This window comes from Zea mays, chromosome 6 (genome assembly GCF_902167145.1).
Source record: "Zea mays cultivar B73 chromosome 6, Zm-B73-REFERENCE-NAM-5.0, whole genome shotgun sequence".
NCBI classification, from domain to species: domain Eukaryota; kingdom Viridiplantae; phylum Streptophyta; class Magnoliopsida; order Poales; family Poaceae; genus Zea; species Zea mays.
The window spans coordinates 165,484,201-165,551,542 of NC_050101.1; the positions used below are offsets into that span (position 1 = coordinate 165,484,201).

The 67,342-nt window shown below is 49.2% G+C and overlaps 7 protein-coding genes across 16 annotated transcripts; 4 read left to right on the plus strand and 3 right to left on the minus strand.

Annotated features, from left to right (window-relative positions):
• Positions 1-6,323: 6,323 nt before the first annotated feature.
• LOC100275543 (uncharacterized) lies at positions 6,324-29,749 on the plus strand. 4 transcript variants are annotated; one of them, XM_008649407.2, is made up of 13 exons: positions 6,324-6,497; positions 6,586-7,150; positions 25,738-26,231; positions 26,864-27,002; positions 27,095-27,166; positions 27,291-27,362; positions 27,477-27,557; positions 27,692-27,858; positions 27,962-28,233; positions 28,351-28,477; positions 28,573-28,626; positions 28,724-28,914; positions 29,004-29,749. In XM_008649407.2, the coding sequence occupies exons 1-13, from the start codon at positions 6,326-6,328 to the stop codon at positions 29,469-29,471; spliced, it is 2,874 nt and encodes a 957-aa protein (XP_008647629.2). In that variant the 5' UTR covers positions 6,324-6,325; the 3' UTR covers positions 29,472-29,749. The 4 variants fall into 4 exon arrangements, with proteins under 4 accessions (XP_008647629.2, XP_008647630.2, XP_008647631.2 ...); XM_008649408.2 differs by having other exon boundaries at positions 6,325-6,497; positions 25,741-26,231; XM_008649409.3 differs by having other exon boundaries at positions 6,326-6,497; positions 28,724-28,910.
• A 241-nt stretch (positions 29,750-29,990) lies between these two features.
• Positions 29,991-32,843, plus strand: LOC100501584 (uncharacterized). 2 transcript variants are annotated; one of them, NM_001323013.1, is made up of 4 exons: positions 29,991-30,869; positions 31,531-31,704; positions 31,779-32,183; positions 32,265-32,843. In NM_001323013.1, exons 1-4 carry the CDS (start codon positions 30,081-30,083, stop codon positions 32,610-32,612), a joined length of 1,716 nt encoding a protein of 571 aa, NP_001309942.1. In that variant the 5' UTR covers positions 29,991-30,080; the 3' UTR covers positions 32,613-32,843. The 2 variants fall into 2 exon arrangements, with proteins under 2 accessions (NP_001309942.1, NP_001183202.1); NM_001196273.1 differs by having other exon boundaries at positions 30,014-30,869; positions 31,779-32,528.
• On the minus strand, positions 32,678-37,931 carry LOC103630494 (thioredoxin H5). Its single transcript, XM_008651546.3, has 5 exons — positions 37,665-37,931; positions 33,819-33,878; positions 33,551-33,664; positions 33,314-33,436; positions 32,678-33,187 (listed from the first exon to the last, which is right to left on the minus strand). Exons 2-5 carry the CDS (start codon positions 33,834-33,836, stop codon positions 33,056-33,058), a joined length of 387 nt encoding a protein of 128 aa, XP_008649768.1. The 5' UTR covers positions 33,837-33,878; positions 37,665-37,931; the 3' UTR covers positions 32,678-33,055.
• A 245-nt stretch (positions 37,932-38,176) lies between these two features.
• On the minus strand, positions 38,177-44,146 carry LOC103630495 (probable inactive receptor kinase At5g58300). Of its 3 annotated transcripts, none has more exons than XM_020539593.3 (3): positions 43,458-44,146; positions 40,133-41,506; positions 38,177-39,121 (listed from the first exon to the last, which is right to left on the minus strand). In XM_020539593.3, exons 2-3 carry the CDS (start codon positions 41,412-41,414, stop codon positions 38,499-38,501), a joined length of 1,905 nt encoding a protein of 634 aa, XP_020395182.1. In that variant the 5' UTR covers positions 41,415-41,506; positions 43,458-44,146; the 3' UTR covers positions 38,177-38,498. The 3 variants fall into 3 exon arrangements, with proteins under 3 accessions (XP_020395182.1, XP_008649770.1, NP_001338880.1); XM_008651548.4 differs by having other exon boundaries at positions 40,133-41,491; positions 42,236-44,146; NM_001351951.1 differs by having other exon boundaries at positions 38,365-39,121; positions 40,133-41,491; positions 43,458-44,083.
• A 5,459-nt stretch (positions 44,147-49,605) lies between these two features.
• LOC100281603 (uncharacterized) lies at positions 49,606-54,456 on the minus strand. 3 transcript variants are annotated; one of them, XM_023300278.2, is made up of 5 exons: positions 53,996-54,456; positions 53,826-53,907; positions 52,823-52,946; positions 51,096-52,241; positions 49,606-50,327 (listed from the first exon to the last, which is right to left on the minus strand). In XM_023300278.2, the coding sequence occupies exons 2-5, from the start codon at positions 53,870-53,872 to the stop codon at positions 49,908-49,910; spliced, it is 1,737 nt and encodes a 578-aa protein (XP_023156046.1). In that variant the 5' UTR covers positions 53,873-53,907; positions 53,996-54,456; the 3' UTR covers positions 49,606-49,907. The 3 variants fall into 3 exon arrangements, with proteins under 3 accessions (XP_023156046.1, XP_023156047.1, NP_001147994.2); NM_001154522.3 differs by having other exon boundaries at positions 49,711-50,327; positions 53,826-53,923; positions 53,996-54,267; XM_023300279.2 differs by lacking the exons at positions 53,826-53,907; positions 53,996-54,456 and adding an exon at positions 53,039-53,114.
• A 4,222-nt stretch (positions 54,457-58,678) lies between these two features.
• Positions 58,679-60,312, plus strand: LOC100501172 (uncharacterized). 2 transcript variants are annotated; one of them, XM_023300322.2, is made up of 6 exons: positions 58,679-58,788; positions 58,861-58,974; positions 59,048-59,148; positions 59,247-59,600; positions 59,708-59,807; positions 59,901-60,312. In XM_023300322.2, the coding sequence occupies exons 2-6, from the start codon at positions 58,873-58,875 to the stop codon at positions 59,937-59,939; spliced, it is 696 nt and encodes a 231-aa protein (XP_023156090.1). In that variant the 5' UTR covers positions 58,679-58,788; positions 58,861-58,872; the 3' UTR covers positions 59,940-60,312. The 2 variants fall into 2 exon arrangements, with proteins under 2 accessions (XP_023156090.1, NP_001338881.1); NM_001351952.1 differs by having other exon boundaries at positions 58,722-58,788; positions 58,868-58,974; positions 59,901-60,281.
• Positions 60,313-62,374: 2,062 nt separating this feature from the next.
• On the plus strand, positions 62,375-65,584 carry LOC100194006 (Acetyltransferase NSI). Its single transcript, NM_001351953.1, has 8 exons — positions 62,375-62,619; positions 62,710-62,795; positions 63,302-63,365; positions 63,910-64,096; positions 64,235-64,334; positions 64,482-64,582; positions 64,687-64,780; positions 65,177-65,584. Exons 1-8 carry the CDS (start codon positions 62,582-62,584, stop codon positions 65,254-65,256), a joined length of 750 nt encoding a protein of 249 aa, NP_001338882.1. The 5' UTR covers positions 62,375-62,581; the 3' UTR covers positions 65,257-65,584.
• The last annotated feature ends 1,758 nt before the right edge of the window (positions 65,585-67,342 follow it).

Below are 67,342 nucleotides of genomic sequence, written 5' to 3' on the forward strand. Positions count from 1 at the left end.
GATGGCGCCTCCTGTTGACGTGGTCGGTCCGTGCCCTAGGTTGGGCGATGTGGAGGCTCCTCCGAGGTCGAGGTCGAGTCTGTCTTCCGAGGCCGAGGTCGAGTCCGAGCCCCTAGGTCAAGCGAGGCGGAGACCGTCGGCTGAGGCCAGGGCTGAGTCCGAGCCCTGGGGTCGGGCGAAATGGAGTTCGTCGTCTTCCGGGGCTGAGCCCGAGTCCGAGCCCTGGGGTCGGGCGGAGCGGAGTTCGTCGTCTTCCGGGGCTGAGCCCGAGTCCGAGCCCTGGGGTCGGGCAGAGCGGAGTTCGTCGTCTTCCGGGGCTGAGCCCAAGTCCGAGCCCTGGGTCGGGCGGAGCGGAGTTCGTCGTCTTCCGGGACTGAGCCCGAGTCCGAGCCCTGGGTCGGGCGGAGCGGAGTTCGTCGTCTTCCGGGGCTGAGCCCGAGTCCGAGCCCTAGGGTCGGGAGAAGCGGAGTTCCCTATGGCGCCTGAGGCCGGGCCTGGCTGCTTGTTAGCCTCACTCTGTCGAGTGGCACAGCAGTCAGAGCGGCGCAGACGGCGCTGTCCTCTTGTCAGACCGGTCAGTGGAGCGGCGAAGTGACTGCGGTCACTTCGGCTCTGTCGACCGGAGGGCGCGCGTCAGGATAAAGGTGTCAGGCCACATTTGCATTAAATGGTCCTGCGATTTGGTCGGTTGGCGTGGCGATTTGGCCTAGGTTGCTTCTTGGCGAAGACTGGGCCTCGGGCGAGCCGAAGGTGTGTCCGTTGCTTGGAGGGGGCCTCGGGCGAGACGTAGATCCTCCGGGGTCGGCTGCCCTTGCCCGAGGCTGGGCTCGGGCGAGGCGTGATCGAGTCCCTCGAATGGACCGATCCTTGACTTAGTCGCACCCATCAAGCCTTTGCAGCTTTGTGCTGATGGGGGTTACCAGCTGAGAATTAGGAGTCTTGAGGGTACCCCTAATTATGGTCCCCGACAGATACAAATGCATAATTCTTATTATTTGTGTACCAAGGCTATGACTAATGTGTTTTAAGTGTATTTCTACTAAGTCATAGATTGAAAGGGAAATGGGGTCTTCGGCGAAGACAAGGCTTCCACTCCACTCTATTAGTATCATTTACCCTTCGCCATCACTCCACATCACTCTCAAATTGGTATAATCTTCCACTCATATTTACTTGTACCAATGGGGGATAAAGTAAAAAGGGCTCAAAAAGTCTCTGTTTTTGGCGATTCATGCCAAAAGGGGGAGAGAGTATTAAGTCCAAAGAAAAAGGACCGCACGCACCACCACCTAAAATTTCAAAATTTTCAAAATAACGTCTTCAAATGGTATCTTGTTATTGATATATTTCAAATTGGTATGATATTTTCAATTGGTATAAGTTTTTCAAAAACTAGCATCTCAATATATTTCCAATTGGTATCTATTTGTCGGCGTTTTGACCCCGGGGGGTCCCTGGACCGACGAGTAAATTGTCGTTGTGTGTCCCAGCCCAGATGGATCGGCGCGAGACGGAACACAAGGGGGGAAACAATAAGGGGAATCGCGGCCTCGTGTTGTCCTGCGCCCAGGGCAGATGCGCTTGCAGTAGGGGGTTTCAAGCGTTCGCGAGGGAGAGAGAGAGCCTGTGCGTTAGCCCGTCCTCCCGCGCGGCCACCTCCTCGTACGAGGGCCCTAGACCTTCCTTTTATAGATGTAAGGAGAGGGTCCAGTTGTACAACGGGGAGCGTAGCAATGTGCTAACGTGTCTGGCAGAGAGGAGCCAGAGTCCTATGTACATGCCGACGTGGCTGTTGGAGAGGTGTTGCTGCCCTGTTCATGTGATGTCGTGGCCGTCGGAGGAGCACTTGAGCCCTGTGGAAGCACAGATGTCGGGTGCTGTCGGATCCTTGCTGACGTCTCCTTGCTTCCGTAAGGGGCTGAGAACTGTCGTCGTCATGGAGCACGCGGGGTGCCATCATTACTTGTTTACCGGGGCGAGCCAGATGGGACGCCGGTCTTGTTCCCTGTAGCCTGAGTTAACTACTGTTAAAAAAATGATAAACTTTTTTTTATCTTTAGGCTATTCACTTTTCACGTGCTCAGAATGTTCTGCAGAATTAGGGACTTTTTTCTTCTATTGGCTGATCTTATGATGAGAACTTTCTCCATTTATGTTTTATTTCCCCTAATTCTAATTGGGTGTGCCCGTTGCTTGAGGGGACCCTCGGGCGAGACGTGAATCCTCCTGGGTCGGCTGTCTTTGCCCGATGCTGGGCTCTGGCGAGGCGAGATCGTGCCCCTTGAGTGGACGGAGCCTTGACCTGAATTGTGCCCATCAGGCCTTTGCAGCTTTGTGCTGATGGGGGTTACCAACTGAAATTAGGAGTCTTGGGGGTACCCCTAATTATGGTCCCCGACACTATTAAAACCCTCTTGAAAACTAAGAGGAGAATTTCATTCAGGGAGAGTTTTGTTTAGTCAAATGAAAAGCATTTGAAACAGGGGGAGAAAATTTCAAATCTTGAAAATGCTTCTCGCAATCTTACTCATATACCATTGACTATTTGCAAAAAGACTTTGAGAAAATTTTCCAAAATAAATTGCAAAAACAAAACAAGTGGTGCAAGCGTGGTCCAAAATGTTAAATAAAAGAAAGCAACCATGCATATCTAGTAAAAATATAAATTGGCTTAATTTGAAGCAAACTTACTTATGCAAACTAGTTCAATTCTGCACTTATATATTTGCTTTGGTTTGTGTTGGCATCAATCACAAAAAAGAGGGAGATTGAAAGGGAAATAATATTTAACCTTTTTCTATAAATAATTTTGGTGGTTGAATGCACAACACAAATAATTAGACTAACTAGTTTGCTCTAGATTATATATTCTACAGGTGCTAAAGGTTCAACACAAACCAATAAAAAGATCAAGTTAGGGTTCAAAAAGAAAGGAGCAAAGAAACCCAAGTGTGCCCTGGTCTGGCGCACCGAACAGTCTTGTGTGCCACCGGACAGTGTTCGGTGCACCAGGCCGTACAACTCCGAACTCTTCACCTTCTGGTTTCTCCAAACGCCACTCCGCTATAATTCACCGGACTGTCCGGTGCACCAGCGGAGCAACGGCTCTTCGGCACAACGGTCGACTGAACAGTACCCTGACAGCGCTACAGTTCACGGCAGAAGTCAGAGGCCCACCGGACAGTGAACAGTACCTGTCGGGTGCTGCACTGGACTGTCCGGTGCCACCAGAAGTCAGCGCTCCAATGGTCGAAACCGTTAGAACTCTAACGATTGGGTGACGTGGCTGGCGCACCGGACACTGTCCGGTGACGCACCGGACTGTCCGGTGCGCCCATCGACAGCAGTCACCCCAACGGTTGAATTGGTGGTTGAGGGCTATAAATACCCCCAACCACCTCCACTCCAACCATCCAAGCATTCACTACTTCACATTCAATACAAGAGCAATAGACACCACTCCAAAGACACAAATCAAGTGATCGATCCGCTCAAAATCTCCAATTCCACTCTAGCGTGTTTAGACTTGTGAAAGGATCATTTGTGTTTCTTTGTTTCTCTTGTTTGCTTGGTTGGCTTTCTTCTTCCTCATTCTTGTTCTCAAGACACTTGTAATCAAAGCAAGAGACACCAAGTGTGTGGTGGTCTTTGTGAGGGTCTAAGTGACTCAATTGATTAAGGAGAAAGCTCACTCGGTCTAAGTGACCGTTTGAGATAGGGAAAGGGTTGAAAGAGACCCGGTCTTTGTGACCACCTCAACGGGGACTAGGTTCTTTGGAACCGAATCTCGGTAAAATAAATCACCGTGTCATCCGCTTTATTTTCTTGGTTGATTTGTTTTTCTCTCTCCCGGACTTGATATTCATTCTAATGCTAACCCCGGCTTGTAGCTTGTGTTTAAAGTTGTAAATTTTAGTTTTCGCCTATCCACCCCCCTCTAGGCGACTTTCAGAAACATTGGACTTTTTACCGGTAAAGAGTGCGTATGATGTCTTCTTGAGAATTCTGTGAAAATATAACCGGTTGATGGAGGATAGTCAATAGCAGAAGGAATCACACTATTTTATTTTGTATTATATTTAGAGTGTTACAACATTGTTTTTTGAGATCTCAGCTTTAAATGTGGCAACATCCAAATTATTAGATATTTTAATTAAAATGCCATTCATATTTTTTGTGGAATGTAAATCTTGTTGATTTTGTGTAGTATATTTAGAGTGTTGCGTGATTGTTTTTTGGAGATCTAATTTTAAATGCAAGGATATTCATATTTTTTATAGATATTTTATTTTAAATGTTAGTTCATTTTTTCCCTTGCAGAATGTAACCCCTAAGAAGGCTGAAGAGACTTATGATGTTGTTGTAGATTTACCACACAAAGGTAACCATATAAAATGGTTTCATCTTGTTTGAATATTCAAGATTTGTTGGGTGTGTATTTTATACTCGCTGTTGTTGACCCCTTCATACAGTGGTCCAGCTAGCTTCCGCACCATGCTGAAGATTGTTTTTTTACAATAGTTGTTCCTTATTACATGCTGAAGATTGTTTTTTTTACAATAGGCTGAAGATTGTTCGCTAAGTATAGAGCCTCTCCATCAAGAGATCTAGTTCAACAAGAACACAGAAACTCGAGAAAAGCCGTTGCTGTAGTCAATTAAGAGTGTGTTTGGTTTGAGGAATGAAGTGATCCATATTCTTTTCACTCCTCACTTTTTTATTTGGTTTGTGGAATAGAATGAGTTGATTCATCAACACCACATTCCTCATAAGCTAATAATTAGTATATATATGAGGCCGAAGTGGGTTGATTCCACCAAAATTGATGGAATATACTTATGATACATCACCTCATAAAGTATAGAGTGACTATACAAACCAAACATACCATAAGTTCACAAGGTAAGCGCTCGTTGGTGGCTAACGACGGAGAGAACATGCGGCCGGCGAGTCCAAAGAGGAACACCGCTTTCGTACCTTTTATCAATCGTTGCTTCAATTATTGTTATCTCTTCAATTATTGTTATCAATCCTATTCACTCTTGACTCTTGGAATGAGTCCGGTGAAAAGTAAAGTAGGAAGGAGGGGCGAAATTCAGTTGTGTTGGACTAGATTCGAGAAATGCATAATCAAAGCATTTTCCGTTCCTACCATACATGCTCACACGGCTTAGCGATTGCGGTCGATGATCACCATTAAGCACTCTTTTGAAAACTTAATTTCTAAACAGACATGATCGTATTAATATATATATATATATATATACATAATCGTATAAATATATATATATATATATAAATACAACGTACTTTGTCGTGTGATATACGTCCACTGGACATGACACATGAGTGCTAGCGCACTAGTAGAAAAAGGCTCAACGCCTGCGGGGCGATATATTTTTACAGACGGATACGGTTATCCATCGACTGTGCTATTATTACTGGCGGTTTCTTAAGAAAACCGCCACTAGAAATCGTATTTCTACATACGGTTCCTTATTGGCGGTTTTCTTAAAGAACCGCTTGTAGAAATCGATTTCTAATAGTGGTTTTCTTAAGGTACCGCCACTAGAAATCATTTTTATCCTTAATTTTTCGAGTTTTTCAAACGACCTCGTATGACAAAACTACCAAAATAAAAGTTGTAGATCTCTAAAAGTTATGAAACTTTGTAGTTGACAACTTTTTTATTTAAACTCATTTCGGTTCTCAAAAATTGAATCTAAGTATGTCAAATTTAAAATTCAAATTTTGCAAACTACCTCGGATGAAAAAAGTGTCAAAATAAAAGTTGTAGAACTTCAAAAGTTATTTAACTTTGTAGTTGACAACTTTTTTATTTGAATTCGTTTAGGGTCTCAAATAAGTAATTTACACTCAAATGGTTGTAATATGTGGAGAAAACAACTACAAACTAGACATAAAGCATGTCATAGACGGAGTGGTAGTGGAGGGTACGCGTGAGGGTGAGGTCGACGGTTCGATTACTAACAACCGCGTAGCGCGTGAAAAATGCCGCGACTTACACTCGCGGACTATTTTTAAAATCTGTTTTATGTTTCCTGGAAACGATTTGCACTGACGGTTTTATTACGTCGACCGCCAGTGAAAATCGATTTCACTGGCGGTCTTCAATTACCCGCCTGTAAAAAATGATGATTTTTACTGGCCCCTAGCACTGACGGTTACGATAAACGACACTAAAAATAGGTTTACGACCGCCACTATAGAACTTCTATGTACTAGTGAGTGTGGCCGTGGGCCTGTGACCATATTCCCTTGTTGGCCTGATCACAATTATATTATTTTGCTAGCTAGCTACTCCATGCATGCAAGCAGTTATATAAGCATATGTCTGCCTCTACGATCCCATCCGATGGCAATGAGGCAATCAAAGCTGAGAGCAGTGTCGGCAAGGCCGTGGTTGTTACTCCTTTGCCTCGCGCTAGCAGCCACCGCCGGCGTAATGCAAGCTCGCGCCCAGCCTAACAGCATCGGTAATCTCATGGGGCGCGCGGGCGATCGAGCACGTATTATATTATCTATCTATGATCCAGTATGCTTACGAATAGACAACTGTTGCAGGTTTCATCAGCATCGACTGTGGTTTCCCGGGGACGACGAGCTACGTGGACGACGCCACGACGCTGCCGTACGCCCCGGACGCTGCGTTCACCGACGCCGGCGAGAACCACAACGTCTCGTCTGAGCACGTCACGCCGGAGCTCCCGAGGATCTACCGCGACGTGCGCAGCTTCGTGGACGGCGCGCGTAACTGCTACACGCTCCCGTCGACCCTCGCGGTGGGGCTCAACAAGTACCTCTTCCGCGCCGCCTTCATGTACGGCAACTACGACGGCCTCAACCGGCCGCCCGTCTTCGATCTCTACATAGGCGTCAACCTCTGGAAGACGGTGAACCTGTCGTCGTCGGACCCGGCCGCCCCAGTCATCGCGGAGGCCATCGTTGTCGTACCGGACGACTTCGTCCAGGTTTGCCTGGTGAACACCGGCACCGGGACGCCGTTCATCTCCGGGCTGGAGCTGAGGCCTCTCAAGAACTCCATCTACCCGCAAGTGAATGCGACACAGGGGCTGGTCCTGCAAAGCAGGCGCAACTTCGGCCCGACTGATATGACAGACATTATCAGGTGAGCACCTGATCTCTTCTCCCGAAGATTTATATCTACGCTAGAGGAGTTATTAAGCAGTTTAATTCTTGCCAGTATGCTGTTGAGGGCTAGTCGGCTAGAGATGCAGATGAGTCAGCCTACGAGCCATGTGTATAGGTTCAGAGGATCTATCTGGCCAATGTTTATTTGGCATTATAAATCTATCTAGATTATATAATATAATTTAGTTCAGAACTAAGTGCTAATTCAAATAAAGTTAGATTATATAATGAGTAAAACTATTAGCTAGAGCGCCGACAAATATATTCCTCATTCAATTATTTATTAGTTAATTATTTACCGTGTAATTATTAGCTACGGCTAAACAGTTAGCCAGGAAGATACGGGCTGCTGCAAATTTTATTGGGTGCTTGGTTTAGTTTTTACTGTAGCTTTTACAATAAAAGCCAAAAGTCAAACCAAAAGATACAACGAACAGTCAGCAATTTTTTTAAAAAAGAACCAACTTACTCGTATTTTTTAGCATCATCTGTAGTGAAACGAGTTGTACTCCCCTCCCCCTCAAAATTTATAATTCATTTACTTTTTTATCCTAAGTTTAATTATCTCGTTTTATTAAAAAATAATAGGAAACATAAAAAAATTAATTATGGTTTTGTTTATTATCAAATATACTTTACATACGACTTAAACTTTTTTCATGAATTTTTTGAATAAGACGAGTGGTCAAAGTTAAGCTAAAAAGGTAAACAAATTATATTTTGGAGTACCAAATAAATCCTACATAGTGCAGTCTGTATACACAGTTTCTACAATATTAGTTAGAATGTCAAAGTAGTCAAATGCTAATGACATTCATTGAAATCGAGAGTAGTCCTAATCATGGCCAGCTCTAGGTTTTGGAGGACCCTAAGGCAATCTCAATGTTTGGGGCTTTGGGCCCTTATCTTTTTTTCATTTGTATCATAAAAAATTATAGTAAAATAAAAAAACAGTAAAAACAATGTTAATATGTACGATTACCTCAAGTGAGAATAAAATTTAGAGTATTAAAAATTTTAGATTACATATAGTTCTAATGTCTCAAAATAAATAACTTTGTCGAGTATTTCTTGAAGCAAAATTTATGGGAACAATGTTTAAATCAATGTTTTTTAATATATCCTTCTCGTTAGAACATGTAGCTAAGCTATTTAATATTTCTTGCAACATAGTTGACCTCAAATAATTTTAATAACTTCAAATTTGATAAAGTTCTTTTAGCTAAGGCTACGATTTCTCTTTCTTTTTTTCATCTTTTGAGTACCAAATAAGTGCTTTACTTCATAGGCAACTTTGTAGAACTAAATTCATAAGGAAAACTAAATACCATCAAATACTACTATACTAATATATATAGATTATGCAATTAGGAATGCATATACGAATATACCTTCAGGGGAAGATCGGGCAGGTTGGTTTGGTATTATGCTTTTTCAAGTGAAGATTTTATTTGAGTTCCACCTTCATTAAATAGCTTACCATATAATCAAATTTGATGACATAACAAGAATTTAATAAGAAGAAAGATAGAGAGAGTTTTATGTAGATAAAACTTAGGATACACAATTTTATAGACAAAACTGATATAGTATTTTTAGAAACCGTGGAATAAACTAGTACAATACTCGTGTGATGTGACGGTACACCAACCATATTTGATGGTATAGTGTAACAATTGTACGACACCCGAGGGTCCAATGATAAGCCAGTGTGATGAACCTTCCCCATAAAAAATAAATTTAAAATTAAAGTGGACACTTCTCACAAAAAATTAAAATCACATATGACCCACATACCAGATATTAAAGTGTAGATACTGTAGTTTGTCTTAGCCAAATGGTCGAGAAAAGTATGAGTTGAAAAGAAGACTTGTCCTTTTTATAGCTCGTTTGTCCTCCTTCAGCTAGCGAGGTGCTAGCAGTGACCGATACGCCACATGTGGCTTCGTGTCATGCTGGATTTTAGTGTTTTCTCATAGCCCATCTCGTAACAGACCTGGTTATTTGGTGAGATATGGGGTTTAGGGTTTAGGGTTGGTTGTTTTTTCATACAAGGTCATTTGAAGGTCTACATGAAAAAACCATCTACGTTACGCACTTCACGTATGGCGCACGACACACAAAACTCATGCTTTAAAGGTATCTCCGAGCGCTGGGTTTGGCTTCATGTCATGTTGCTCGTCCTCTTTCAGTTAGCTTCTATGTACGAGTGTTGCGCTACGTTTGGTTTCCTATCGTATTGGGTTTGTTTGGTTTTTCATGCCCCATCTATGATGTAACAACCCATTTGTTAGGCAAAAAGTGGGAATTAGGAACAAACCTATGTCACATGACATACGAAACTGATGCTTTAATATTGTAGAGATATACTAAAATAACACTAGTACACAGAAACTTTATAATGGCGATTGTAAAGCTATTTATACCGGTGTTTTTCATAACCGCCAGTACTAGGGGCCAGTAGAAATAATCTTTTTTACAGGCGGTAACTGAGAAACGCCAATGGAAATCTGTCGGTGGGGAAATCCACCGGCCGGGTGGCGGAATGCACCCGCCCTAATCCTAAGATGAGGAGGGGGCCTAGCGGTTTCCTATTTGGTGAATTCGGGATGAACACAAGAGGACACGAGGGATTATAGTGGTTCAGGTCACCAGAGCGTAATACTCTACCTCCACTGTGTGTAAGTAGTATTGAGTATGTGATTGAGCGTGTAAATTGAGTCTATCCCTTGTAACGTTGTGTGCCTTCCCTTTTATAGTTTAAGGGAGGCACATACAAGGATGATGAGCCCCGACATGCGGGCCCAGGAGCATAATGGGAAAATACATTATGTGGATAACTAATGCTGATAGAGTAACGCATGAGTAATCAGCGGGAGTCATGATGTTCGTAGTCCATGCTGCATTGATGGACAGTTACCGTACGAGTAATGGTGAGTCATTGCCCTCGATATGTGTCGGAGTTTCGAGACAGGGGGGTCCCTAAGCCGACGAGTGAGTGTGCTGCGTGCCCCAGCCCAGATGGGTCGAGCGCGTGGGCGAGCGCGGAGGGGGGAGAGGCGAGGCGGCCGGAGCCGAGCGTGAGAGAGGTGGAAGTCCCGCGGCCTTCGTGTTCGTCCCGCGCCCAGGTCGGGTGCGCTTGCAGTAGGGGGGTTACAAGCGTCCACGCGGGTGAGGGAAGCGAGTGGCCCCAAGAGAGCGCCTGTCCCGTCCTCGGTCCCGCGCGGCCAACCTTCTCTGAGAAGGCCCTGGTCCTTCCTTTTATAGTCGTAAGGAGAGGATCCAGGTGTACAATGGGGATGTAGCAGAGTGCTACGTGTCTAGCGGAGGGAGAGCTAGCGCCCTAGGTACATGCCAATGTGGCAGCCGGAGAGATCTGGGCACCCTGCTGGCGTGATGTCGTGGCTATCGGAGGTGCGGCGGAGCCTGATGGAGGGACAGCTGTTGGAGCGGTCGAGTCCCTGCTGACGTTGTCCTGCTTCCGTAAGAGAGCTGGGGGCCGCCGTCGTCATAGAGCTCGTGGAGCGCCATCATTGCCCCTCTGGTGGAGCTGGCCGGACGAGACGCCGGTCTTGTTCTCCGTGACCCAAGTCGATTCGGGGTAGGATGATGATGACGCTTCCTGTTGACGTGGCGGTCTGTGCTCTAGGCAGGGCGACGTGGGGTTTCCTCCGAAGCCGAGGTTGAGTCTTGCCTTCAGTTGCCGTGGCCGAGCCCGAGCCAAGGGGTCGGGCGAGGCGGAGGTCGTTCGGCCGAGGCCAGGGCGGAGTCCGAGCCCTGGGTCGGGCCGAGCGGAGTTCGTCGTCTTCCGGGTCTTAGCCCGAGTCCGAGCCCTGGGGTCGGGCGGAGCGGAGTTCGCCGTCTTCCGGGTCTTAGCCCGAGTCCGAGCCCTGGGGTCGGGCGGAGCGGAGTTCGCCGTCTTCCGGGTCTTAGCCCGAGTCCGAGCCCTGGGGTCGGGCGGAGCGGAGTTTGCCGTCTTCCGGGTCTTAGCCCGAGTCCGAGCCCTGGGGTCGGGCGGAGCGGAGTTCGCCGTCTTCCGGGTCTTAGCCCGAGTCCGAGCCCTGGGGTCGGGCGGAGCGGAGTTCGCCGTCTTCCGGGTCTTAGCCCGAGTCCGAGCCCTGGGGCCGGGTGGAGCGGAGTTCGTCGTGGCGCCCTTGGCAAGGCCTGATTGCCTGTCAGACTCACTCTGTCGAGTGGCACTGCAGTCGGAGTGGCGCAGGCGGCGCTGTCCTTCTGTCAGACTGGCCAGTGGAGCGGTGGAGTGACGGCGGTCACCTCGGCTCTGCCGGGGGCGCGTGTCAGGATAGAGGTGTCAGGCCACCTTTGCGTTAAATGCCCCTGCAGTTTGGTCAGTCGGTGTGGTGATTTAGTCAAGGTTGCTTCTGAGCGAAGCCAAGGCCTTGGGCAAGCCGGTGATGTGTCCGCCATAAAAAGGGGGCCTCGGGCGAGACGGAAGTCTCTCGAGGTCGGCTGCCTTCGGCCGAGGCTAGGCTCGGGTGAAGCGTGATCGAGTCACTCGTGTGGACTGATCCCTGACTTAATCGTGCCCATCAGGCCTTTGCAGCTTTATGCTGATGGGGGTTACCAGCTGAGAATTAGGCGTCTTGAGGGTACCCCTAATTATGGTCCCCGACAGTAGCCCCCGAGCCTCGAAGGGAGTGTTAGCACTCGCTTGGAGGCTTTTGTCGCACTTTTTTGCAAGGGGACCAGCCTTTCTCGGTTGCATTTCGTTCCGGTGGGTGCGCGCGAGCGCACCCGCCGGGTGTAGCCCCCGAGGCCTCGGAGGAGTGGTTACACTCCTTCGAGGTCTTAATGCTTCGCTTTACGCTTCGGCTGGTCTGGTCGTTCCCTCATGCGAACTGGTCGTAGCCCGGGTGCACGGTCGGGGCCCAAGCTCTCGGGCTGGTATGTTGACGCTGTCAACGATTTGGCCGGAGCCGGTTTTTGCGAGAGCAGCCCCCGAGCCTCTGCACAGGGCGTGAGGACGATCAGGGACAGACTCGGTTTTTTACATACGCCCCTACGTCGCCTTTCCGCAAGGAGGAGGGGGGGGAGCGCGCCATGTTACCCTCGATGGGCACCGAACATGGTGTCTCCGGTGAGCTGCAAGCGGGTAATCCGAGTGGACGTCCGTGCCCCGTTCGTTGGGGGTCGGCTAGGGGCCCAGAGGCACGCCCAAAAGTACCTGCGGGTGATTTGTCGGACCCGGTCCCCTGGCGACGGGGTCCAAGGGCTCGATGCCTCCCTCCGATGGGATTCCGTTACAAGATCGTTCCCGCTGGTCTCGGAAATGTCCTAGGGTACCTCGGGAGCGCAGCCCGAGCCTTGGTTATGTATCGAACGTACCCCTGGTCATCCCTCGCTCGGTGTCTGAGGCGACTGTGAACCCTTCGGGGGCCAGCCTTCGAACCCCTGATCAGTAATGGGCGCGGAGCCCGAGTAGCCTGAGGCGGCCATGGAGCCCTTCGGGGGGCTGGCCTTCGAACCCCTGACCAGTAGTGGGTGTCGGGCCCACGCGATCTGAGGCGGCTGTTGAACCCTCGGGGGGCCAGCCTTCGAACCCCTGATCAGTAATGGGGGGCTTGGAGCCCGGTTCCTTCGTGGAGAAGGATCCCTTTCGGGGTATCCCCCTTCCCCGGTCCCTGTTGCAAGAGATAGAGAAAGAGGAAAACGGAAAAGGATACGAAATCGGACGACGTGGCGTACCTTTTCTGAAGCGGTTATTACGGCGAAGGCGAAGCGTCGCGCGCTCCTCCTACCAGAGGCGTCGTGTGTCCCGCCGCGGAGTTAATGCGACGGGGCGAGTGGTTGGCGGGGCGGCCGTTGCGCGCGGGTGATCCGTTCGAGGAACGGGTCACGGGTGCACCGTCTTCACGCCGTGAGAGGAGGCTCTCTTGCTGTCTCAGGATGGGACATGAGCCTGGCTGACGACGTGACCGTTGCGCCCGCCCGCCTGTCACCGCCATTACTGCCGGCCCACTTTCGGTCGCTTTGACCGACGCGCCAGTCTGGCGCTGTTGGGTCGCCTCGAGTCCTGGCGTAGGCTTCGCAACCGAAGAGGCGCGATGGTGGCGCAAGTGGCGGTGCGGTTGCTTGCATGCAGCAACTGGCGTGCCGGTTGCTCGACGCGTGGGCCTGGGTTCCAAGCTGGCGTGTCAGAAGTCGGAGAAGCGCGTCCATCTGGCGCGGTTGCATGCCGCCTGCATGGCTGCCCGCCCCTTCTGCCCGTTGGTCTGGGCGAAAATGGGGGGTCGCCTGTAACCGCTGGACGGTCGTGCGCACCATGCGCGGCGGTTTGGCTTCTTCTGCCCTGAGCCGGCTTGCATGACATGCGGGACCCAGCCCCCGAGTCGCAGGGGAGGGCCTTGGAGCGTGTTGGAGAAGACTCAGCCCGCGGCGCCTGGGGGCGCACGTAGGGGGAGTTGCCTTTAAAAGGAGGGAGGCTCCTTTCGTAAGGCAACCATGTCTTCTTCCTCCCTTAAGCGCCGGGTCTTCCCGTCTTCCAAGCCCCCGGATGGGGGATATCCGCCGCCTTTCCGCCTCCTCGTTGGAGGAACGCAACTCCATGGGAGTCGGTACCTCTCAGCCATCGTTCGGCTTCAAGGATTTTCATCACGCAGCCCGGTCGCACCCCTTCACCAGCGGTCACCCGAGATGGCGACCTCCAGCTTGATGGTGGGGGAAAGCGAGCCGGGCTGCGGCCTCTGCCCCTTCCTCAGCCTCAAGGATTTTCATCACCAAGGCTGGGGAGGGGAGAGTGCCGAGTTGGGGTCGGCCCCTGCGTGGGCGGTGGCCCGCTCCTTCACTCAGTGATGGGGGGAGAAGCGGGCATTGCCCGTGGCGTCCGGCAGCTGCAGCGTGCCTGGTCTTCAGCCGCGAGTGGCTTCGGGGCCCCTTGCGGCGTCGGCGTCTGCCACGGCAGCCGGAAGAGGTTCTTCCGCCGGCGCGGCGGCCGGGACCGGCCACGGGCTGACCTCCAACTTCTACGGCCTTCTGCCCGCCCTTGCCTCACGAGTTTTGGCACGGGCGGGGGCCTCCTGACAGCGGCATCCACCCTGAGGTCAGCGTTGCCGCTGTTCGGCCCCCCGGAGCAGGAGTCGCCGTCGTCGCCACTGCTGGAGCAGGTGACGGCGCGCCGTTCGTCGGTCTTCCGTTGCTCCGCAGGCCTTCCCCCTCGGAGTGGGGTTGTTTGTACCTGCGGAGGGGGAACCGGAGTTCCGTTTGTAATGGCACTTCGAATGCCAGTGAATTCATTCATTGTGGCTGTCGAGGCCTGAACGTGTATGTAATTTTGGCACGGAGCCGTGTTTTTTCCTCATTTCCGAGCACTAAATCTCGCCTGTTTGATTATCTGAACCGCTTTACCAAGCATGAGTTGCCCCTGTGTCAAGGTGACGGGTGAGGTATCCGTATCCCGGAGGCGTAGGAATCCCTCGGCCCGTTCGGCCTTGTTATGTGAGGCTCCTCTAGCTTAGTTGAAGAGACCCCTCGGCCGCCCTTTGGCGGATCGAGGCCGGGGGTAGCGATATCAGTATGAACAGAGGCGGAGTTGACTCGAGAATGGGGACCCTGGTTGGCCGGAGCCTAGCCGTGTTGCCCGTCAGCGGAGCCGACGCCCAAGTCGGTCAGTCGAGGCCTCGGATCGGGCTAGCGCCCTTGGAAGCCGGTTGCCCGAGGCCTCAGGGGTAACCGGTTGAGCCGCCTGCTCGGGCCGGATTCCTGGAGGAGCCCCTGGACCTCGGCGCCGCCCGAGGCTGGGTCGGGCTTTGCTGAAGACGTCGTCGATGCCGAGGGTGCTATGGCTCCCTTCGGCGTGAAGACCCGAGCCTGCAGGATCAGATCATCTTGTAGCGTGTGCTTTCTGCGGCCGCCGAGGCCAGAAGAACACACCCTCGCCCCGCTTGCGAAGCTGCGTCTTTTTTCCTCCTGTTTCGAGCATCTGGACTTCGTCGGTAACAGGGATGTTTGTGTGAGCGAGAGTTGCTTTTCGCGGAAGGGACGAGTGAGGTATCCGTATCCCAGAGGCGCGGGAATCCCTCGGCTCGGTCGGCCTTGCCGCTTACGCATACTTTCACCCGTCCATGAGGCCCTGTCCCCGACTTAGTCGAGAAAGCTTGAAGGACTGCTTCGGCAGGAGAGCTTCCGAACGTGATGACTCGTTTGGTCCACGGAGTCGCTTTATCCGAGCGCAAGTTACTTATCGCAGAAGGGGACGAGTGAGGTATCCGTATCCCGGAGGCGTAGGAGTCCCTCGGCTCGGTCAGCCTTGGCTGCTTACGTGTACCTCGTCGTTTCCAGGATCCGCTTTCCGAAGTAGTCAAGAAGCACGAAAGAAATCCTGCTAAAAAGAGATCCTTTTTCGAGGAAAAATTCGACGCAGAGGGGGTCCCCCCTTTTAGCCCCCGAGGGAGGGTCGGGCCTTGCCGGGGCTAGGCCGACCCTTCCTTGACAACTAAACTTTGCGTAGGTGCGAGGTATATGGACAACTTGAAAACATCTTAAGGGTAGAAGCGACGTAGCTGTTTGATGTTCCAAGCGTTGTCGTAGATCTCGCCTCGATTGTTGGCCAGCTTGTATGTTCCGGGCTTCAGAACTTTGGCAACGACGAATGGCCCTTCCCAGGGGGGCGTGAGCTTGTGCCTCCCTCGGGCGTCTTGTCGCAGCCCTGCACCAGGTCGCCCACCTGGAGTTCTCGGGACCGGACCCCTCGGGCGTGGTAGCGTCGCAGGGACTGTTGGTACCGCGCCGAGTGTAGCAAGGCCCTGTCCCGAGCTTCCTCCAGCTGGTCCAGCGATTCCTCTCGGCTAGCTTGGTTGCTTTGTTCGGTGTAGGCCCTCGCCCTCGGGGAGCCGTATTCCAGGTCAGTGGGCAAGACAGCTTCAGCCCCGTAGACCAGGAAAAACGGCGTGAAGCCCGTGGCACGACTCGGCGTCGTCCTTAGGCTCCAGACCACCGAGGGGAGTTCCTTCATCCATCGCCTGCCGAACTTGTTGAGGTCGTTGTAGATCCGAGGCTTGAGCCCTTGTAGAATCATGCCGTTGGCACGCTCTACCTGCCCATTCGACATGGGATGAGCCACGGCGGCCCAGTCCACCCGGATATGGTGATCTTCGCAAAAATCCAAGAATTTTTTGCCGGTGAACTGGGTGCCATTGTCGGTGATGATGGAGTTTGGGACCCCGAAGCGATGGATGATGTTGGTGAAGAATGCCACCGCCTGCTCGGACCTGATGCTGTTCAGAGGTCGGACCTCGATCCACTTGGAGAATTTGTCGATGGCGACCAGCAGGTGCGTGTAGCCCCCGGGCGCCTTCTGCAAGGGGCCGACGAGGTCCAGACCCCATACAGCGAAGGGCCAGGTGATGGGTATTGTCTGCAGAGCCTGAGCGGGCAGGTGTGTCCGCTTCGCATAGAATTGGCACCCTTCGCAGGTGCGGACAATTCTAGTGGCGTCAGCCACCGCCGTTGGCCAGTAGAAGCCTTGCCGGAAAGCATTTCCAACAAGGGCTCGGGGTGCTGCGTGGTGGCCGCAAGCCCCCGAGTGTACTTCTTGCAGCAGTTCCCGACCTTCGGCGATGGAGATGCATCGCTGGAGGATGCCCGAGGGGCTGCGATGGTAGAGCTCCTCTTTGTCGCCCAGCAAGACGAATGACTTGGCGCGTCGCGCTACCCGCCGAGCCTCGACTTGGTCGAGGGGTAGCTCTCCTCGACGGAGATATTGCAGGTACGGGGCCTGCCAATCTTGGTCTGGCGTGGCCCCGCTCTGCTCTTCCTCGATGTTCAATGCCCCGCCCTCGGGGGCCGAGGGTACCTCGGGCTGAGCCGAGGGTACCTCGGGCCGAGCCGAGGGTACCTCGGGCTTGGGCGCGTCGTCGAGCTTGACGGAGGGTTGATGCAGGTCCCGGGAGAAGACGTCCGGGGGGACTGTCGTTCGCCCCGAGGCTATCTTCGCCAGCTCGTCTGCGGTTTCGTTGTAGCGCCGAGCGATGTGGTTGAGTTCGAGCCCGAAGAACTTGTCTTCCAGGCGCCGCACCTCGTCGCAGTAGGCCTCCATCTTCGGGTCGCGGCAGTGGGAGTTCTTCATGACTTGGTCGATGACGAGCTGCGAATCACCGCGGGCGTCGAGGCGTCTGACCCCTAGCTCGATGGCGATCCGCAATCCGTTGACCAGAGCTTCGTACTCGGCCACATTGTTGGACGCCGGGAAGTGGAGGCGCAGCACGTAGCGCAAGTGCTTTCCGAGGGGCGAGATGAAGAGCAGGCCCGAGCCGGCTCCCGTCTTCATCAGCGACCCGTCGAAAAACATGGTCCAGAGCTCCGGTTGGATCGGAGTCGTTGGTAGTTGTGTATCGACCCATTCGGCCATGAAATCCGCCAACACTTGGGACTTGATGGCCTTCCGAGGGGCGAACGAGATCGTTTCGCCCATGATCTCCACCGCCCACTTTGCGATTCTGCCCGAGGCCTCTCGGCACTGGATGATCTCCCCCAGGGGGAAGGATGACACCACAGTCACCGGATGGGACTCGAAGTAGTGTCGTAGCTTCCGCCTTGTCAGGATCACAGCGTACAGCAGCTTTTGAACTTGTGGGTAGCGGATCTTGGTCTCGGACAGCACTTCGCTGATGAAGTAGACCGGCCTCTGAACGGGCAATGTATGCCCTTCCTCCAGCCTCTCGACCACAATCGCGGCGCTAACCACCTGAGTGGTCGCGGCAACGTAGACCAAGAGGACTTCTCCGTCCGCCGGCGGCACCAAGACCGGCGCCTTTGTAAGGAGTGCCTTCAGGTTGTCGAGGGCTTCCTCGGCCTCAGGGGTCCAAGCGAAGCATTCGGCCTTCCTTAAGAGGCGGTATAGAGGCAGTCCTCTTTCGCCGAGGCGTGAGATGAAGCGACTCAGGGCCGCGAGGCATCCCATGACCCTCTGTACCCCTTTTAAGTCCTTGATGGGTCCCATGCTGGTGATGGCCGCGATCTTCTCCGGGTTGGCCTCGATGCCTCGCTCGGAGACGATGAAACCTAGGAGCATGCCTCGGGGCACCCCGAAGACACACTTCTCAGGATTAAGCTTGACTCCTTTCGCCTTGAGACACCGGAATGTCACTTCAAGGTCGGAGAGGAGGTCGGAAGCCTTCCGAGTCTTGACGACGATGTCATCGACGTAGGCCTCGACCGTGCGACCGATGTGTTCGCCGAACACATGGTTCATGCACCGCTGGTACGTCGCACCTCTTTGATGAACCCTGCCGCCATTAGCTTGTGGATCTCTTCGCCAATCGCTCTGCGCTTCTCCTCGTCGAATCGGCGCAGAGGCTGTCTGACGGGTCGGGCTCCGGCCCGAATATCCAGCGAGTGCTCGGCGACATCCCTCGGTATGCCGGGCATGTCCGAGGGACTCCACGCAAAGACGTCGGCGTTCGCGCGGAGAAAGTCGACGAGCACTGCTTCCTATTTGGGGTCGAGCCCAGAGCCGATCCGGATCTGCTTGGTGGTGTCGCCACTGGGGTCGAGGGGGACGGCCTTGACCGTCTCCGCTGGCTCGAAGTTGCCGGCATGGCGCTTCACGTCTGGGACCTCCTTGGAGAGGTTCTCCAGGTCGGCGATGAGGGCCTCGGACTCGGCGAGGGCCTCGGCGTACTCCACGCACTCCACGTCGCATTCGAACGCGTGTTTGTACGTGGGGCCAACAGTGATGACCCCGTTGGGGCCCGGCATCTTGAGCTTCAGGTAGGTGTAGTTGGGGACGGCCATGAACTTCGCGTAGCATGGCCTCCCTAGCACGGCGTGGTAGGTTCCTCGGAACCCGACCACTTCGAACGTCAGGGTCTCCCTTCGGAAGTTGGAGGGTGTCCCGAAGCAGACTGGGAGGTCGAGTCGCCCGAGGGGCTGGACGCGCTTCCCAGGGATGATCCCGTGGAAGGGCGCAGCGCCTGCTCGTACGGAGGACGGATCGACGCGCAGGAGCTTGAGGGTCTCGGCGTAGATGATGTTGAGGCAGCTGCCCCCGTCCATCAGGACCTTGGTGAGCCTGACATCGCCGACAACGGGGTTGACGACGAGTGGGTATTTCCCCGGGCTTGGCACATGGTCGGGGTGGTCGGCCCGGTCGAAAGTGATGGGCTTGTCGGACCAGTCTAGGTAGACTGGCGCCGCCACCTTCACCGAGCAGACCTCCCGGCGCTCTTGCTTGCGGTGCCGAGCCGAGGTACTCGCCGCATGCCCTCCATAGATCATGTAGCAGTCGCGGACCTCGGGGAACCCCCCTGCTGGGTGATCTTCGTTCTTGTCGTCGTCGTGGGCCCTGCCACCCTCGGCGGGTGGCCCGGCCCTGTGGAAATGACGCCGAAGCATAACGCACTCCTCGAGGGTGTGCTTGACGGGCCCCTGATGGTAGGGGCACGGCTCCTTGAGCATCTTGTCGAAGAGGTTTGCACCTCCGGGGGGCTTTCGAGGGTTCTTATACTCGGCGGCGGCGACAAGGTCCGCGTCGGCGGCGTCGCGTTTCGATTGCGACTTCTTCTTGCCTTTCTTCTTGGCGCCGCGCGGAGCAGACGCCTCGGGGGCTTCTTCCGATGGGCGGCCCTGGGGCTGCTTGTCCTTTCGGAAGATAGCCTCGACTGCCTCCTGGCCAGAGGCGAATTTGGTGGCGATGTCCATCAGCTCGCTCGCCCTGGTGGGGGTTTTGCGACCCAGCTTGCTCACCAGGTCGCGGCAAGCGGTGCCGGCGAGGAACGCGCCGATGACATCCGAGTCGGTGATGTTGGGCAGCTCGGTGCGCTGCTTCGAGAATCGCCGGATGTAGTCCCGGAGCGACTCCCCCGGCTGTTGCCGGCAGCTTCGAAGGTCCCAGGAATTCCCGGGGCGCACGTATGTGCCCTGGAAATTGCCAGCGAAGGCTTGGACCAAGTCGTCCCAGTTGGAAATCCGCCCCGGAGGCAGGTGCTCCAACCAGGCACGAGCAGTGTCGGAGAGGAACAGGGGGAGGTTGCGGATGATGAGGTTGTCGTCGTCCGTTCCACCCAGTTGGCAGGCAAGGCGGTAGTCCGCGAGCCACAGCTCCGGTCTCGTTTCCCCCGAGTACTTTACGATAGTAGTCGGGGGTCGGAACCGGGTCGGGAATGGCGCCCGTCGGATGGCCCGACTGAAAGCCTGCGGACCGGGTGGTTCGGGCGAAGGACTCCGATCCTCCCCGCTGTCGTAACGTCCCCCACGCCTGGGGTGATAGCCTCGGCGCACCCTTTCGTCGAGGTGAGCCCGACGGTCGCGTCGATGGTACTCGTTGCCGAGGTGGCCCGGGGCCGCAGGCACGGTGTTGCGCGTGCGCCCGGTGTAGACCGAGGCTTCCTGCATGAATCGGGAAGTCGCGGCATGAGGTTCCGAGGGATATCCTTGCCTTCGGGATGCAGTGCTCTCGGCCCGCCGGGCCGCGGCGCCTTCCAGGAGATTCTTGAGTTCTCCCTGGATCCGCCGACCCTCGGTGGTTGATGGCTCCGGCATCGCGCGGATGAGCATTGCTGCGGTTGCCAGGTTCTGACCGACCCCGCTGGATGCGGGCGGCGGCCTGATCCTGACGTCGTTGGCGGCGCGGTGCTGGAGACCTTGGGGCAGACGACGTATTTCTCCGGCCAGGGGTTGGCCCACCCATGCCTGTCCGACGTCCCGACGGATCGGCTCAAGCGCTCCTGTTCCCTCGTTGAGCCTGGCCTGTGCCTCGCGGACTTGCTCGAGTTGTGGGTCGTAACCCCCCGCCGGAGCGGGGACCACAGCTAGCTCCCGTGGGATGTCAGCGCGAGGCACCGGCCTAGGGAGATCACCATCCTCCGGCATACCAAGATGGTTGCCTTCGGTGGGATCCCCCAGCTCGATGTGGAAACATTCGCGGCTCGGGCCGCAGCTCTCGTCGCCAAGGCTGCGGCTTCCATCGGAACAGTCGGACAGACAGTAGTCACACGCGGTCATAAAGTCCCGCACGGCACTGGGGTTGCCAAGTCCGGAGAAATCCCAACCGATGCTGGGGTCGTCATCTTCCCCGGACCCAGAGGGCCCGTAGGTCGAGACGTCCGTCAGTCGGTCCCAAGGCGACCGCATACAGAACCTCAGTGGGGTTGCACTCGCCTCAATGAGAGCGCCCGCCAAATCGAGGTCGTTTGGCGGGTGGAGGCCGAGTCGAAATGACGCAAGATGGGAGTTAGTCGTTACCTTTTGGTCGACGAGGAGCGACGTAGTCACATCGGGGACTGGTTGCGCCGTCATCTCTGGTTCGAGGGCGACATCCTGCAGGCTTTCCGCGAGCGCGCCGGCGTCGTCTTCTTGCTCAGGGTCAGCGTGCCGCGGGGGGACGGCGCTCGCCTCCGTCTCGAACACGAGGTCGACGTCCGGCGTGCCTTCCGTCGGGGCGTCGGGGGCGTCGATTCGCTCGACGGCTGACGAAGCGCGGCCTCCCGTCTGGCCTTGACGGCTCCGCCTTCCCCTCCGTTGGCGGGGGAGAGAACGGAGCGAGCCCGAAAATAGCTCTTCCACCACGCGGGGAAGACGTCGTCGATTCCGCCGCCGGCGGGCGGGTTGTCGGCCGCCATTGTCGTGGTCGCACGGCGGTGGAAGATGTATCATGTCGTAGCTGCCGTCGAAGGACATGAACTCGAGAGCCCCGAAACGAAGCACCGTCCCGGGCCGGAGAGGTTGCTGGAGACTGCCCATCTGGAGCTTGACGGGGAGCTATTCGTCAGCACGCAGCGTGCCCCTACCTGGCGCGCCAACTGTCGGCGTTTCGAGACAGGGGGGTCCCTAAGCCGACGAGTGAGTGTGCTGCGTGCCCCAGCCCAGATGGGTCGAGCGCGTGGGCGAGCGCGGAGGGGGGAGAGGCGAGGCGGCCGGAGCCGAGCGTGAGAGAGGTGGAAGTCCCGCGGCCTTCGTGTTCGTCCCGCGCCCAGGTCGGGTGCGCTTGCAGTAGGGGGGTTACAAGCGTCCACGCGGGTGAGGGAAGCGAGCGGCCCCAAGAGAGCGCCTGTCCCGTCCTCGGTCCCGCGCGGCCAACCTTCTCTGAGAAGGCCCTGGTCCTTCCTTTTATAGTCGTAAGGAGAGGATCCAGGTGTACAATGGGGATGTAGCAGAGTGCTACGTGTCTAGCGGAGGGAGAGCTAGCGCCCTAGGTACATGCCAATGTGGCAGCCGGAGAGATCTGGGCACCCTGCTGGCGTGATGTCGTGGCTATCGGAGGTGCGGCGGAGCCTGATGGAGGGACAGCTGTTGGAGCGGTCGAGTCCCTGCTGACGTTGTCCTGCTTCCGTAAGAGAGCTGGGGGCCGCCGTCGTCATAGAGCTCGTGGAGCGCCATCATTGCCCCTCTGGTGGAGCTGGCCGGACGAGACGCCGGTCTTGTTCTCCGTGACCCGAGTCGATTCGGGGTAGGATGATGATGACGCTTCCTGTTGACGTGGCGGTCTGTGCTCTAGGCAGGGCGACGTGGGGTTTCCTCCGAAGCCGAGGTTGAGTCTTGCCTTCAGTTGCCGTGGCCGAGCCCGAGCCAAGGGGTCGGGCGAGGCGGAGGTCGTTCGGCCGAGGCCAGGGCGGAGTTCGAGCCCTGGGGTCGGGCGGAGCGGAGTTCGTCGTCTTCCGGGTCTTAGCCCGAGTCCGAGCCCTGGGGTCGGGCGGAGCGGAGTTCGCCGTCTTCCGGGTCTTAGCCCGAGTCCGAGCCCTGGGGTCGGGCGGAGCGGAGTTCGCCGTCTTCCGGGTCTTAGCCCGAGTCCGAGCCCTGGGGTCGGGCGGAGCGGAGTTTGCCGTCTTCCGGGTCTTAGCCCGAGTCCGAGCCCTGGGGTCGGGCGGAGCGGAGTTCGCCGTCTTCCGGGTCTTAGCCCGAGTCCGAGCCCTGGGGTCGGGCGGAGCGGAGTTCGCCGTCTTCCGGGTCTTAGCCCGAGTCCGAGCCCTGGGGCCGGGTGGAGCGGAGTTCGTCGTGGCGCCCTTGGCAAGGCCTGATTGCCTGTCAGACTCACTCTGTCGAGTGGCACTGCAGTCGGAGTGGCGCAGGCGGCGCTGTCCTTCTGTCAGACTGGCCAGTGGAGCGGTGGAGTGACGGCGGTCACCTCGGCTCTGCCGGGGGCGCGTGTCAGGATAGAGGTGTCAGGCCACCTTTGCGTTAAATGCCCCTGCAGTTTGGTCAGTCGGTGTGGTGATTTAGTCAAGGTTGCTTCTGAGCGAAGCCAAGGCCTTGGGCAAGCCGGTGATGTGTCCGCCATAAAAAGGGGGCCTCGGGCGAGACGGAAGTCTCTCGAGGTCGGCTGCCTTCGGCCGAGGCTAGGCTCGGGTGAAGCGTGATCGAGTCACTCGTGTGGACTGATCCCTGACTTAATCGTGCCCATCAGGCCTTTGCAGCTTTATGCTGATGGGGGTTACCAGCTGAGAATTAGGCGTCTTGAGGGTACCCCTAATTATGGTCCCCGACAATATGGTAACGTGTGAGTAACTGCGCGGTCCACGTATCATGGACTGAGCACGCTGCCTGTCAGTGGAATGGACAGGCGCACGTCTTATCCGTAATGAATGCGAAGGCACGCGTAGCCCAGAGGCGTCATGCCAGGTTCCGCCCGTTGGCTTATGCCGCGTGCAGTATGCCACATGGCAGCATCGGGTCTCCGCTTGAGCGGGGAGCAGGAGTGTATGCGGATAGGTCTGATTCTCAGCAGACCAGGTCTGGACACGTGTCGGCACCAGACCCCTACCTGGGCCCTGATTAATGCCCGGGTGTGTTCTGTCCTGGAACCCTGTGACCCTTCTGTGGGCGGCCCGGACCCTCTACGGGGGGTCCGGATCCCATCCCAGGGGTCCGGTCCATACACGTGGGGGTCCTGGACCAAACTTGGAGGTCCGGACTGTATATCCAGGGATCTGGCACTTTACCATGGGGGTCCAGACTTACTGTTGATGTCTTGGAGTATATCACTTTCTCTGTACACGTGGCGGCCCCGGACCCGCCTATGTGGTGGGGTCAGGCGCTATTGCTGGCCCTGAGTAGTCGCCCGAGGCTGGAGCGAGTCATGGCCTGGTCCCACATACAGCTCTTTTACCACGCGACTAGAGATAGCCGCGTGGGTACTGCGTCTTTATACAGTAGTAAGGGGTACCCTAGTTTCAGGGTACCGACAAAATCAATTTCCACTGGCGGTCGAGGTAATAAAACCGTCGGTTAAAATATTTTCCAAGAAACATAAAAATAGGTTTGAAAATAGCAAAAAAACATTTTTATTAGGAGAGGGCCAGCGCCCGCACGTCTATGTTGAAATCGCAAGTCGCAACATTTTTCGCGCAAAATACGTGGCAGGTGGGAATCAAATCCACGACTCATAGCCCTTCTACAACTCTGTCTATGAGTGACTTAATGTCTATATTGTTGTTTTGTTGCCCACATATTATAACCAATTTAGTGTAAATTGATTATTTGAGGTTGTGAATGAATTCAAACAAAAACGTTGTTAATTACAAAGTTTATAACTTTTAAAGTTCTACAACTTTTGTTTTGACACTTTTCCCATTCGAGATTGTTTGCAAAATTTACATTTAAAATTTAAAAAAAATAGATGCAATTTTTAGAGCCGAAATGATTTCAAATAAAAAGTTGTCAGCTACAAAATTTCATAACTTTTAGAGATCTATAACTTTTATGTTGGTGGTTTTTTCATACAAGGTCATTTGAAAAACTCAAAAAAAATAGGATAAAATGATCTCTAGTAGCGGTTTCTTAAGAAAACCGCAACTAGAAGTCGAGTTAAAATGATCTCTCGTAGCGGTTTCTTAAGTAACCACCACTAGAAATATGATTTCTAGTGTGACACCACTAAAAATTGCACTGCCTTGGTAATTGAACCCGTCTGTAAAAATTAAACCATACTGCATGGTTTAAGCTCTTTTCTCCTAGTGTAATCTTTGAAAAAAAAACTTGGACCCCTTGTTGCTTGGGCCCTAGGTGGTAGGGCCAGAGCCGGCCCTGGTCCTAACCCTTAAACTAGTGTGGTTTCTTTATGTATTAATTATAGTGTCAAATAAGTAAAGTGATGGTGTGGTATTGGAACTAAGAAGAGAGAAAAAAAGTTTCTTAGGCCATAGATAAATGATAAGAGAGTAGACATGTGATTCGAAAATTTTCTACTTTAAAGAAATTATCATCAAGACCATGATTTCTTGTATAGTTTTTACTCCCTCCATCCTCAAATATAGGGGGATCAATGTTTGTTCTAATTCAAAGTATGTTTTGACAAAAAAAAATATGGGAAAAGTTTATGGCCATCGGATATATTATCAAATATGTTTTCATAATTTATATATTTTAATGTGATGTATATGGTAATACTCTTTTCTATAATTTGGCCAGATTTCACCTATATATAGTTTCTCTAGATTAATCATATCCGACCGGGTTAGGCTTCAGACTAGTCATATATATCCGGCGAAACGTCTTTTTTTTAAAAAAAAATCTCGGCTCGGCCTGAGTCTTTTCTTGTATCTCAAATCAAAGTCATCCAGCAATTTAATTAAACTGAGCAAGTGTTGCCCGTGAAAAAAATTGAACGGCCAGCAGGTACCCTGACGATCAATACGACAGATTATGGACACCTATGATTATTGACGCCATCGACTGGCTGGTGCTATCCACGACGGAAAAGGTGCGGAACATATATGATGACCTCTTCGAGGTGCCGTCGAAGGTGATGCAGACGGCGATCACGCCGCGTGACGCTACCAGCAGCATCAACTTCTATTGGAACTCCAAGGGCTCGTCGCTTGGGTACATACCGGTCTTCCACTTCTCCGAGGTGCTGCAGGCGGGCGCCGGCGTTGTTCGCCAGTTCAACATCAACATCAACGGCAAGCGGTTCACCTCCCATGATTATTACACACCACGGCACCTCGAAAGTGGCTACGTATACGGTACCAGACCTTACACCAACCAGATCCGGTATAACGTCTCCATCGTTAAGACAGACACGTCAACGCTCCCGCCTATCATCAACGCCGACGAGATTTTCATCGTCATCTCTACGACCAACGTTGGCACGGACTCGGAGGACGGTACGTACGTGCATGGATGCATTATGCATGGGTGAGAGTCCATTCCATACTATAGATGAACTTACATGTATATATGGGCTGAGCTGGCCCGGCACGGTACAGGTCTACTAAAGCATGGTCCGCTAAAGCATAACCTTAATTATATGTTATGTCGTGTTGAGCCATCGAACTATGGCACGACCCACAAATATTTATGTGTGCCGGACCGGCGCAAATAACCCATGATATCTTAGTGTCCTAGTCCTGCCCATATATATACAACAACAATACATAGCCATACAACAATAATATATAAACAGAGGTGCAAAACATATATGTCCAAAGAAAGTCGGGTTGTTTTGTGGTTGTGGGTGTCTCATTAAAAACCTTCTTATATACGGACTCTATGTTTAGTGTGCTTCCTTTTCATATACAGACTCTATGTTTAGTTGGTTTTAATGGGTCTTACCTAAATGGGACGTGCTAGGCCAGTCCGTTGGCTTAAATTAAGGTCCAGTCATGGCCCACGAGATTGGGCCGTGCCAGACCTAGCTCATGTCTAAAATTGTGTGTTTTAGACCAGTCTATGAAGCACAACCCAAATGTACACCTATAACTGAAACTCAACCGAGTATAATGCGCAATATCAACAGTCTCTGCTATGAAGGCTATCAAGGCGAAGTATCAGGTGAAGAAGAACTGGATGGGAGACCCGTGCGTTGCTGGGACTTTTAGGTGGGATGGACTGACGTGCAGCTATGCCATTTCTGATCCTCCAAAAATTACTGCCCTGTAAGTGGTCATTACTCCGTACTACGTACGTACGTAAGAGCGTAGCGTCCAGTATAATAATCCTATATAGTATATATATATTTTTTTTGCAGAAACATGTCCTTCAGTGGTCTGACCGGTGACATATCATCTGCTTTCGCAAATCTCAAGGCTGTCCAATCCTTGTACGTACGTGTGGGGTCGGAGTTCTTCATCTGCCAGCAGCTAAATTTTATTGCAACCTCCTAGTCATGCATATATATAGTGCATGATCTCAAGTAGCTATAAGACATGTCCTTTGATTTGCAGGGATTTGTCACACAACAACCTGACGGGCTCAATCCCTAGCTCCCTGTCACAACTGCCGTCACTGACAACTCTGTAAAGTCTGCTGATTAACTCGGCAAATTATTCTGCATCTTGCGATTTCATGAACCAATATGCATGCATCAGCATCACACGTCGGCTCACATCAATGCATGTTACACCTTCCAGAGATTTGACGGGGAATCAGCTCAGCGGACCAATACCCTCTAGTCTTCTCAAAAGAATCCAAGACGGCTCCTTAAACCTAATGTCCGTTATCTTTATCCTCTATAATTTTGTTCTTCATTCTAGCAGACATATATGCATGATATGATATGATACCGCCTTTAATTTCCAGCCTGACGACGACAGTATCGATCTGTCTCTCATCTCTGTACGTGTAGCTATGCCGATAATCCAGACCTTTGCACCAACGCCGGGGATTCATGTCAGACGGCGCCGCAAGGAAAGAGCAAGCTAGTCATCTACTACGTCGCTGTTCCTATGGCTCTGATCGTGGTGGCGTTGGCAGTACTGCTGTGTTGTCTTCTGCGGCGGCGAAAGACGCGAGGTGAGTAGTAAAGCATCGACTGACCGCGCTCTCTAGCTAGTTAGCTAGCCAGCCATCGGCCATCCTGAACGAGCGAGAACCACTGGTCCGCCGGTGCATTCAGGGCTAGCGGACGTCTCTGTGAAGCCCCGGGACAAGACTCCGACGAGCCTTGCTTCAATGGCGGCCGACGAACACAGACTTAGCTCGCTGCGGCTTGAGAACCGCCGGTTCACATACGAGGACCTAGAGATGATCACCGACAGCTTCAAGCGTGTCATTGGCCGGGGCGGCTTTGGATACGTCTACGAGGGCTTCTTGGAGGATGGCACTCAGGTGGCGGTGAAGATGAGGTCTCAGTCGTCCAATCAGGGTGCCAAGGAGTTCCTCACGGAGGTACGGACGGTATAGCCGTCTCTTTCACAATCACACGCACGCATGGAAATTAATTGACTAGTCGCCATGCATGCATGACCTCTCTGGCGGGCCGGCCGGCCACCTCTCCAAGTCCAGGCACAGATCTTGACACGGATCCATCACAAGAACCTTGTCTCCATGGTCGGCTACTGCAAAGATGGGGTGTACATGGCGCTTGTCTACGAGTACATGTCAGAAGGATCCCTGCAGGAGCACATTGCAGGTGTGTACGTGTATACTGTTTAGCTGTTTACAACTTCTGTTGATCTGAATTAATTTCTCATGCATGCTAAATATATGTCGTTCTTCTGTATATAGGAAAACGCTTGACTTGGGGGCAGAGGCTTCGAATCGCATTGGAATCAGCGCAAGGTATACAAAATCATACACACTAGATTGCATCTACAGTAACAAGTCATCTTAACTCGTGTTGTTAAAGGTGTTATTTGGCTTGAGTGATGGCATGTAGGGCTAGAGTATCTGCACAGGGGCTGCAACCCGCCTCTGATTCACAGGGACGTGAAGACCAGCAACATCCTACTGAACGCGAAACTGGAGGCCAAGGTTGCTGATTTCGGCATGTCAAAGGCTCTAGACCGCGACACCTATGCGTCCACGAACACTCTTGTTGGCACACCAGGATACGTCGACCCAGAGTACGTACGTCGTCCATGATCATGGAATTATCCATAACGTACGTACGATAGAAATAGAATTCAGAATTACCCATACGGACGTCGTGCATGCAGGTACCTGGAAACAATGCAGCCAAGCACCAAGAGCGACGTGTACAGTTTCGGCGTGGTGCTCCTGGAACTGGTCACAGGGAGACCTCCTATCCTGCACAGCCCACAGCCCACCAGCGTGATCCAGTGGGCACGGCAGCACCTGGCGCGCGGCGACATCGAGGTCGTGGTGGACGCGTCCATGGGAGGCAACCACGACGTCAACAGCGTGTGGAAAGCCGCGGAGGTCGCGCTCCAGTGCACCGAGCAGGCGTCGGCGCAGCGCCCCACCATGGGCGACGTGGTGGCGCAGCTCCTGGAGTGCCTCGACCTCGAGAAGGGCCGCTCCGCCAACGAAAGTTTCTGCGACGGAGACGACAGCGGCTCCGCGACCGCGAGCTTGAGCCACAGCAGCGCATTTGTGACGGGGCGTATTTTTGGGACGGTGCCAATGGTGGAGACAGGCCCTGCCACGAGGTAAACGCTAGTTGACGCTGTTTCACAAAGGCACATGGAAGTGTTCACAAATTTTTTATATGAAAAACTTCTTATTCAAACGTATGAAATAAGAACAGCCTGGAGCAGGCCTCTTTGTTAGGATCAGCTGATCCAAATGGTTCTAAGTCTGAAGTCTGAACGATAGGCGCGCTCCGCTGCGCCCGCTCCTGTCATGAGCACTTTGATGTATGCTGATTTTTTTTTGGACTGTCATGTATGCTGTATGTTTGCATCGTCACGGAAGGATTACCATGACACATGTCATATAAAAATAGGATTAATCAGACAATCATTCCAAAACGTGGAATTCAGCACAATTACAAAGTATAATCATCAATTCATCATGTCATAAAAGAGGCAAGGAATGAAACAAAGGAAGGCCCAATGTCTTTTATCCCAAGGCCCGATATACTTTTCGTCGGCCCATCATTCATCTGGATAACAAACGCTACAAGCTGCAGCCTGACACGTAGCGCACCTCGCAGCCTCTGCTCCCTACTCCACAGACGCGCGCTCGTGTGTGTCTCACTGTCTCCCCTGTCCCCTCTCCCGCGTGCTCGTCTACCTTCGGCTCCCCCATGGGATGAGAGCGCCTTCCTCGCCATGGCCGCCTCCCACCTGCCCCCCGCAGCCACCCTCGTCAAGAAGTACCCAACTCTCCTCCACCCGTTCGGCGCCAAACCACACGCCCAGAGGCTGATCTTCAGGTGCCGCGCGACCAGCAGCGAGGGTGCGGACGATGGCTGGGCGTCCTTTGTGGACGAGCTCAAGAGGTCGCTGCAGGTGGACCCGTCCGACGCGGTGATTAGCAACGCCGGCGCGGGTCTCACATCAAATAACGACCTCGTCACCGCGCTGCCACTGGAACCCTCCGCTGGTCCGGCTGCGGGAGACGCGACCACTGCCGCTGCCGGCGCGGTGAGCGAGCTCCTGGGCGTGGACGCGTCAGGCGCGGTGGCCACCCCCGACCGCCTCCTGAGCTCCCTGCTGCACCTGGACGCGTCCAACCCGGTGGCGAGCGTGGCGGGCGGCGCGCTGTCTCGCCTGGACGCGCTCACGTCGGGACTGTCGGACGCGCAGCGGTGGGCGCTGTTCGGGTTCCTGGCCGCGACGTGGCTGTACCTGACCGCGCGGCCCGGGGTGCTGAGCGGCGCCGTGGACATGTACGTGCTGGCGCCGCTGCAGCTGGCGCTGGACAGCGTGCTGGGCCGGCGGAGCCTCAAGATGAGCGACTTCGTCGTCGGCGAGCGCATCGGGGAGGGCTCCTTCGGGGTGGTGTATGCCGGCGCCGTGGTGCCGAAGAACGGCGCCGTCGTGGAGGAGCGGTCCGGCAAGGCCAAGACGAGCCTCCAGAACGACGACAGGTACAAGGAGAAGGTCATACTCAAGAAGGTAAGCAGCGCCCGGCCCCGGTGCTGAAATTGCTGTGGTGTCGACTGTCGAGCTACAATCCTGGAAAAACTAAAAATCCCCATAACAGTGACTTCCAACTTTTTACATCCCATCTTCAAAACATCTCTCTCCCCTTCTTTAAAAAGCAGCTAAACTTCCTATCAAATACGTTTTCCTAAAAATAACCTACATGAAACAATTAATTGTAGTTCTATTAAAAGCCATATCATTTCTACTCAATCAAATAGCTTAACATAGAGCAGTTGCACCAACTAAAATTCAGATTTTAGGCTTGAAAGACAATCTATTGAGCCAAATATCAAACACATTGATACACTACAAAGTTGGTTCAATGACAAAAGTGCCAAATGAACCTAGTCATATATGGCAACTAAAACACAAGCATCATATGGTTTCATCAGTATTGCAAAAAACAACATTTGGGATTACCTTATCAACATCTTTTAAATATATTATCTTTTGTTAGGTAATCCTTTTTTGTAAAAACCAAAGAAAATGAGAAACGTTTAGTCTCCGTAGATCACACTTTCTTTCTTGGCAGTGTTATCCTGATTTTTTTTTAAAAAAAACACTATAGATAGAGTGAACTGTGAAAACACCATTTTGTGCAAATCCCATAAATGTTATCATTATAATTCAGATCAAGGTCATGACGGTGGGGGCGAAGGAGTGTGGGGACTACGAGGAGTGGTTCAACTACCGCGTGTCGAGAGCGGCGCCGGAGTCGTGCGCCGACTTCCTCGGGAGCTTCGTCGCCGACAAGAACAAGGCGGAGTTCGTCAAGGGCGGCAAGTGGCTCGTCTGGAAGTTTGAGGTATATGCATTTGATTGACATTTCGATGGAATTCAACTGTTTTTTTTTCCTAATACTTTTGGTATCATCTTCAGGGCGACAGGACGCTGGCCAATTACCTGAGCGAGCGCGGCTTCCCGTCCAACCTGGAGCGTCTCATGTTCGGGCGCGTGCTGCAGGGCCTGGGCCCGCTGGAGCGCGAGGCGCTGGTGGTGAAGCAGGTGATGCGGCAGCTGATCACGTCGCTGAAGCGCATCCACGCCACGGGCATCGTGCACCGCGACATCAAGCCGTCCAACCTCGTCGTGACCCGCCGCGGGCAGGTGAAGCTCATCGACTTCGGAGCCGCCACCGACCTCCGCATCGGCAAGAACTACGTGCCCGACCGCGCGCTGCTCGACCCGGACTACTGCCCGCCCGAGCTCTACGTCCTCCCCGAGGAGACGCCCGAGCCCCCGCCGGAGCCCATCGCCGCCATCCTCTCCCCGATCCTCTGGCAGGTGGTGGCACTTCTCCTCGCGCAGTCAGCTTGGCGGTGCTGTTCTGTGACCGGACACTGACAGCAGCAGCCATCTTTGCAGCTGAACAGCCCGGACCTGTTCGACATGTACTCGGCGGGGATAGTGCTGATGCAGATGGCCATACCGACGCTGCGGACGCAGTCGGGGCTCAAGAACTTCAACGCCGAGCTCAGGTCCGCCGGCTACGACCTCAACAGGTGGCGGCAGAGCGCGCGGCGGAGGCCCGACCTGCAGATCCTGGACCTCGACTCCGGCCGAGGCTGGGACCTCGCCACCAAGCTCATCTCGGAGAGGGGCGCCAACGGCGGTGGCCGCCTGTCTGCCGCGGCCGCGTTGCGCCACCCGTATTTTCTCCTGGGTGGCGACCAGGCCGCGGCGGTGCTGTCCAAGTTCTCGCTCAGTAAATAGCATCCATCCATGGCCCATGGCTGGGTACCTACGACCTACGGGATATATACACATCGGCTTATTGGAATCCTCCGATCGATTCACCATCCTTGTATATTGCGCATTATTGAATCCTTGGGCATACCATACCGGCAGTGGGAGGCATCCCAAATTCAAAAGGGAGTCATCTGGTAACTGATGTTACAACTTTTCTGTATGGGAATGCTGTGAACAATGTGGTGCAGAGTTTCACACACTAACTAACCTTACATTATGCTAGACAGAGATCCTACTTCCTTTGCTTCAGTTCCTCGAATCTATGCAGATGCAGACACTCGCAGAGAGAGCTCATCAACTGGCTGCAAAATTCTGACCTGCTCCTTCTTTCAGCCAATCAGATGTTTGGCCATGCTCGTTCTGATCCTATACTGACAGACGAATCCGGCCATGGATCGCCTCTACTGTCACTGGCAGTACGGATCGAACTTCTTCTGGAGTTCTTCCTGGTTGCCCCCGACCAGCTTGTCGATCTCCTTCATGTCTCTCATGAAGATGAACGTTGGAGTTGCGCGTACATCGAATTGCGTGACCAATTCCTGGAGAACCATTTTAATGTGGTATTTAACTTAAGACTCTTCTTTTGTTCTATGGACAAAAGTAATAGAACAAAATAGATAAAGACAGAAATCAATGTGTGGAATTTTGAATATTGATGTACGCACCGGCAGTTCGTCGACGTCAATGGAGAAGAAAACAAGATCAGAATGCTTCAAGGAAAGCTCGGCGTATAGTGGAGCAGCGTTCCTGCATGGTCCACACCAAGTCGCACTGAACTTTACCACAACCTGTACACGCGTGGACATGCCAACGTATACAGTTAACCTGATGAACAGCTGAAGGAATCATGCTATCCTGATTCACAGCGTTTGTTATTACTACTATTCATCTTGGGTACTTACTGTCTGTCCAAGTTCATTCGCTTCCTCCAATTTCTGCTCCCAACACTTCAGGTCTGGTATGATGGTCACTCTTCCGGAGCTGTAGTCCAGATGTTCCTCGTCATCTACGGCACTCTGCAAGCAGAGAAAATCTGATCAGAAACCTATTGCCTACTGCTGCAAACGGCTAATCTATAGTATGTATGATTATATCAAACGAAACAGAATGGCAACCCATGACACGGCGAGCAAAGTAAAACTGTAGTGGAGTTGGAGAAAGTTGATTTACGCTTCCACAGCACCCCATCGGCTCGAGTCAGTTTCGTCAGGATATCCAGACCCCTGAACCCTGCTCATGGATTTTTTTTTTATTAAAAAAATCAGTAACTGCGATCAGTGGGCATGCATAGTTGGGGGAAATATGCTGATTAGATAGTATGAAACAAACTAAATCCATCAAAAATTGGTTACCATTATTAACATATTATTGCCACCTATAGACAAACTTGAACAACAAATGGCGTGTTTGGTTTAAAGAAAATGGAGTGGTTCATCATCTTCGCATGCCCTTTTTTTGTTTAGTTTGTAAAATAAAAACGAGTTGATCCATGAACGACTTATCCTTCACAAGCTAATACTAGCTCCGTTCTCGAATATTTGTCGCCGGCTAGTTTATTTTTAAACTAAAACACGACAAATAAAAAAGAATTGAGAGAGTAATTAGTATAGGTGCGAGAAATGAGGTGCATTCAAACAAAATCATGGAATAAACTTATAATGCACCATTCCATCCAAATATGAGAGGGTTCCAAAAACCAAGCACCTTAAAAAGAATTTTATATATATATATATATATATATATATATATATATATATATATATATATATATATATATATATATAGGGAAGAGGTAATGGAAGCCCTGGGCTTCCGTTAGTGGGGGAAGCCCCAGCCAGGACGCCAGCCAGGTCGCGGTCGGCCCAGTGTACGCGTGCTTGCGTCAGCCATGCAGATGATAGCCACGAATCCCAGGTGATACGCGTCAGGCGATATACACACACATAAATATATGTAGTAATGTGCATAAATCATGCATAGAAGGAATCTTTTGTACCTTGACTCACGGAAACGAATATTACCATGTGCACACCGTTTACGACTGCATAACGATGTGTAACATGATAGCATAAACAATGCATTATATAAATCTTGATCGGTTTGATATAAGGAAAGATGTGCTGCATAATCGCGTAAATAAAGGGACAATTACGGTTTGAGGAGCATTAGTGGAAGGAAATAAATTTTAATTTACAGCCACAGTTCGCGGGTTCTGCTCGGGCGGATTCCAGCGTAAAAAGTGAGCTAAAACATCGTAAATGAGTATGAAATTTAGCGTAAATCATATATCTGTTTTGTAACAGCAAACGAAGCCCAAAATTACGGCGTGAAAATCGCGTGCACCCAATCGTGTGCGGGTTCTGGCTAGGGCAGATTCCGGCGTAAAACGTAAGGTAAAACATCGTAAATGAATACGAAATTTAGCGTAAATCCTATATTAGCTAAAACAGCGTAGATTGATCACGTTCGATCGTGCACGGATTTTGGCTTGGTCAAATTTCAGCGTAAAACGTAAACCAAACAGCGTAAATGGGTACAAATTTTATCGTACATCATCAATCTATTTCGTAATAACGAATGTGGCGTAAATTACGACGTGAAAATCGCGCTCCGATCGTGCTCGGGTTCTAGGTCAGGTGGATTTAAGCGTAAGACGTGATCCGAAACAACGTAAATGGATACGAATTTTAGCGTAAATCAATGATCTGTTTTAAAACGACGAATGTGGCACTTGCTTTTTAGTGGAAGCGTAAAATGCAATAAGAAAGAACCCAAGACAAAATCTTTTTTTTACCGACCTATACATGCGACATGGGGGTGAATTAATAACTGAACGAATCCAAGACAAGAAAGAAAACGATGAAGCCATTTGCTGTTCCTGAATCTTGATCCGTCACGCTCACGCCCGGCCATGGAACTGAGGTCAGAAGAGTAGCCACTAGACAATACAGAGGGCACGGCGGTCAGAAAAACAAGAACTTGGACTTGGAGCTGCATATGAAGGGGAGCACGGTGTCGTTGGGCCAGAAGAAGCGGAGCTGGTACGCCAGGCGCGTCCACTGGTCGACGCCGACGATCCCCGCGACCTTCCATCGCGTCCGGGCCTCCCCCTCCACCCGGATCGGCAGCACGCCGTCGCAGAGCGCGGCCTCCATGGCGACGCTGCTGGCGTCGCCCAACGGGGCGCCCTACGCGCGCGCCACGTACGCCAGCGGGAGGACGCCCCTGGCGGGCACGCGGAACGGGTAGGCGCGGAGCACCGCCAGCGTCGCGCCGGCGAACGCGAGGCGGCACTCGAGGCGCGAGAAGTAGACCGTCGAGTGCGCGTTGCCGTTGCGGGCCTCCACCCGGACCGTGACCTGCACGTCGTCCAGCACCCCCCGTCTGCCCGTACACCAGCGCGTACAGGCTCGCCGCCCGCACCGCCACGTACGGCGTGCGGGGCTGCAGCAGCACCACCACCACAAGGACGGCCACGACGCCCAGCAGCACCATGACCGCCAGCACCATGAACTGCACCACCGCCGCCCACTCCGCCGCGCCTGACCGGTGCCTCCTAAAGCTGTACCGCCGCAGACGCTGAGGCTCCTCCTCCTCGCGCCCCCTCCACGTCCGCCAATCCGCCGGCTGGAGAGCGCCGCGGCGTCCGGGGCTCTCCTGCTCACGGGCGCCTGCTCGCACGCCCGAGGGAACCGCCGCCACCGCTAAAACCTAATTCCTGGCGGCGTGGGGGTGTTTTTATAGTGACGGCGTGGGACTGGATAATTGTGAGCGCGTGGGCAGGATCGTGGGCCCGATTCACGTAATATACGCAGACTATATTTGTATAAACTGATACACACATCAGCATAACTCGTATTATAATTTAGCGTAAGCACAGGTAGGTACAATAAGCCAAAAAGGGTCCGGTGCGGTCTGCACACCTGATCGGGGCTTCCTGTAGTTAAATAGAGCTCGGGGCTCTAAATACTATATATATATATATATATATATATATATATATATATATATATATATATATATATATATATATATATATATATATATATATATATATATATATATATATATATATATGAATTTTCTCTTGCTTTGTCCAGCTTCCCTCAGAGAGTGAAGCACTTTCACATGGTCAATCAAGTCTTGCAAGACAGGAGATGGGCCAGTGACATCTAGATTTTCCCTTTTGTTTGGGAGCAAGGATAACCACTCAATCCCCTCTATTACCCTTCTCCCAAATAAGCCCTTATAGTCTAAGCGCGCTTACAACACTTTTAGCTCACGCCAAATGAGAGTAACGGTTTCCTAAAGTGGATGAGCAATGTGACATTTTTATTCTCCTCACCTTACAATTGTTTCTCCTTTGTTCACTCTTCTGGCAGGTCACTTGAATTAAAATCTCTTTTCTTCACGACAAAATGCACATGTTCTCAGAAACATGGAAAGTAAATTGCACTTCAGCATTTCAATTGATGATAATGGCCGATGAGGAGAAGCATGCACGTTTTATTATGAAAAGTCACGCATAGGTAGGAGTGGCAATGGATGGCGATTTAAATATTTCTCCGTGATTTATTTGAACCTTTAATTATTTTTTGTTTAGAAATAAATGGAAATAGAGCTGGATCATAACGTGATTTGATCCATAAATTTCATAGCATAAAATTCAGAGCTCATTACTACCCCATATGAGGACAACAAAAAAAACATGGAAGGAGGAAACAAAACAAGCATTGAGGGCGTCGAATAATGCTCAACAGCTTGGCCCAATAGGTTGCAAGAATGAAGAATCCAGTAGCGTTTGGAGAACAAAAATACCTCCTATTTAAGAGTTGAAACTTGTACCAATCATTTTTTGCTGACCACATCAACAACGTAGGAAATATATATTCTAATTAGAACACGGTGCAGTGGCATCATCATTCATCGCATGTTAGGTTTCCCCCAACATCCCACGCCGTGACAGCAATGACATGCAATCGGTTTTTATTGTTTGGATGAGAAATCGGCACATACCTCTCTGCAAGGGACGACACTTCTCCGTTTTGTTTCCGAAACGCCGCAGCAGGGAAGGTCGGTCGCGTGGCGTGATGCGGCCGCGGAGGACCGAGGGCGGTCGGTATCCCGGCGGCGGCGGCGGCGGCAGCGGCAGGAGGGGAGGGACGGGTGACGCCGGGGGCTAGGGGAGGGAACGAGCCACCGCCATTACCGGGGCAAGCTCCCTGGTAACCGTGGCGGCACGTTGGCAGAAATGCCCTTCTTGGTAATAGCAACCTAGCCGTCAAAATAGGGGCCACAGCGACCGTCAAAATAGGCGATCATCAGGGCGCGCGTGCACGTACACGATAAAAAAGGTTCTCGCATGGGATCGGCGGCCGTGGCGATAACTTTTTATCAAACTTTTTACGGTAACGGTGCGATAACTTTTTACGCTCGGCCGGCAACAGTGCGGCTTACTTCATTACGTAAAAATTGCATAGCATAATCATGATTCAACAACAATTAGGTGTATGTAAGGCACAGGAAAGTGGCAAAAACTTATGCGCATTCAATAAATCAAACTTGAAAGAGTCGGGCTGCCTCAAACGAATACGAAACCGAGTCGCGGCACGATCCACAAACAACACCCTACAGTAATCAGCAGCGCTAATGAAACGAAACCACCACCAGCGTTCCGGGGCTACCTCATGGAACCAAGAACAGAAAACAACTTTTACCAAAGAATGATCAGGAATAATCAACTGACTGACTGCAAAGCTTCACTGGACACAGAGCTGTCAAACCAACCGACCTACTTTCTGTAGACGGCAAGTCACTGCCGTTCCGGTACGTGTGGTACTCGGTGATTTATTAGAAAGCGCCCTCCCTCGGATTGTCCTCCGGGGACGTCTTCGTGTCCGAGTAGGAGCTCCGGATCTCCTCGATCCTGCCGACCACCTCCTCCATCCGAGGCCGCTCGTCGGGGACGACCGCGACGCATGCCATCGCGACGTGGAGCATCTGGACCATCTCGTCCTCTAGGTTCGGGTGCCTCAGCAGGTCGACGTCGAAGACCTCCGACGTCCACTCCTCCCGGACCACGGACTGCACCCACCTCGGGAGGTGTTCGATGGAGTCGTCGCGCCCGGGGGACCTGAGAGGGGCTTTGCCTGTGAGCATCTCGAGGAGGAGGACGCCGAAGCTGTAGACGTCAGATTTCTGCGTCGGTTTCCTGGTCTCGAGGACCTCGGGCGACCGGTACCCGACGAGCCGCGGGTGGACGTGGGGCGTGGACATGAGCTGGGCAAGGCCGAACTCGGTGACGCAGGCGCCGAGTTCCTGTGAGAGAAGGATGTTGCTTGACTTGATGTTCCCGTGAATGAACTTCCCGCCGCTACCCACGGAGTGAAGATAAGCCATTCCGCGTGCAGTGCCCAGAGCTATCTTCACCCTGGTCTCCCAGTCCAATGGGGTTCTTCCAGCAGCTTTGTTACCTGGATTTTATTACAATCAACAATTAGTCTGCAACCAACTACCATACAGTTCCATTTCCATAGAAATATGTATGATGAGCTTAGTCAGACTTTCAGACAATAAGTTAGCAAAACAGGTGAAATGACTGAAAATAAAAGTGGAAACATCACAGAAGCAAAACTTGAAATGCACCTTTCATTTGGTGACCCAGTCCCAAAATCTCAGTAACCAATTAAATTTGTTGTATCCAAGCAAAAGAGAACATGTCCATACAGACAAATTAGATGAAAAAAGAAATTAAAACAAACTCAGTTGTTCTGTCAAAAATATGTCAAAAGCCCTAAGGCCCTCCTAGTAAAATCACACAGTTTCCAGTTCATGGTGATTAAGTAGATCAGCCAAATGTGTCTAAACCTGATTAATAATATGCAACCCATGTAGTGCTACCTGTACCCCCAACTGTCCATGTCGTTCTTGAAGATTAAGTAGTTAACAGAAAAGCAAGGCAGCACTATGAAACCACCAATTATTCTTTTGCATTCACTGCAAAGGCCAGAATATTTCAGTATCTCAAAAGCCCAAAATTCTAGCTACAAGAGCAGGTCTTGTTAACTGTTTCCAGGGAACTCCAGAACAGCTATTGGAATCCCAAATACCAAATGATTTGAGGAAGGTATATGTCAACATCCTTTGTAAAAAAACTATGTTATATTCAGAAGAATAAAAACTAAGGATTGAAGATAGTACATCTGGAGTGTATATCTACGTTAAAAATAATAAATACCTTATTCAGAAAAAAGTAACTAAGGACCAAAGATTATAATTTACATAACCCAGAATTAGAGAGTTCTCTACAATCGATGTAAAGCATCCCCACTTTGAGATTCAAGTATGTGACCCCCATCTGGATTATACTTTCAAGTTGAAGTAGCAAATAGCTTCAATTTTCAAAACTAAATTTCAATCTAACAATATGACAGGTAACAAAATGTAAAATGATTCAGACAGATTATTTGAAATGGAGGGCATACCATGCAAAGCAGCACAAAGGCTACCTAGTGGGACATAGTCATACACCAAGAGCTTCTCATCCTTGGAGTAGTAGTAAGCACGCAATGGGGCAGTGTTCTGATGATGGCAAACCTTGCCAATTAGCTCCATCTGCTGTTCAAATTCCCTCTTTCCCGCCACCACTTCCTTCAATCTCTTGACCACCACTGTTGTTCCATCCTCCAGAACAGCTTTGTACGTAGTCCCATAACTTCCTTTTCCAAGGACTTCAGCCGAAGCCCTCAACAGATCCTCCAAGTCAAAATTATATGAAGAGCCCTCAAAGAAAAACAGTTTATTTCTCTCTGCTTCTTGAATACCACTGCTGCTGTATTCCCCCTTGGATTTTTCTCCCCTTTTACCTGCAATTGCCTTTCCTTTGGATGAAGATGATCCTATGCCAGACTCTGCATTTTTCTTTCTTTTGAAGATACATACCAAGAGGATCAGGATCAATATGAATACAACCCCTCCTCCAGCAACTATTGCAATTATGATACCAAGGCTGAGCTTTTTCCAGAAGCTTCTTTTGGCATTTTGGGACGATGGCGACGATGGAGAAGCAGGTGGTGTCCCTGGACATGGTTCCAATGGAAATCCACACAGAAAGGCATTTCCCAGAAAAGAAGTAGCTGGGAACTTCTGCAGGGAGGGTGGTATAGGTCCACTCAGGTTATTGTTGCTCAAATCCAAATGTCTCAACTTGGGGAGGCGAAGGTCAGGGATGGGTCCAGAAAGAGAGTTGTTCTGGAGAAGCAATGCTGTCAGTTCAGTGATGTCTTGCACCTTCGATGGTATTTCTCCATTGAACGAGTTATAGGACAGGTCTAAGAATGTTAGACTGGAAGAAAGTGAACTTGGTATGATTCCAGACAGGTTATTGTGTTGAAGATAAAGAGAGCGAAGTGAGGGAATAGATGGTACATCAGGAGGGAGATTAATAGTAAGACGGTTTGACCTAAGGCTCAACACCTCCAAGGCATCGAGCTTGCTAAGTGTGCCTGATGGGATAGGACCAAAGAGCCCTATTGCAGGTAACCTGACTTCACGCACACGCTTCATGTCCGGTGTGCATGTAATGCCAACCCAGGACGTGCAGACTTGGGTTGTGGAGGTCCAGTTGACCTTTCTGCCATGAGGCAGTGATGCAGCAAATGCAAGAAGGGCCTGCTTATCGGTGTTTAGGTCAGAACCTCTAGCATATGGAATGTGCATAAAGAAAAGAGAGCCATAAATTAAAGCTATCAGCTTGAGATGCCACATTTGTCAGGATTGGCTGGAAGAATAAGAGGAAACCAGTTATAGTCCAAGAGTCCCCATCAGTTCATCACACTTGAGTCCTGACACATAAAAGGCTAATAGAAGTCAGCAATACACGATAAAGGTCCATGGTTTATAAGAATAAATATGAACAGTGAAATTTTCAGTTTGGTATATAGAAAGTTAGAAACAAGGTAGAAAGGAAAGGGATGTGAATATGGATAACAAGCATAACAGATTTAAGTTTTCCAGTGGACATTTATATACTCTGCAACTAATAAGTACTCCCTCCGTCCCAATATACAGTTCGTTTTAACACTTTGTTTTTGTGTCCATAATATAAAACACATACATCAAATATTATATGAATCTATTGACATCCTAAAACGAATGCTAATATTTTGGGACGGAGGGAGTAAACAGCAACCGGAAACCACAAAAGGTAAGGAGGAGCAACTCATTTCATAATTTTGATCATCTAGATAAGATACAATCACAGTAACTACCCCCCAAAAAAACTGAGGAATTCTAAGAAGCATTACCACTTCTTAAGTTTAAATGTCAAACCAGACATTTCCTTCATTAAATATCACATCTACAATCCTGTTAAAAGAAGTTTCTCGTACCACAACTACACTTGCAAGAATGGCAAGTATTGTGTGGCCAATAAGGTTTGACACCATAGTTTTACGAAGTTGGTGCATGAGCTCCAGCAGAAACACAACAAGTAGCATACACATGCAGTAAAATATAAATATGACTTCCTTAGGAGATTCCAGCATATTAATCCTCATCAATGAGAGAAGGCTGGTGGAAGGTCATACTTGGAATGATCCATTTAAATTCATGAGACTGACAAAAGTGGTGCCCACATTGATATTTCAACTTGCACACAGCAATCTCCTCTCTGTAGCAGAATGACGCATCTTGTCTTCTCTTTAGTCTTTAGGCTCAACCGAAAGGCCCGAACCCAAACAGATCTGCTGGTTTATCTCAATCTCTTTACCAAAAGGACAGCTAGGATCATGTGCCATATAAAAGAGGCCAACACATCTTTTAGCTAGTAGCTACGTATCATTCTTTAGCCTTTTTTTCTGAAAAAGGGTAACTCCACTGTGTTAAGAAAACAGACACCACGCCTAAGCAACCGCGCATGGACATAACCAGAGCAGAGACAAGGGTGGTGACAAAGCAGCAGCAGCAGCAGCCCTGTAGGTGAGGCACGGCACGCTGGTGGACTCCCTTGCACATGTGTAACCTAGACAAAAGCAGCGTCGCAGGGCACCTAACCTAAACCCAATAAGGCAATAACCACACCTAATGCCGTTGTTTTTCTCAAGGGCCAGAATGCTTTGGCAAAAGGCAGTCAGCACGAAGCCAAAAGTCCAGCACGTAAAGCAGGTGGTCTCAGATGCAAGAAACCAAAGGGAAGAGGTGTGGTCCTCTGCTCGTTCATGGGGGCGATCATGGGCCGCAGCACGGCACACTGAGGAAGTCAGGAGGAGGTATCTCAGACCCCCCCACAGCTTAGGACAAAAGGAAGGCGGGATCCATCGCTATCTCGACACCCCCAAAGGAGATTTGCAACAGTAGATGTACCGGTGGGATTAGTAAAAGATCCTCTCCGAAAAAAGATAACCGAGAGTTTTCACACTCCCACGTTCTCATAAATAAAGTCATACCCCACCGATGCACCAAGCTTGAGAATTGACAATGTAAAATGCTGCTGCAAGCCCACAATGTAAAATACTACATGCCCGACCCCGACCTGCTCCATTCAGATTCGAAACGCTCAATTACTACTAACAAAAGCGCGATTCCAGTGCATTCTCTTTGCCCATTTTTTTTGAAAAGGCAAAAAAAGCACGCACGCATCGACCAACAAGTGTGTTCCAAGGGAAAAGAAAACTCGATTTGCTTTCCTGCAACGGTGCTGTGGTGAAACCAAGAAATGGCATCGTACTAGAAGAAATAAATCCTTTTTTTTCACAGTCAGTGCGCGGTACTGGACTGAAGAAGTCTGTGAATTGCGCCGTACGTACGTACCTGCGCAAGTTGCAGGAAGCCATCCCAGGCTCGGATCCCGTAGGCGGAGCGGAGGCGCCAGCTCCATTCCCGAGGCGCGTGCGCCTCTCCTCGGCTCGGCGGCGGCCCCAGGAGCCAGGAGTTAGAAGGGAACCGACGGGGGTGGGATGACGACGCCGGGAAGAGGATTCCGAGTTCCGACCTTCGCGCGGCGTCGCCGAGACGAGAGAGACTGACTGGCACTTGGCAAGAAAACCAGCCAACCGCCCTCTCGGAGTCGCCGCCCGCCTCAGGATCGGGCCTCGCAGTCACCGCCTAGGGGGGGCGCCAGCAGCGCCAGGGGAACAGGCCGATCCGCCCGCCGTTGAAACGGCCGGCATTCGCCCGCGCCGCGCCCCGCCGTGAACCGCGCGGTGGCTGGACCCGCCGCGCCCACCGCCTCCAGTCCTCAGTGTTCACCAGTCACCAGGGCGCGAGCGCGTGCCGAGGGCCGAGGCAGGCAGCTGTGCCGTGCCTTTCTCGGTTTGTCCCTCTCCCTCCCCGCGCGCCTCCCTGTCGTTGCAGTTGCGAGCGGACGCAGGCAGGCAGGCAGGCAGCGACGCTGACGGGAGGGATGGGGCGCCGTGGTGCGGATGCGCGCGCCTGCGACCTGTGTGTGCAATGCAAACTCTCTGTGCGACTGCGTTTTAAGAGAAGACAAGTGTGTTCGTGCCAGTGCGATGGGCTGCGGTGCGGTGGTTCTGGACCTCTGGTCCTTGTCTGGCAAGTGACGGGTTTGCCCCTGTGTGAGTGTGAGTGACAGCTGCGGAAATTCGGAATCGGGATTTGGCCGATTGGGTAAAAAGCGGAGCCGCGGAGAGTGGTCACACTCACGGTGTAGACGGGCCCAGCGGCGCAGTGGCCGTGAGGGAACGGAGGCTCACTGTCCCGGACGTGTGGGCCGACGAAGGCAATCGCGCTAAGTTACTGAAAAGAAATGTGTCCGTTACTGTGCAGCTGTACCTGTACTTAGTAGTGCACTGCCGTGCCGCGACAACTCGCAGGCTCGGTAATACTGGCTGTACGTCGAGTAATCGGGGGTACTGTTGTCTGATTGCTTCGGATTGAAACAAACGGACAGTAGTTGATTGTTGTTGTAAAAAAAAAACAACGGACAGGTGTATGACTGACGATCGTCGTTCGCAACCTGCTACTGTTGAACATGCATGTGTTCAGTGCAAGGCAAGCGGAGCTAGCCTCGCCTCTGCTTTGTTTATTAGTATCAGTGTGTGTGTGTCCTTCTTTGGCAGTTATGCCAGTTCGGCGCTAATCTGTTCGTCCAGAAGAATCCTTACGGGCACGAGTTCTGTCGCTGCCGTGCGTGCACTGGCAGATCATTATTATCGACGCACCAAGCATCAATCAATTACTATACACGATCGGTGTATTAGCGGCTACCCTGCATAGTGTCCTTTGGGGGGGGGATTCGGATTTTCCAATGAATGGCGACGGGAAAGAGAAACATGCATGATTCAACCATGCGCGCCGCACTGTTTGGGCATCACATGGACTGACGATCACATGCATGCATGATTCAATCATGATAGGAGCACGTAGCCTTTTATTTGAGCATAGTATTTCCACAAATCGGAATCCTGCCCGGCCCTATGCTTTTGCTTTCGATCACTCGCACTCTCTTTTGTTTTCGGCTCTCGCAATGCGAGTGGGTGAAAGTGAAACATAACAGGGTTGCTTGATTGCTTCTCGCTCGCACTAGTAGAAAAAGGAAAATTAAAAGGGAGAGGGGATTCAGTGTTCCACGTGATTGATTTGTCAGAGCCATTTGCAAATCGCAGCCTTGTTTGTCGCCAGTTGATGGGGACGAGGGGTCTCGTGCCGTCACCGTATATAACATAGCAGGCACTTTTCCCATGTACAGATCGATCGCGCCCTGACCTACACTACGCATTGAAAAAAAAAATGCATTGTAACGAGTAGCTAGGTCTCCTTAACTTGTCCATTCAGAAAATGCTTCTCGATAGTACCACATCCGACGAGAAACATGCACTTGCGTTCATCGTTTAATTCTAGGCTCAACAGCAGAGTTCTCCATGCATTGCATTGCATGATGTAGTTGTCAGTAGGTTTTCTATATGGTCGACCATGCCAACTATGGACATGTTTGGTTTACTATCTAACTTGTCACACTTTACCTAACTTTTCTGACTAAGGCTAGTTATTCAATTCGGACAACTAGCCTTCAACAAAGTGTGACACATTTTGCAACCAACCAAACAGGCCCTAGAGTGCCGTTTAGTTCACATATTGGTAACATAATGTATAACTGATAATGTTAAAAAATGTTTGTTTAAGTCCAACCGTAATCGATACAACACTATAAATAGATACCGCCTTATTCAAATTTGTTACCGCTGATATTCGAGTGTGAATCATTACCATTATCATTTACGTTACATTTCGTGCATGTGTGTTTACCTCGTGGCAGGGCCTGTCGCCATCATCCCAAAACGTACATGTTCCATTTCAAACGCGCTGCTCTGGCTCCCGTCATCAGTGGACTGGTTCTTAGCGACGACGTGCGCACTGTGGGCCAAGCTCGCGGTCGCGCCGCTGTCTCCGTCGTCGTAGCAGAAGCTTCCGTGTGCGGCGTTGTTGCCCCATGCTGCGGCTGCGCCTGCGCGGCCCTCCGCCCCCTTCTCGAGGTCGAGGCACTCGAGGAGCAGCGCCACCACGTCGGCCATGGTGGGGCGCTGCGCCGACGCCTGCTCGGTGCACTGGAGCGCGATCTCCGCGGCTTTCCACACGCCGTTGACGTCGTGGCTGCCTCCCATAATGGACGCGTCCACCACGGCCTCGATGTCGTGTCGCCGCGCGCCAGGTGCTGCCGTGTCCACTGGATCACGCTGGTGGGCTGAGGGCCGTGCAGGATAGGAGGCCTCCCCGTGACCAGTTCCAGCAGCACCACGCCGAAGCTGTACACATCGCTCGTGGTGCTTGGCTCTGGCTGCATTGTTGCCTGGTTCCTACATGCACGTCGACGTCGTCCACGTGATTTTTCGTGTGTCAGTGTGTGCATAAGTGCGGATTAAAACTCACGCGATGTGAGGTCCTGTGTGTTGCTTCCCTTACCAGTTACCACTGTACCTTAAAATTACTACTTGTGACTTAAAGGTTGATACATTTCTTTTGTATTTCCTCTATTCAATATATATTAATGATTCTAAACAAATTTAAATAAAAAGTTTAAATTTAATTTTTTTAGATCTTTTTGAACGCTACAACTTTCGTTTAGATCATCTATCCATATAAAATTATTTGAAAAATAAAAAATCAATTTCAAAACCATTAATCTTAACACAAAATTTTTTAGCACTAAACAATTATAAATAAAAAACATTATCAACTACAAAATTGTATATCTCTTTAAGTATTATAAGTTTTTAAATGGTCAGGCTTTTGAAGGCTAAGACATTGTGCCACAATTTATATGGTAGGAATGAAAAGATAGATGTTACATTACATATAAATCCAAGGTATTTTAATGAAGTGGTGGTGGAAGTAGCGCCGATAGATTTATGCTAGTGCTTATTTTAAGACAACCACTAAAACCACTAACATTGGTGGTTGAACCACCGGTGAAATTATGTTGTAAATAGTATGTATTCCTCTTCTGTGTTCATCCAAGTCACCTTTCATTGGTGGCCAACATAGAGATCCAGAAATTGCAAAATACAACGCTGAGGTTTTGATTTTCATTTGTTTAAAGGAGGTTGCTCAAGAAAAATTAGTTACTATCTCTCAGCTTTTTTCATGAATCCTTCTTAATTTGAGGCAAAATCAAATCTAGGTTTCATTTGCGTTTAGAGAGAGAGAGAGAGAATTGGATGTTCTTGTCTTTATTTCATTTAATGATGTTGCTCGAGATGGTTAGTTTATATTTCTTATATCTCTTTTTGCATGATACCTTAATTTGAGGGGAAATAGATCTAGGGTTAGACTGGGACACATCTTGAAGCTTGATTTAGCCTTGCCATTAATTGAAAACTTGCCCATTGATCAATTGGTATCACATATTCTAGAGGATTGCACTACTAAGATGAGATGTTACTATGACTTTCCTATTAACATAACCTTGTATTTAATCCATGGTCATTCCTTGTTTTAGGGCTCATGGACTCTCAGTGATAACGTTGAGCTTCTCCACTCCTCTGCGCCAACAATTAGATGCATTCACCCATGTTAATCAGTCCTCGTCACCATTTACATGTGCTACATCTACATGGTGATGTTGCTAGTTCCTAGTAGTGTTTCAGTGGTTGTGTTTTGTTAGAGACAAATAATAGTCCTATGGTTTCATGATTCTCTCCAAAATTATAGATTAGTTGGCTTATTATGTTTCTTCGTATCATATACATATATCATCAATCACCAATTTCATAATTCACTCTTACATGTAAATACACAATAATAAACTAAATGATGGAGAAGAGTGTTATGTATATTTTGGTTGTGCATTAGTTCATTAAAGTACATAGTTTTTTAACAATTCATTTTTTTTGGTGATTATAATGTTTGTGGAAATTATGAAAATAAGTAAGTTTCAACCATGCTTCTTCCTACTTCAACTAGGCCACCTTTCATTGATGGCAAACTTGGATGTCCATAAATTTCAAAATACAAGTGAAGAGGTTTTGGTCTTCATTTCTTTGAAAAAGGTTGCTCATTAAACGTCAGTTAGTGTCTTTCATATTTTTTCGTGTTCCCTTCTCATTTGAAGCATAATCAGATCTAAGCCTTTATGTTTATAATGTTTAGAAAGACATAAATAATGGTAGGTTTTAGTCTTCATTTCTTTGATGAGGTTGCTTAAGATGGTTAGATCTAGGGTTTCATAAGGGTGGGTTGTATGGAAGCGGGAGGATGAGATAAAAATCATTCATCTTGTTAGATTACAAAATAGTACTACATGCACATCACATCATGCTACATTAGCTCTTGAAAATGGATCCTTTGATTAACACATGAATGAGCTTCACAAACAAAATAATGGCCACAAATGATTGGGTCATGAAGGAGCACAAGCTTTCACCACATGGCTAAGGGAGGAAAACATTCCAAATGGGGAATTGGCTAAGGAATAAACCATCAATATGTTGACATATGGACCATCATGCTAGGCCATAACTTGGTAGACATAAGACATCAATGGCTACATGTTTTGTACCAATTCAAGGGACAAAAAGAGTATGGCACAGAATAGTGGTGTTCTATATGAGGCCTTAGATGAAACCAACAAAAATATTACATGTTATGGTTTCATTGTTGACGTATGAAAATGGACTATGGTACACATATTAAGATTCTAGTGTTTCGATGTTGATGGATTGAACACAAACATATAATTGTAAACAACTATGGTCTACAAAATCTTGACCTTAGTAAAGTAGGTTATAAATATTACTCATAGCTCTTTGCTGAACCTGCCGCATAGGTTTTCCATGCGGTTGGTCTTAGAAACGAGAATAAAAATACTAAGACTCATCTAAAAAATCTAATCTAATCTGATCTAACCAATGTAACAGAGAGACACCCGATCACAGAGAGATCTGATCCAACCAATGTAACAGAGAGACACGAACCATAGTTTTTGACCTATAATAATCCACATGCTAGTGATTTTTACCCAAAATTTGACCCAAACACAAAAAAAACCTAACTCAAAGCCACATGTCAACCCAACCCGACAAGACGTTTAGTACTCTAGTATTGACCACAATCCACATGTATTGAGGTGGATTAGGATATAATTTAAATTAATTTATACATTAATCCACCACAACACATATGGATTGAGATCAATGATAGAGTACTCAAATAAAGCCTAAGGACCTGTTCGTTTCGTATGGAATGAAGGGGTGGAATAAATTTGGCTTAGATTCCTTCAATAATTACTATAAGTTTTGGAGATTTGGAATTAATTCTGATCCGTTCCAGCAGAAACGAACGGACCCTAAGCGGGTCTACCCAAGAGTAGCAAGGAGCACCTACAGCAAACCGAGCACATAAATGGCAAACGGACCCTAAGCGGGTCTACCCAAGAGTAGCAAGGAGCACCTACAGCAAACCGAGCACATAAATGGCAGGGATCACACGAGCGAGCATCCAAGCATTACAGCAACTTACTCCCTTTTATAGATCTTTTTTCTTTCAGTCCAACAATTCGTGGAAAGTGGAAAACCAATCTCTAGGCACAAATCAAGAGACTCAAACCCCGCAATCTCAAACGTCTTCGGTTTCTGAAATTGGATTGGGGGGAGTGCAGAACCAGTCAATTATAGGACAGAGAACAGACGGAACCATACACATCTTGCAGCACAAAGGGGGTTCTCTCACGTAATGGTGACAGCACAAAAGGACAGAAAACCCGACCAGTCAATCATAGTGATGACCATAATTTACAAGCAGCAGCTGTCATAACGGGCTGAAGGGCTCCGGCAGCGGCTCGAACCGGTGGTCGAACAGGGGGCTTTGGTCGGGCTTGTCATCAAGCCCGTGCAGCCAGTTTGTGTTCCGCACGTCCTCCCTGAGAAGCATCGCTTCATAGCGCGAGCTACCATAGATGTCCAGTTCGCTCAGGGTCTCCTTGGTCCCGATGCTCCCCCTGTCTGGCGAATCGGTTGAGCTGCCACCATTACGTGAGAGAACCCCGTTTGAGTCCCCGGAGAGGTGTCCGTTCACGCTGCTTCCATTGTCACTGTAGCGCTGGTCCCCGTTTGAGATGCCATGCCCTGGGTCTGATGCCCGAGCTGGACGGACCTTGGCAGCAGCCGAGCGGATGCTCTGGGGAAACAGGGATGTGCCGCGAATGCCACCCAAGTTCTGCCGAATGTCCTGTCAAAAGGAGTGATAGCTTAGGACCTGTTTTGGAACCACCCATTTTTTTTAAGAAACTGGTTTATGGAAACTGAGGTGGTTCCAAAAATACCAGTTTATGCCTCAGTTTAAAGAAATTGGATTCACAGTTTCTTAAAAACCAAGAAGCTAGTCTCTCCTAGCTAAAAAACAAAAACTGGTTTCTTAAAAACTGGGTTGCATCCAAACAGGACCTTAGCTTCTTCCAACATTCATGCATCATTCAGTAGTTTAGACCAACCTATTATCTATGCAGTGTTTCAATTTTCAACCAAAACCGATCATCTCTAAAAGGACTAACTTAACAAACTTTTAGAGACGTGTCACTTGAGATGAAGTCACCACTTACGGGTGCAAATGTGAATGTCAATGCAATGTGTATTTGAATATTTTAGTATAATACCGCCAAAGAACATTTCACAATTTATTTATATATGTGTGTGTGTTCTTATTTTGGTTTTACATAATAAGAGATGACCTTGGTGACACAGAGTCAATCTGTATCTGGGAATATTTCACTTGCAGCGTTTATTTGTCCACTTTGAAAATCGAGATGCATGGACTTGCAAAATGTTTCCTAAGCCACGGGCATGGCAATTCTGACTAAATGTAAAAGGCTGAATATTGATAGGTCCAAAAGTAAGTAAACAGTTTCAGAAGGTAACAAACTAAGCAATTCAAGCGATAAGAACCCAACTCCAAAACTAAACTGCAGGATGGTAGCTGATATGAACACAAGGAACATACCATGTGCTTGATAGCCATGTCAAGTGACCTCCTTGATATCGACCTCCCAAATCCATTATCTGTGGTACCCGTGGAAGGTCTCGAGGGTCTATTAGCTTGACTGTCAATATTGGACCTGTCAGCCTGTCGATTTTGGTGTCCATTTGTGAGAGTAGAGGTCTTTGATGATGCATCAGAAAATTTACTTCGGCTCACAGCAGGCACAGAGATCTTCTTCACAGGAGCTGAGGCAGCTGAAGGTTCAGTATTTGGGGTTGATCTTATGCCTAAAGCCATTCCTGGCCGTGATCTGCCAGCAGATGGTGGTCTTTCAGGTAATTTTGTCCTTAGATTTGGTGGAGTTTCATTTGGAAAATCGGGGATATCAAGAGGTCGCACTGGAGCTCGGGGTCGTGGGTTTGGAGAACTTGGACGAGATGATGGAGCAGATGAAGGTGCTGAGTTCCTGCCAGTACTGGCTGCAGACCTGGACGAAGTCGTAAAGCTGTTGATGCTAGAAGTCCGTCCAACAGAAGGAGAACGACCAATAGCTGGAGCTGATGAGCGAATTGCAGGCTGTCGTGTAGGTGTAGATGATCGTGAGCTGGAACGGCTCATTGAAGGAACCGAACTTGAGGACAATGAGGTGGCACGGCTTATCCCAGGAACATTACCTGAGGAAGACCCTGGTCTGCTTGTTGCACTCAAGGAGGCGCTCGGACGGCTTATTACATGAGTTGCACTTGAAGATGAATTGGGAACAATACGGGACCGGGAATTTGGAGTTGATGGCCTTGCATTATGTGTGAATGTAGTCTTGGCAGCAGCGGAATCAGTTGAAGAGTTTGGTGCTGTTGGACGAGTTCTCGTAGGAGTAGATGGGCGAGTTTTTGCTGGTGTAGATGGACGAGTATTAACAGGAGTAGAGGATCTTGCAGGCACTGGACGTGCAGCTGGAGCTGAATGCTTTGGTGTGCCAACTGTGCTGCTTCGCCTACTAGGAGTTGTAGGTCTTGAAGTGACTGAAGAAATGCTTGTATTCAGAACTGATGTCCTGTTGTTGCCATTCATGAGAGCTGACTGGATAGATGATCGGCTGACAGAGTTACTTCTTGCAGGTCTAGTGGGAATCGTCGAATTCCCATTCTCTGTTTGAGATATTGAAAGCTGCAAATGAAACCATTATTATAACCAGTAGAGCTTAGGTAGGTCATAAAGTTATGCAACTATTGTTTATATTGTATGGTTAGTAGATAAAGAGCAGTATTTAATTTCTATTACAAAGTTTCCGTGTTAAATAATAAAGTTCAGCATTAAATTTGCCAAGTAAATATACTATTTCTATTTCTGTACAGCAGCCTTAAAAGTGCATTCTTTCCTCGACATATTTTACTTCAACAGTTTGTATATGATGGAATAAATACTAAGGTGAAGCCCTATTTACTAACTTATAGTAAGAATAAACCACTTCATTCCAAAAGAAATGAGTTGGCGAGTAAGATTGCAAAACATTGCAGACTACAGTGCTCTGGAGTTATATCTCATAATTTCTCTGTTGCCAAGGCTATTCTGATTAGTAGGTAAAAATGATTCACATGTGTCACTTCTACAGTTCTACGGCTCTACCTCATATAAAAAGCATGATTCCAAGAAAACTATTGCTCAGAATAGTAACATTTTATCAGTTTGCAAGGGAAAACTGTCAAATATTAACACATTTAACTCTTAAGAACCAAAATGCAACATACCCTAGATGCTCTGGTAGTTGAGGATGATCTAGTTGTAGTGCGCTTCGGTAATATATTTGAGGATGGTGTTTTCTCAGCGCCCTCCAGTGCAGGAACACGTGGGGTCCCAGGAGGAGTTAGGAGCCTGTACAGCACGAAGTAAATTAAGTTAGAGTAGGGGGGGGGGGGGGGGGGGGGGAGGTGATATGTATAACTACAGTACAGAAAACAAACAACCAATTAGGAAGCGAGAAACCAATTAGTAGATCTTTGCAGCCAAAAAACGATCAAAATATCATGAAGTACTGTGAGGAAAATCACTGCAAATGGTATGTTTGACCGGTGGCAACTGGCCCATCGTTTGAAGCATGCTCATGTATCAAATTGGCCTTTATCAAATGCCTCAGATCTACCTCCCCAACAAAAGGATTCTCCTAAATATATTTCACTCTTTTTCAGCCATACTTCATCCATGATAACTGTGTAAAGATTTGTTGCATGCTTTTACCAATCTCCAGGTTGGTGTTCAAAGGGAGAGAGAGAGAGAGAGAGAGAGAGAGAGAGAGAGAGAGAGAGAGAGCCCACACAGGGCAATCAGCTCACATGTATATATCGTGTGTTTCAGCTTTTCTTTGCATAGGGACACATTTCCTCCCAACAACCACCACTGCCCACAAAGTCATCTTTAGTTAGCGACAAAGATCGCCTCAAACCCATCACAACAATCAGTCAATCACCACCTAAAAACCAGACATGATCTTGGGTGATACGTTGTGGACAAGCTTCAACTCATTCAAACCAGTGATCCGTACAAATACATCCCCAAAGCAGGGCGGTTCAAGTCAATCCCGGGGGAAATACAGCTCTTGTACCGCATCAATCCCCTCTTCAGTCGACACAGTGAGTGAATCATATACACGCAGCAAATTAAAAAAAAGAAGCTAGAACCGCTAGACAGAGAAAGATTTCCTCGACAAAATTATAGACAGGGAAAGGCAGAGCGGGCAGGTAAGCTGATACTCACCAATCGTAGTCGTTCTTCCCGATCTCCGAACCCAGTAGGTCCTCCATCTCTAGAGACTAGAGCAAGCTTCGTTGCCCCCAAACTGCAAAAAGGCAACACTAAAAATAAGGTAAGAAAAAGATCCGAAATCCCACACGAAGCAGTAGCGAGACCAGTGCTGCGGCAAGTACCTCCGGCAGTCGGCAGCGCGGATTCGGATCCGGATCCGGCAGGTTACAGAGGCTTGTACCTAGTCAATGCCTCCTTCTCCGGTTCCCGCAGCCAATGCCGCTGCCTTCCTCCAATGCCGCGGCCGGGGCTAGGGCTACTATAGATGCCGCCCGCGCTAGAGATGCCGAGGAGAGAGGGCTAGAAGCCTGGAAGGAAGCGGAGAGGCGGACGGGGGACGACGATGCTTGCTGCTGGTGGTGGTGGTGCTGGAAGGGCTGCGTGGGAGAGCGTGAAGTTCTGCGCCGCTGCGCTGTGATGGGAAGGAAGCCTTTGTTTTGTTTAGCCGCAAAGGCCCGCGACCCTCCCATCCCATGTCCTACTTCTGAGGGGCGACGGGCCCACATGTCAAGGACAGGTCTGCGGGGAGGACGGGGCCCTGCACCTGCGCCTGCGGGGAGCAGAGCAGGAGACCCTTGTGAGCGGATAGGAGGGAGCCGGTCAGGGACTCAGGGTAGGTTTAAAGGGGGGTTGACATGTGGGGCCCGAGCCCACAGATCAGCGTGGACGACCTCGTAGCTTAGGTTACTATAAGGTTACTAGTATTAATCAATGGCTGTCAGAGGGTGCACTGATGCGCCTCCAGAATAATCAGTGGATGATTTGCCGCTTGACAGCGTAGAGCGGCAGGCTGGCAGATCAGGGAAGGGCATCATCAAGGCCCATTCCGGAGCGCGGTCAAATGAGGGGCAACGTGCACCGGGGGGAGCTGGATCCTAGACGGTGCACGTGCAGTCGCATGGTCTCCTGTTGCCGTCCGATCAGGAACATGCGTTCAGGATGGTGGTGCTACGCTTTGTGTGCACCGTGTTAGATCTGGATCAGCATTCAGCAGCTACCAGTACCGCCTGCCTTATCGGCTGCGTGACAGTTTGCGATGGTCGATGGCCAGTGTACTCGCTGTTCCAAATTAGCTGTCGTACCGGTCAAAAAATTGTCAAATTTAAACAAATTGGTAAAAAATAGTAACAATATTTCTATGTGTAAATAAATTTATTATAAAAATAGACTTAAAGATCTATCTAATAATACTAATTATATAGTATAAATATTAATATTTTCACGTATATATTTTGTTAAGGCTAAAAATAATTGGATTTGGGGAAAAAAACGAAAACGTGAACTAATTATGGCTGAGGAAGCTGAGAAGGTAAAGAGGACAAGGGGGAGCACTGTTACCGAACGTGAGGTGAGGTCCTCCGATCTTGTGCGCCACGCCAGTGACGTACTACAACAGCTGCGTGCGAGCAGGGGTCCGTGCTGCGCACAGGCACAGCACACACAGCACTCCAATAATGCGTGTGGCCGCGCATGTGGCCGGCTACCCTAGCTGCGTGGCCAGGCCAGTGGTGTGCATATTATATGTGAATGAATTGTGACGATGTCAATGTGCCGGACACATGCAATCCCATCAGGGGCTTATGTTCGTCCTCGCTGCCAGGACAAATTTCGTCAGACGTTCCATCCGCGTGACCTGCTGGCTCATATAATCCTGGTTTCAACATTCCTTCTGTAGTTTCCTGCAGTTTTTCGAGTGCCACATGTGACTGTCTTGTTGAGGGGAAATAGTACGACCTCCCCGGGAAAATAGTTCCCATTTCCTAAAAAAAAAACAAGTTTAAATTTAATTGAATCTATAAAAAATAGAAGAACCATTTATTATAGAGATTCATAAATGTCATATATATATATATCACTGTAAAAATATAATCATGGTACCTTAACAAGAGCTGAGAAAAGAAAATTCCCAGCTGCACGAACTCAAGTGACGTAGGACACCGGAACTCTCCAACTTCGGCCATCCCATACAAAGAGCGCCCCGTAGCCGTGGGTTGGTGCCTAGCTATCTGCGCCTCCCACGGAGGCGGGAGCCGGAGGGCACTGGCGTGGTGGCGGTTGGGCGATGGCGACCGGCGGTGGTTGCTGCGTCGCCAGGGACCGACACGGCGGGGACTGTACCGGTACCCGCGCCAATCTCGCGCGTCACTGCAGCCTTGCAGTTGCAGTGCTCCTCCGTCTCATTCCCATCTCGCCAGACGCCAGGGGGGCGGCAGCGGCACCCGGCAGTCCGGCGCAGCATGCACTGCATAGGGTCCTCTCCTCACGCCGGGGCCGGGCTCTGCTCTGGTTCTGGTGACCACACAAATGTTTGGTGGTCCTTCGGAAAGGATACAAGGGAAGTGCTCTGAAATGTGCAAAATAAATAAAAAAAATAATGCATAATGCTCATCTAATCAAATTCAGTGTACTGGTCGTTCTGTCAAATTCAGTAGTCGCAAACCATGCAGAGAATAGAGAGTCTGATAGGAATAATCCTTATCAGTAGTCAGTGGCGACTGGCGAGACAACCGCTGGATCCTCGTGTAGGCGACATGCATCCTGCACATGTGGCGACATTCAGTGTACCGTCCCATAATGCATGGTCCTGCTTATTACCAAGCTGTAGTGGAGGGACCTGCATTCTTCAACTTGTCACAATGTCATTTGCCTCTAGAGTGTTCAGCTACAGCGTTTGGATAAGATCCAGGGGGGCACAATACAATGGCCCTGTTTGGCACAGCTGCTGCTTGTTGAATGGTGAAAAGCAGCTTCTGCTTGTTGGCTGCTTTTAGTGTATTCTGAGAAGCAGCTGAACTAATAAGCTGCTGGAGAAGCTAGCTGTTTGGCAGAACTTCTGCTTAAATTTGTGAAGAAGCTGAAAATAAGCTGTGCCAAACAGGGCCAATGCTCGTCAGTGCTCAAACCTGATGCATTTATATGCAAACTGATGAATTCTGCTACTTCAGAAAAAATAAAATCTACTAACATTAGTGACGAAATATATTTTGGTAGCAAGTCTATTTAGAGATATAAATATCAATCCTTTTTTTATAAACTCGGAAGTGGAATCAACTGTTTTTTTAAAGAAAAAAATAGGCAGTGTATTTTATTTTGGAACTGAGGGGGGAGTACGTGTGATCCATCCTTGTTGTTCCAAGGCATCAGTTCACTTCAGTACCGTGTGTAGTGCTTGCCCGTGTATGTTTCCGGTGTCTTATTATGACCAGCTTCCACTTTCCAGGTGTGGCACTTGATTAATAAATGATGCGTCCTGGACTGCACTTGCAAGTCCAAGAACAGGTTTAGATTTACGAGCAACTATCAAAGTACTAGACTACAGCGTCAATTATTGCGATTAGAGAGCTACCACTTTCCCTAGCATTAAAAATGTCAAAAGGTATAGGGAGATCTAGGATCCATTTTTTTCACTGGAAAGGCAAGGCAAAAGCGACGTCCTAGCTGTAGGCGGCCGATGGCTGGTTTGCTGAAAGATGATGGTACCAGGACGTACCAATTTCCCTCGAGTGAGAGATTAATCATTCGTGCGTGCGTGGAGTTTCGCTTTCCCAACTTTCATGCCCTTCGTCTCCAGCCATCCTGCCTCCTGCAGCTGCTATAGACCATGCATGCAGGCTGCAGCTCACTTGTGAAGAGTGGTAAGCTAAATCTAGTATAAGTTAGCTCTATGGAAACTAGGAGATGTTTAAAAAATAGCTCAAAGAATGTTTCAAATAGATGAGTTGATGACGTTGTAGGTGCACCGAACGTATCTGATGTGCACCAAATATGGGGACACGAATATAGACAGTGCCCTATTTATAAAATAGTAGCACCAACCCATCAAATATAATCTACACTAAACATAGTGCACCTCCCTACCGGATTTGAAATTCAGAGAGGTTTGCAACTGTATTATTTGAGGTAAAGCTCTCGCTAGACACTGAAAGGATCATGATATCGAAAAAGGAGTGAATTGGGATTTCTCTATTTTTTGTGTAACTTAACTTCTATTGCAAACCTAACTTCATGTGAGTATTACAACTTTGGCTTAAGTGTTTCTTTGTCATTTTAAAAAAAGTAAAGTATTAGTGAATAACAACCACCTTGACGTCGACCTCCTTCCCCCCCCCCCCCCCCCCCCCCCCCCCCCAAAAAAAAGCGATTACTCATCCCGGTGATCTAACCTCATGGAATTAATAAGCATCTCCGATATGGACTTTAGTCTAGGTCTGGCCTTTGATCGTTTCGTCATGGATCAGTTGACACGCAGGAGGAGGAGAACTACTAACCTGCGTGGCAGTTTATAAAAGAAAAGTATTAATATTTATATCTCTAAATAGACTTGCTTGCTACCAAAATATATTTCATCACTAATGTTAGTAGATTTTTTCCCGAAGTACCAGAATTCATCAGTTTGCATAGAAATGCATCAGGTTTGAGCTGCGGATTTTAAATGCCTCCTGCGGTAGACAAACCTGATGAATTATATTCTAACTGGTACTTGTATCTTCTACACGGACTCAATATTTAAAACGAATATTGATGCTTATATTATTACCGATTTTAAAATAACAAAAACAAATATCGATGGATAGAAACCCGGCTTATTGTCCAAACATTAGCTAGTTCAGCTATTAGCTATTTTTAGTAAACTAGTTAATAGTTAGGTAGCTATTTGTTAGCTGACTAATTCCACTAACAATTTTTAGGCAACTAACTATTAATTATAGTGCATTCAAACATCTCATATCAATGTTTTACGTTAGTAATTTGTTGAAGGCAAATAATGCCAAATATGGCGCGCGGAAGATAACGACCACTTCCGACCTCAGGTCGCTTCCTCATCCCTCGGTCCCGCGTGTCGCGCTCGCCCAGACCCGAACTCCGCGTATCATCATCGGTCCAAGCAGAAGGATCGGAGGCACACACGGGACAGGTAAATTGGATCTCGCTCGAGGAACCAAAAGCACTCTCGATCACAGGAATTCACGTCGATCGCTTGAGTTAGTTTGCAGCCAAGATGAACGACGCCGATGTCGGGAAGCAGGTGCAGCAGATGGTCCGGTTCATCCTGCAGGAGGCCGACGAGAAAGCCAGCGAGATCAGTGTTGCCGCCGAGGAGGTCGGTACAGACTCTCTCGTCTTCACCACATGCATCCCAACATACTTAGATCTGTACGCATGCATGCATGCAGGAGTTCAGCATCGAGAAGCTGCAGCTGGTGGAGTCGGAAAAACGGAGGGTGCGGCAGGAGTACGAGCGCAAGGAGAAGCAGGTGGACGTCCGCAGGAAGATGTGAGCAGACGATCGATCCATTCGTTCGTTTCCAGCATCTCATCATTTTTTTCATTTACCGATGCAAATTCCACACGCCCATGCATGCATGCATGCAGCGAGTACTCGACGGAGCTGAACGCGGCGCGCATCAAGCTGCTGCGGGCGCAGGACGACGTGGTGACCGGGATGAAGGAGAGCGCCGGCGACGCGCTGCTCCGCGTCACCAAGGACGCCAACGCCTACAAGAGGGTCCTCAAGGGCCTCATCGTGCAGAGCCTGCTTCGCCTGAGGGAGCCGGCGCTGGTGCTGCGGTGCCGAGAGGCGGACCGGAGCCTGGTGGAGGCGGTGCTGGAGGTGGCCAAGAAGGAGTACGCCGAGAAGGCCAAGGTCAACCTCCCCAAGATCATCATCGACGGCAAGGTCTACCTGCCGCCGCAGAGGACCAGCCGCGACGCGCATGGGCCGTCCTGGTACTCACTTGCTCACGTCACATCGCGGAACCTTAGTTAGTGATGACTGATGAGGGCGATGAATTGATGGATGCGTGTGAACTGTGTGATGGCGATCGTACAAACAGCTCCGGCGGCGTGGTGCTCGCGTCCCAGGACGGCAAGATCGTCTGCGACAACACGCTGGACGCCAGGCTCAGCGTCTCCTTCAGGCAAAAGCTCCCCGAGGTGCGTCGGTTATGGTTGTTCCCTCCTTACAGATTTCCTACTACTACTGCATTGATCAGACTCGTAATGTCCATGACTACTTCGTCTTTGCAGATCAGGAAGAAACTCTTCAGCCAGCGAGTATCGTCCTAATGTTTTTTTTTTGTTACTCTGATCGATTGTTTTCTGAAATAAACCAGAAGCGGTCCGATCCTACGAAGATACACAGGTCCTGACATTGGGTGAAGCCCGTATGTGCACGTTTCGGATTTCGCAACATCGATTTGAGCTTGAACAGTTCTTCGCTAGCTTGTCGGTAGAGGCGGCAATGGCTGAAGTTGAGTCTGTATCCCGGTGGATAGGGGACCTCCGCGACCGTTACCCTGAGTCGAGTTGTGTCACAGTCTGTATCTATCGCTCCTGAAACCTGAGGGGCCTGTATTGTTTGTCATGCACTTTGTTTCTTCTCTTCTGTTTGTAGCCTACTATATCCACTGAAATCTGAGGGGCCTGTATTGTTTGTCAAGTACTTTGTTTTTCTCTCTCTTCTATCTGCACCCTAATCCACGGTAAAACATGCGGAATAAGATGGGTATGAATGTACCCAAACAAGGTCCAAGAGGTTGGAGAACAACACTGTAAATACAGAGTAAACACTGGAAATAGCACAATCCCTGATCAATATGTTAGTCTTTTTGACTGCCAAAACATGACTTTCCCATGAAATACCTTGGAGTGCCTAACTGCCTATCAGCCCTAGTAGGCTCCATGTTAGAGACTCGGAAAATTTAGAGGAAAAGCTGGACAAAAGGCTGCAAAAAACCTGGAAGGGCGGTGCCTTATCAATTGCTGGTAGAATTACTTTGATTAATGCTTGCCTTTCTAATGCCCCTATTTATAAGATGTCTATGCACCTCTTGCCAAAAACTACGATTAAGAAACTAGATTTGAAAATGAGAAAGTTTTTGTGGTGGTGGGGGGGGGGGGGTGATAAGAGGAAATATCATCTGGTAAAGTGGCACAGTTGGAGGCTTGGGTATTAAAAACCTCAGATTGTTGTATATCAACTTATTATGCAAATGGTGGTGGAAGTTGAAAAACGAAAATGGGATGTGGCAAGGAGATAATAAAGAAGAAATACCTTCAAAAGAAAAATATCCATAATGTATCAAAAAACATTTCTGATTCTCCTATTTGGCATGATCTGTTAAAAGTTAAAAAGTTTTATCTTATGGACAGACAAGTGCAAACTAAAAAAGGAGACAAAACCAGATTTTGGGAGGATAGTTGGCTAATGGATGACCCCCTCTGAAACGTTGTCCCTGATCTTTACGAGATCTGTGATGAAAAAGGCATTATGGTCCTCGAGATGCAAAGAAAAAGTTGGCAAACTGATTTCAGGAGATGGCTACAAGATGAGAACTTTAAAAAGTTGAATGATATTTACAATATGGTTCAGGGCTATACAATCATGTGGATGTGCACAATTTTGGGCCATATATGAAACATATATGGAAAAGTAAAATCCCTTAAAAAATTAAAGTTTTTATGTGGTTTCTGCAAAACAATCTTTTGTTAACCAAAGGTAATTTGACCCAAAAAAGTGGGTGGGCGACACCAATTTGTAGCTTTTGTGATCAGGTTGAACCAATCGATCATCTATTTTTTAGTTGTTCTGTCGCGAAAGTTATTTGGGGTCTGGTGGCCAATTGCATCAATGCAAAGACCATTTCTAGGGATATTGGTCAATGCTAGAGGTGGTTAAAAAGACGTATGCCGGGATTGGATAACATTCATATCGTTGAAGTCTCACCTGCTTGTTGGGCTATTTGGAAAGCGAGAAATAGAATGTGTTTGAAAATGACCTGATAAAATCCCCAAATGATATTGTGTGTCATGCAAGTGCGTTGATTTTATCTTGGGCAGGATTAAGCAAGAAGGAGCTCCAGGACTCCAACAAGGCGCCAAGCTGCTGGTAAGAGCGGCAAACACCAAGCTAGGGTACAAAGCTGATAGATAACAAGGAGAATGAGAGAATGGGAGAGTCTGAGGATTCGCAAGTAACCAACAGTGATGATCGCCTGCGTCAAGTTGTTCCTGTTTCTATGTTAGTTGGTTTTTACTGTCTGAAGGAAATTTTCTCTACCGTTATTCAGTCCTGAATCAAGTTCTGTATTCGTTGCTGAAAAACAGTTATCTGCCTAGTAGGTGTTTCGTTAAAACTTTCTTTCTGTGTCTGCGATGATGATGATCATCTGCAGGTTGAATGTTCCCTGTCATGTAATCTCTGTTCTGGTACCTTAAATTCTGTATTTCTGTTACGCAAAAAATAGAAATGGGGATACCCCTTATCGAAAAAAATACATAATAAAGTCTAGAAAAACCAAATTTTGTTATAAATAATTCGAAATAGAAGGAGTATATATTTTTTTAAAAGCTCTTATAGTCTACGAGCCTTTCCTAGTACTCGTATTCGGTCTTGGTCCAAGATGCAGGCTGACCTTACTTTTTTTTTCGTCCTTCCTGGCTGCACGCCCCTACCCAAAGGGCCCAGCCCAACAGGATCCTCGCAGAGTCTCAATCGAGAGACCCGCCCTTCGTCCAGGCTGCAGACCTTATCCACCAACCTCCGGTCCACGGTGACTGGCCGCAAGCTCCTCCTCTCCCGCAAACACCCACGCCCACTCCATTGCTCCTCTCCTCCAACATCGCTCACGCGGTCTCCTCTCCCCGCTCAGCTCCGCTCCGCTCCCGGAGACACGCAAGCTTCCCGTTCCCGGGAACGCGCACTAAAGATGCCTCCAGCCTTCGCCGCCGCACCTTCCTCCTCGATGTAAGCGTCTGAGCGCCGAACCACTGGCCCTCAAAGCCCTTGTACTTCTGTACTGCTGGTGCTTGTAAAATATGTGTATATATATTTCAGATGTGGCGTTCGCATCCCAACTGTGCGCCGTTTCGAAGCGCAAAGCACGGTTTCCACGCCCAGATTTATGCGTAATCGGGTGGCAGGTAAGGCACCGCTCCCCGCGTTGCAGTGCACCACATTATCAGAATTGCCAACGGTTAATAGTTGATAGTGCAGCCTTCAAGTTTCAGTTAGTTTATTTTCTGGATAGTGGGTATACAACCACAATTTTAAGCTAACAGTTGGGCCAAATACATGAGTGCCCTTTTTCGGTTCTCGCATTTTCTGTTGATATCTGGAAGCCTGCATTGGATCTGTCAGCGCCATTGCCACTATACCACCACACCTTTACCTTTTAAATAAAATCGCGCCATTTGTGAATTATTTTGTACACTTCAACAAGTGCAGAAAACAAAATCATGATAGTAATAGGTCAAAGCCTGTAGATTCTCAAGCTCAATGGAAAGTTAAACATGCAAACTGCTGATTGCTCATAGGCCTATTTATATTCATTATTATGTTTTCTATTACTTTTGTGGACTGTTCATAAAGCGTAGCTGTTTATTTGATAATTAGTAGCCCAACACCAACATCCACACTATTGTTGCAGCAAAAACACGGTCTACATCAGCTTGGTCCTTGAAGGCTGGCTTGTGGGATTCTCTCAGATCTGGGTAAAGTACATTGTCTGCACTTGCAAACACTTCATTTCTATGATTTCTTTAGGTTTTATGTTATCTATACCTTGACATGCATCTACTGGTGTAAATAAACTTCTCCTTGTTACAAATTCTTGCCTTAGCAGAAAAGGCTAAAACAGTTTATTCCCATGATGTCGGGATAAAGTAAGAAAAGTTGAACAGGTAGGGATTTGCTCCTTGCTAATTTTAAGCCCGAGAAACATATAAATATGTAGTAGTGGGATCATATCATGTATGAACAAAGGTTTTTTTTTTACTTTTGGAGACTTTGAATCTTGTAGCAACAGCCAACAGGGGTTTGATGAAATTGTTTGTTTTCGGTATGAAACTCTAGTTATTTCCCTTTGACTAACAATGATATCTCCCAGCCTTTTGGCAGGCATAAAGCCTGAAACCACACAATTTTTAGTCATGTTTTACAATCTTGGAATTTCATTTGTGACATTCAATAGTGTTGCATACATGCCTTTGGTTTTCAATCTTATGGACAAAAAAATGGAAATGCATTTGTTTTCAGCCTTTTGAAGAATAATAGCAGTACAGAGACAGTAGAGCCACCACCAGCACCACTTGAAGTGGAAGAGCCTTTGCCTGTGGAAATAGTACTCCTAGAAAGAACACTACCTGATGGAAGCACAGAACAAATTTTATTTTCTTCAGCCGGAGATGTTGATGTATATGATCTCCAAGCCTTATGCAATAAGGTGACCTTTCATCAATCCCGATATTTCTCAGTATTATGTAGTCAATGAACTTAATGCTTCTTCTCTTAACAAATATAATTTGTTTTGAATATTGATCCACATAACAAACATGTTTGTTTTAAATATTTGATCTCACAGGTAGGATGGCCACGCAGGCCTCTTTCAAAGATAGCAGCCTCATTAAGAAATAGCTACTTGGTTGCTACACTATATTCAATAATTAGATCTTCAGAAACAGGTACTTGCCTCATTGTTTGATCATCACAGGCTCTTCTGTGGTCATATGCATTAGTTGAGGCACAGGTCCTAATCTGAAGGTTATTTGCAGAAATTCATTTTTCTAGATGATGAACATCTTAGTGTACTTGTAGAAGTTATTTGACAGAGGGAGAAGAGAAGAAACAGCTCATTGGGATGGCACGAGCAACCTCAGACCATGCCTTCAATGCAACGATTTGGGATGTCCTTGTTGATCCTTCATACCAGGTGAGCTAGTGAATGTTTTGCCTTTTCAGAATCCTACCCCACCATTTCTGCTGTCTATATTAAAGAAGAATTATCATGAATGGCTGAGACTTCAATTATTTCAGGGTCAGGGTCTTGGTAAAGCACTCATGGAGAAAGTAATTCGTACTTTGCTCCAGCGAGACATCAACAACATTACACTGTTTGCGGATAACAAAGGTACAGATTTCAAAATCTTCTACAGCACCTTACCTTGTGTAAAGAAAAACGAATTTGTATGCCGTGTCAAAGAAGAATAGTTGGATATTGACTTATCTGTACATGTGCTGCAAAATCCTGTAAATATGTTTATTCTCTGAATAATTGCAAGTGCCATGGAAAAAGGACGATGTAGGCACCACTTGCTTTTTTATTCGCGTTGAGAAGATAATTTATAATTGTGAAAAGGTGCAAAATGTAGGATGGATGGAGATCATGAAAATCAGTGACTGCAACACTGCAGTATTTCTCTGGACTAACGTTTGTTTATATTAAAACTGTAATCGCGACACTGCAGTATTTCTGTGGACTAGCGTTTGTTTATATTTACCACTCTTTCATTCTTGCTGTCTGCAGTTATAGATTTCTACAAGAACCTGGGGTTCGAAGTTGATCCTCAAGGCATCAAGGGCATGTTCTGGTACCCCAGATTTTAGCACCAGCAGCCAGATATATCGTTCGAGGGGTTGTTGTACTTGAAGCATCTCCCCGTTCTGAAAGGGTAATTGACAGGTCAGGGCTCCACGCCCTGATGGATCTCGCACTTAATATTTCATCCTTGGTGAGAAGCTGTAATTTTCTTCAATGCTAAAACGACCATGTGATCGGCTCAACTCTCCGCACCCCTGTTGTAACCATAACCCCAACAAAACACGCTATTTGTAATACCCGTGTTTCATACATGCGCTCTAGACTCTTGCCATCTGTATGTAACGTACGCTTTCAAATTTCTACATTCGAAATGGAAAAAAAAACTGTATCCATCAGTTATCCATATGCGCACACCATCAGTTTTTACTGTCTCTTGGAAAGAATTTGCTTTCCATCAACATCCACTTGCTGTTGCTGGAACTGTAACTTAAGTTGAGTCGCCGTTTGCTTCAACCACCTAGAAGTTCCTACACATACTAGAGGCAAACTGGAGACTCAAATCAGTTACCCATGCTAAAGTGGCCTGATTTTAGCTGAGTTGTTGCTGTTGGTGTCAGTTGCCTATGAAGATATTTTCGAGCAGCAAAGCATCGAAGTGAACTCATGGAGCTCATGTCATTGGCCGTCCGTTGAGCTGGTCACGGATGCTTAACTTTCTCGTTGGTTTGGCAAAGCCATCGAATGGTGATGTCGACGTGGAGTCGCCAGTTGTATCAACATCATCGTTGTATTGTATCGTCGACTGCAAGCTGCTGGTCCAGCAGCAGCTCAGCGCACGCGTTCTTGACCACATATCCCAAACTGTTCATCAGGTTGTGGCTATATCCATCGATAAGTGCTTCGAGGCGGATTTACTAGTCGTCAGTTTCATGCACGTTTGCAGCCCACAGAAATATATATAGAAAAACTAGCTTCGGTTAGTTTAAACTGATATGATGCACTTAATTGCAGGACATGCTTCTCAGTAAAAACAATAGGTTTCTGTTGTCTTGTACTTTGCACCTTTGACCATAATTTTCTAATAAAAATGTATCTATAAAATCTAATACGAATCACGTTGAAAGCCCGCACGAGCAGGGTCCCGAGGGCTTGAACAAACGAATGCTTTGATAAATGATAACGAATCGGTCTGTTGGGATATTATGTGTCATGCTCCAATATTCTCGGTTGGTTGTTTTGCTACTCAAGGCAATTTGTTGCAGCTCCCAAGTCCCAAGGGCAGACTCATGATAAAATGGGAGTAAGTCCGTCAAGCTTCCTAGCCAAGGCAAGACAGTGATGCAGCTGAAAAACCTAAAGATGGATGTTACGCTGGAGACGACCAAAGACCGTCCAGACACCAGAGGTCGAAAGTCCTTCCTGCCCATCGATTCGATCTGTATAGTACAAGACTAAACGTGTGTGGCTGAGAACCGACAAAAGAGGACACACCACACATAATAGTATTGTGGAGTAACCGAGTAAGGTTCATCAGTGTCCATCTGAAGCTAGCTAAGGTTTCCGCTCACAGAACAGAACCCGACCATTCTCAGTTTCTCACCTGTTTCCCTTCCTGCTTGCGCCGCGCATGCATGCACAGTCACGGCTACGTCATAGCAGCGTCACAGCACAGCACACCGTGTTGTTCTTCCTTGTTCCTGGAATCCCGGCTGCAATGCATGCAGATGCAGCCGTAGCACGCTTCTGCCACCATTGTCAAACCTAATGCTATGGCAAGTTTAATCCACTCCGATCCTGCCAGTGTCGACATCGTACGTGCAGGCGCACCACCGCGGTTATTTATTTATAGATAAAAGTGCTGGTAGCTAGGCATGGCCTTTCCTGCCTAATTTGTCAACGTTATTAACGGTGAGTTTTTTTTTGTTTGCCCTGGACGGATACGAATATATTACTACATTCGTTGTCGAATATTCGTCGTTTGCTAGTATATTTTTCAGCGACAAATAAAAACGAACGGAGGGAAATATCTCAGTAAGAACACGTACGGCAACAGTAGCGGTCGGCATTGTTGCTGGTAGATCATTGTGACCTATAAAAATGCCTTATAATTTAAAAATAAGTAAATTTTATAGAATTTAGGGCACCAACAAA

What these genes read in the sequence shown, in the direction of transcription:
- LOC100501172 (XM_023300322.2), top strand. Translation starts at nt 58,873, where the DNA reads ATGAACGACGCCGATGTCGGGAAGCAGGTGCAGCAGATGGTCCGGTTC. An exon ending in TCAGTGTTGCCGCCGAGGAG is followed by an intron (nt 58,975 to 59,047) that starts GTCGGTACAGAC and finishes GCATGCATGCAG; the next exon opens with GAGTTCAGCATCGAGAAGCT. An exon ending in GACGCGCATGGGCCGTCCTG is followed by an intron (nt 59,601 to 59,707) that starts GTACTCACTTGC and finishes TCGTACAAACAG; the next exon opens with CTCCGGCGGCGTGGTGCTCG.
- LOC100281603 (XM_023300278.2), bottom strand. Translation starts at nt 53,872, where the DNA reads ATGGAGGACCTACTGGGTTCGGAGATCGGGAAGAACGACTACGATTG. An exon ending in GGGAAGAACGACTACGATTG is followed by an intron (nt 52,947 to 53,825) that starts GTGAGTATCAGC and finishes CGTGCTGTACAG; the next exon opens with GCTCCTAACTCCTCCTGGGA. An exon ending in CAACTACCAGAGCATCTAGG is followed by an intron (nt 52,242 to 52,822) that starts GTATGTTGCATT and finishes TTTCATTTGCAG; the next exon opens with CTTTCAATATCTCAAACAGA.
- LOC100275543 (XM_008649407.2), top strand. Translation starts at nt 6,326, where the DNA reads ATGCATGCAAGCAGTTATATAAGCATATGTCTGCCTCTACGATCCCAT. An exon ending in GACGGCTCCTTAAACCTAAT is followed by an intron (nt 27,558 to 27,691) that starts GTCCGTTATCTT and finishes CTGTACGTGTAG; the next exon opens with CTATGCCGATAATCCAGACC. An exon ending in CCAAGGAGTTCCTCACGGAG is followed by an intron (nt 28,234 to 28,350) that starts GTACGGACGGTA and finishes CTCCAAGTCCAG; the next exon opens with GCACAGATCTTGACACGGAT.
- LOC103630494 (XM_008651546.3), bottom strand. An exon ending in CGAATGAACTTGGACAGACA is followed by an intron (nt 33,437 to 33,550) that starts GTAAGTACCCAA and finishes ACGCGTGTACAG; the next exon opens with GTTGTGGTAAAGTTCAGTGC. An exon ending in TTGACGTCGACGAACTGCCG is followed by an intron (nt 33,188 to 33,313) that starts GTGCGTACATCA and finishes ATGGTTCTCCAG; the next exon opens with GAATTGGTCACGCAATTCGA.
- LOC100501584 (NM_001323013.1), top strand. Translation starts at nt 30,081, where the DNA reads ATGGCCGCCTCCCACCTGCCCCCCGCAGCCACCCTCGTCAAGAAGTAC. An exon ending in GGCTCGTCTGGAAGTTTGAG is followed by an intron (nt 31,705 to 31,778) that starts GTATATGCATTT and finishes TATCATCTTCAG; the next exon opens with GGCGACAGGACGCTGGCCAA. An exon ending in TCTCCCCGATCCTCTGGCAG is followed by an intron (nt 32,184 to 32,264) that starts GTGGTGGCACTT and finishes CCATCTTTGCAG; the next exon opens with CTGAACAGCCCGGACCTGTT.
- LOC100194006 (NM_001351953.1), top strand. Translation starts at nt 62,582, where the DNA reads ATGCCTCCAGCCTTCGCCGCCGCACCTTCCTCCTCGAT. An exon ending in TCCAAGCCTTATGCAATAAG is followed by an intron (nt 64,097 to 64,234) that starts GTGACCTTTCAT and finishes TTGATCTCACAG; the next exon opens with GTAGGATGGCCACGCAGGCC. An exon ending in TTGTTGATCCTTCATACCAG is followed by an intron (nt 64,583 to 64,686) that starts GTGAGCTAGTGA and finishes CAATTATTTCAG; the next exon opens with GGTCAGGGTCTTGGTAAAGC.
- LOC103630495 (XM_020539593.3), bottom strand. Translation starts at nt 41,414, where the DNA reads ATGTGGCATCTCAAGCTGATAGCTTTAATTTATGGCTCTCTTTTCTTT. An exon ending in CCTTTGTGCTGCTTTGCATG is followed by an intron (nt 39,122 to 40,132) that starts GTATGCCCTCCA and finishes AATAAAATCCAG; the next exon opens with GTAACAAAGCTGCTGGAAGA.